Below are 72089 nucleotides of genomic sequence, written 5' to 3' on the forward strand. Positions count from 1 at the left end.
CTATTAAAGGCTTACAAAATATTGTTAGGTCTCACCTTGCTAGAGGATTTGAAATCATAGTAAAGTAAACACTCGGTTAAGATATTTACAAAAGTCTGTTAAGACTACTCTGTTAAGTTATTTACTCTAAATCACTTGTTAGAATGATCCAACACCTGATCCTTCAGTTATCACCTTATTGCTTGATGCCAGATCTCCTCTGTATTGGTTGTCTCTTGATCCTCTTGATCAGATCTATCTTCTTTAACCTATCACTACTTGTCTTTGTTCCTCTCAATTTGATTCTTCATTGCAAAACTCTATCTCGGCCATCTTCTCCATGCTTCCTTCTTACTTGATACTCTCCTTAGTATCCTCCTTCACAACCTTAGGTTGCCCTTAGGGTTTCCTTCTTTTATAAACATCACAGAAACAAAATTAGGTTAGAATCAACGGTTGTGGTTTATCCATATTGTCACCTAAAGCTTCCCTTAATCTGATTGGTTGCATGCATGGCATAGGGATACGTAATATGACTCCCTCCTTATTCCTTATAATCAAACATTCATGTTTATGTCGACAAAAAATGGTTTACATAGAAGTTTGTGCCATTACAAGTATCTATGACAAAAAATATTCCCTTGGCATCAATAGGCTCTTATGCTCGACCTTCAATGTGCTCTATTTACTAATGCTCGACTTCTGAATAGCTTAACACACTTTGTTTTCTCAACACCTGAACCACTTGGCACACTCTAATTGTTCGACACCTAACTAACTTGGTATGCACTATCTACTCAGCACATACTAGTGCTCGACACTACTTGTCATATTACTCATCATATATTGTCTAGAGACTTATGCTCAACATGCTTTGTTCACTCGGCTCACACTAATTACTTGGCTTGCTTTTTTCACTTTTGAATAATGACTAATTATTTTGTTATTGCCTTTTCAAAACCAAAATGAGATTAACAAGTAGCTCATGATGAGACTCACCTTATAAGACTCTTTCCATGAAGTTTGGGAGGCCAAGCTATGGACTGGTTTTCTGAGTTACCACCTAGTATCAAGTCTTTTAATGAACTAGTTGATATTTTTGTAACACATTACTCCTACAACATTAGACATGAAGTGACAATGTTAGACCTTTTCATTACAAAATAAAAGAATGGGGAACCATTTCTTACCTTCTTGCAAAGATGGCATCACCCCTTATCAAAATATCCAAGAATCATTCCTCAACATGAAAAGATGGATATCCTTATACAAAATCTGACACCAAACATGAGCTATAGAGTACAATTATAATGCCCACCAAACTTCAAAAATCTCATTGAGATTAGTGTAAAAATTGAAGAAGTTATGGTCTAAAAAGTAGAACTCAAACTTTACACAAAAGACAATGCTAGCTCTTCAAATCTCAACAACAACAATTCCAATACCAACAATGACCAATCCAAATATTGGAACAAAAACAAGAACATGATTGTGATTGACAGAGTAGTAGATAATCAAAATGTCAAAGCATCACAACCAATACTGAATCTGGGAAACAAATATGCTACTCCGTAAACAAATCAAAATACTCAAGATGTCTTTATTGGAAATATAAGTAGAGTAATTGAGAGGGGAGGGGTGAATTAGTTACCACTAAAATAAATCCCAGATCCCTTAGATGTCAGTAAAAATAACCTCTAAAAAATGAACTTTGTTGAAGTTCGGCAAACACATAGAAAATGTTGTAACTTGGTAAACACTGAAAATGCTCGGCAAATATTTAACATGCAAATCTTAAGATATTATGTGCGATTCTATTACTTTAATCTAGGTGCAAACATATAAGAGAAATATCATAAACACATTTGACACCAAGATTTAATGTGGAAACCCAATTTGGGAAAAACCACCAATTGCAACTAGTTACTAATTTTCACTCTTTTGTAGTGAGCCCTATTAAGAGCCAACCCTCTTAAAGATTACAAAACACACTATTAGGTGTGACCCTATTAGAGGATTTAATCACCCTATTAGGAGTGGCCTTGTTAGAGGTCTTTGGACAATTCAATAGAAATGTCACCTTGTTAGAGGATTTACAAATAGTTGTTAAGCCAACTTTGTTAAGAGATTTAAATCACTACTACAATGGTTAGAGAGTAACAATGAGATGACCTAATTTCTTATGCAACTGAATTACTGATTACAAATCTCAATTTTGGCTTGTCTACTTAATCCTTCTTGATCGAATATATCTTTTCAGCTTTTCAAGGATATTTTTCTTATCCTTCTTGATTCACTTCCTATTTGCATCATTAAATCTTCAATTATCATCCATGCATACACACTTTCTAAATCTCAACCTGACCTTATCTTAATATCTTTCATATTTTCAAGTTGGCTAGAATATAACTTAAATTCATTAATATTCATCTTCCTAGTCGTCTCGAACCAGCAAACAAATCAATTGAACTTAATATGCCAAAACAAGAAAATCTTTCGTTAGTTGACCTTGCTCGGTAGACACTAACTCAAAAATTATTTTCCTATGTTAACCAGGTGAACTCGGTCAACACTGCATATTCACAAAGTTCCTTTGGTAATCGAGTGAGCTCAGTTAATATTGGTTTCATCCAACATTTCCTTCATTAACCAAATGAGCTTGGTTAACACTCAACTTCCGCAAACTTTCCTTTGATGCCCGAGTGAATTCGGTAGATACTAACTTTTAAACTAGGCAAACTCTAGAATGCTCACTAGACACAGAAAATTGTCTTCAATGCTTGAGTGAGCTTGGCATACACTGACTGGTGATGAGATGACATTTTGTGTAATATCAAAGACAATACACAATTAATCAATTGTTTCAACAATCTCCCTCTTTGGTATTGATGGAAACACAACATGTCATAGCATAATGAATTTTTATTTTTTTTGGAGTAAGGAACATATCCTTAGTTTCATTCTAATTCTCATCCATGAGAATTCCCTCTATTAGTGTGAACTCTTTTTGCCTTCAGTTTCTCCCTCTATTTGAAAACTTTTATCTACTACAACTTCTTTTGACAGAAAACTCTACCTTAGACCAGGTTCATTCTCCCTCTTTGACATCTCTTTCTCTTTACAAAATTTCTATAAGATATGACAAAAAATTCTCACTCTTTGACATCTCATGCCAAATAAAATAAGTACTGAATATCAACGTACCTCAAGTACAAATTCATTTGCAATATTCCCTTGTCAATATTGTACCAACTAATTGATCTTCAACATGCTCTGGTTGATGCATCACATAAGAGGAGTAACTGAGAGGGGAGGGGTGAATCAGTTACCACTAAAATAAATCTCAGATCCCTTAGATGTTAATACAAAATAACCTCTAAAAATTGAACTTTGTTGAAGCTCGACAAACCCATAGAAAATGTTGTAACTTGGTAAATACTGAAAATGCTCAATAAATACTTAACATGCAAATCTTAAGATATTATGTGTGATTACTATTACTTTAATGTAGGTGCAAACATATAAGAGAAATAGCATAAACACATTTGACACCAAGATCTAATGTGGAAACCCAATTTGGGAAAAACCACCAATTGCAACTAGTTACTAATTTTCACTCTTCTGAAGTGAGCCCTATTAGGAGCCAACCCTCTTAAAGATTACAAAACACATTGTTAGGTGTGACCCTATTAGAGGATTTAATCACCCTGTTAGGAGTGGCTTTGTTAGAGGTCTTTAGACAATTCAATAGAAATGTCACCTTGTTGAGGATTTACAAATAATTGTTAAGCCAACTTTGTTAAGAGATTTAGATCATTGCTACAATGGTTAGAGATTAACAATGAGATAACCTAATTTTTGATGCAACCAAATTGCTGATTACAGATCTTAACTTTGGCTTGTATACTTGATCCTTCTTGATCGAATATATCTTTTCATCTTCTCAAGGATATTATGCTTATCCTTCTTGATTCACTTCCTCTTTGCATCATTAAATCTTCAAATATCATCCATGCATACACACTTTCTAAATGTCAACTTGACCTTATCTTTATATCTTTCATATTAACAAGTGGGCTAGAATATAACTTAAAATCATTAATATTTATCTCCCCAATCAGCTAGAACCAACAGATAGATCAATTGAACTTAATATGCCAAAACAAGAAAATCCTTTGTTAGTTGACCCTGCTCGGTAGACACTAACTCAGAAACTATTTTCTTGTGTTAACTAAGTGAACTCAATCAACACTGCATATTCACAAAGTTCCTTTGGTAATCGAGTGAGCTCAGTTAATATTGGTTCCATCCAACATTTCCTTCATTAACTAAGTGAGCTTTGTTAACACTCAACTTCCAAAAACTTTCCTATGACACCCGAGTGAACTCGATAGATATTGACTTCTAAACTAGGGAAACTCTAGAATGCTTGGTAAACACAAAACATTATCTTCAATGCCTGAGTGAGCTCGGTATACACTTACTGGTGTTGATATGACATTTTGTGTAACATCAAAGACAATACACAATTAATCAATTGTTTCAACAATCTCCCTCTTTGGCATTGATGGAAATACAACATGTCATAGCATAATGATTTTTTTTTTTTTTGGAGTAAGGAACAAATCCTTAGTTTTATTTTGATTCTCATCCATGAGAACTCCCTCTATCCATGTGAACTCTTTTTGCCTTTAATTTCTCCCTCTATTAGAAAAACTTGTCTGCTATAACTTCTTTTGATAGAAAACTCTGCCTTAGACCAAGTTCATTCTTTCCCTTTGACTTAATATCATTTAAAATCATTAATATTTATCTCCCCATTCGGCTAGAACCAACAGATAAATAAATTGAACTTAATATGCCAAAACAAGAAAATCCTTCATTAGCTGACCCTGCTCGGTAGACACTAACTCAGAAACTATTTTCCTGTGTTAACCAAGTGAACTCAATCAACACTACATATTCACAAAGTTCCTTTGGTAACTAAGTGATTTCAGTTAATGTTGGTTCCATCCAACATTTCCTTCATTAACCAAGTGAGCTTGGTTAACACTCAACTTCTGCAAACTTTCCTTTGACACCGAGTGAACTCGGTAGATATTGACTTCTGAACTAGGAAAACTCTGGAATACTCAGTAGACATAGAAAACTGTCTTCAATGCCTAAGTGAGCTCAGCATACACTGACTGGTGATGATATGACATTTTGTGTAACATCAAAGACAATAGACAATTAATTAATTGTTTCAACAGTATCAAATAATCAACAAAATAATCATTCTTTCCTAAGAACATCTCTTATACCCAAGAAAAGAACATTTACTTGTATAGGTGAATCTCTTGAATTATGTTTAAGGAATTTAATCATTGAAAAACTTATAACACTTCTTGAAATAAAAGATTATGAACCAAAAGGGAAACCACCATGGTGGAACAATCACGACTATTGTGAATTCCATAGAGGAAAAGGGCATAAAATGAATGATGGTCAAAGACTAAATATGTGATATAAGATTTGGTCGTGAGCAATGAAGTAAATTTTGATGAACATACCTCAAATGAGACACATACTGCATTCAAAGATCCACTTCTAGATCATGAAAAGGAAATGCCTTCAACAGTAAATAAGATTAGCCAAGCTAGTTACAATACTACATCCTACACATACATTAATAACCTATCCAAATGTGATCTTTCTTAGTATTATGCCAATGTAATTACCTTTCATGAGAAAGGTGATCCCAAGCAAGTTAATGCTACCACTAGGAATCAAGCTAAGGTAACACTATAAGGTGCTTCATCCAAACCATCTCTGTCTCAAACAAAAGTTGTCTATGTACCAAACTCTATGACTATAACATCAAAATAGTATAACCTCTTAGACCAATTGAAGAAAAAACTAGCCCAAATATCCACATTAGAGCTTTTGCAATTGTCAACATCACATAGAGAAATTCTTAAGAAATCTCTAGTAGAGACCACAATACCTAGCTACAAGTCTAGATCAAAATCAAATCCAAGCTATGGTGGGACATTTGATTACACCACATTTCATATCCTTTATTGAAAATGATTATCTTTTCATTCACCAACCTCATAATGCTTTACTCCACATTGAAGTCCTTGTACAAAATCATAAGATCAAAAGAGTCCTAATGGAGGAGTTGGATTGAATATATTTACTCTAAAACTAGTCCTTACACTAGGATTTTCCAAAAATGCAGTATATCCTAAAAATAAAATCACAATCAAAGATTATGATGAACAAAAAAGGGCATCAGTCGTGTTACCTATCAGAGTTGGTCCTATGTTCAAAGACGCACCTTGTCAAATTGTGTATATGGAAGTAGCCTACAACATTCTTCTAGGAAGTCCTTGGATTCACTCTATGCAAGAAGTGCCTTCAAAATTTAATTAGTTTTTACATTTCCCTCATGATGGACAAGACATAACAATCAAAGGAGATCCCAATTCTTTTCAGTATTACAATACCTTAAATTCATCAATATATTATCTAATAAAATACATTCGAGTTATATCCACATCTCTCAATCAGGATCCTAGCAATATAGCATCTACTTCCAAGTCATTAGTCATAAAAATTTTTGTCAAAGAACATAGAATGGGAGAATACACCTTGGGGGGAAAAAATTGCATCATAGAATTACCCCTATCTCCTAGATCATATGTAATATCCTTGGTAATAAAACAACAATTGGAATCACCTGCCACTACTATCTTTGTCACTTTTGTGAGTGGGGGCACCTTAATGGATGAAGAAAATGACAAAAATCTTGAACAATTCCTTTACAAAGAAAAGAAACAAGAGATCATCAAGAATGAACATATATCTCCTAAACATTATGGGAAAGGATATGCTATCTTAGTAAAAATGGGATACAAAAGAAGTGGACCTCTTGGCTCACAAATAGAAGGTGTCTTGCAACCCATTTTGAGAAATCCAAATCATTAGAGAGATATTAAAAGATTGGGATATATGCTAGATTAAATATATGAAACAAAAGGGAAACAAAAGGTCACCCTAGAATTTCTAAATCAAATCAGAGATAAACAAGCAGATACTAATTTTGATGAAGATGATTCCAATGTTTATGAATGGGATGAGCTATCTATCCTCACTGGAGATGAGAAAATTGACATTATTAATACTTATAGTAACTCATATAATGAGGGAGAAACATTACAGTAAGACTCATTAGAGTCAATCCCCTATTATGCTAATCATGACAGTCATGAAGAAAGAGAGGTTTATTAGCTTCAAGACATTTCAGATGAGAGTATGGAAATAGACCTTGTCGACACATTCCTAAACCTTGAGAACTTATCCATTAATACCATTACCACCTTTGAAAATGACCCAAATGATCCTTCACCACTATTACATCCTAAACTAATCAACTTGGCTTCACCTCCTATTCCTAAACTTGATGTTTTCCATCACAATGATGCAAGCATCAATTATCTTGAGATTAGAGATCACATAACATGGGGAGATCATAAGAAAGGATTCCCTATTGAACTCAATGACATGGATTATTTTGGTGAGAATGTCAATCCTTCTAGTCATAAAATTATGAAAATAATCAATAGATCTAATAGTGAAAACCATTATGTGGCAGTATTAAATCTGACAATAGTAAAAAGAAAAGATGTATCTAAGGGTGAAAATCTCTCTGATGCACCTAAAGGTGAAAGGAGGGACACTCTTCCTGATTATTTATATTGAGAGCAATCAATAATACTCATTGAACCAACAATACCTATCAACATTGGAACAAAAGAATCTCAACGCATCTTGAAAGCAGTTGCATCCTTTTTAGAGTAAAAAAGAGATGAGTTCCTATAGTTTTTCAGATCTAAAAAAATTAATTTTTCATGGTCATACATTGATATACCAAGTTTAGATCCAAATCTCATAATGCACCATTTATCTATATCTCCGAGAGTCAAACTAGTGAAACAAAAACTCAAAAAGATGCATCTACACATGACACTCCTAGTCAAGGTTGAATTAAAGAAACTATTGGATGTTGGCTTTATCAAAGAGATTGATTATGCAAAGTGGATATCAAACATTGTACCTATTTCAAAACCAAACAAGTCTATCAGGGCATGCACTAACTTCAAAGATCTAAACAAATATTGTCCTAAAGATGATTTTTCTCTATCAAACATTGATACTATTGTGGATCTTACAACTGGACATGAAATGTTATCTTTAACAGATGGATTTTTTGGTTATAACCAAATCAAAATTGTACTATAAGATCAAGGGAAAATTACCTTCACATGTCCTTGGGGTACATATTGTTGGAATACCATGCCTTTTGGTCTCAAAAACGTAGGTGCTACATACTAGAGGGCTATGACTATAATCTTTCATGATATGATGCATACCATAATGAAAAACTATGTTGATGATATCCTAAGAAAATAAAAAAACTAGGAAAGGTCATTTACAAGTGTTGGACAAGATATTCACAAACTAGAAAAATACAATGTCAGATTAAATCCCAAGAAATGTGCTTTTGGCATTACATTTGGAAAACTATTGGGATACATAGTTTCTACAAAAGGAATAGAAGCAAACCCTAATAAATTTAAGGCAATCATGAAAATGCCACCATCAAAAAACATAAGTTAGTTGAGATCATTACAAGGAAGATTGCAATCCATCAGAAGGTTCATCTCACAATTGGATGATAGAAGTCATCCTTTCATGCACTTGTTTGATAAGAATGTGATATTTCACTGGGATGTCACATCTGAAGAATATTTTGACAAGATCAAATAGTACTTGAAAAATCCACCAACTTTGATGTCACCTATTTATGGAAAACCACTCTTGTTACTCTTGTTATATATATATAAGTGACTGAAAACTCTTTGGAGCATTATTGGCACAACAAGACCATGAAAGAAAAGAAAAGGTTATTTATTATATCAACTGCACTCTAGTGGGATATGAGCTTAACTATAAATCTATTAAAAGAGCATACTTGGTAGTAGTCTATGCTTCACAAAAATTGTGACACTACATGTTATATGGAAAAGTCATGTTAATTGCAAAGATAGATCCTCTGAAGAATTTTATTAGCAAATCAACATTAACAAACAAACTAGCAAAGTGGATTATGGTACTAAGTGAATTTGACATTGAGTATATGGACCACAAATCCATAAAGGGAAAATTTATAGTAGATTAATTAGAAAACGCTTCACTATCAGATGAACATCCAATACATATTGAGCTTCCAAATATCCAAATCATGCAATTATCAACATAATCATGGAAATTATGTTTTGATGGGTCATTTAACCAAAATGGTTTGGTAGCAGGATTATTCTTTGTTACACCACAAGGATGTACAATTCCTAAGTCTTATAAACTATTATTGCCTTCTACGAATAACATGGTTGAATATGAAGCATTGCTCATAGGAATCAAAATGACACTACAATAGAAAATAATAGAGTTGAATATTTATGGAGACTACCAATCGATCATTAATCAAGTTACTGATGAGTACACAAAAAAAATGATAAGTTATTACCATATAAATGTATGATAGATAACTTCAAACAATATTTTACAGTGATCACATTTGAGTAGATTCCCTGATAGGACAACAAAGTTGTAGATGCCATGGCAATGATAGCTTCTTTGTTTTATAAGGAAAACACACAAGATCATTTTGAGTTCTTAGTGGAACCTTTATCTTATCCTTCTTACGATGATCCAAACTCTTCAATCATATGTCATCTAGTGAGTCAATATTCCTCAATTTATGAAAAAATATATGTTTATCTAAAAGACAATATCCTACCACCTAATTTATCCTCAAACTAAAAGAGAAACTTCCTTCGCCAAACATTTTGTTACACATTGAATAGGGTGAAAATGTGTTCATCTAAATGAAAAGATTAAAATATGGATGATAGAAAGAAATGTGTGTGAAGGGGGAATATAGGATCTATCCTTAACCCAAATTCCCAAAAGGAATGATCCAAATTGATTAACCAAAAGGAAGTGATCAATGCACAAACAAATCAAATAATGGTGATTATGAAGAAAGGAGGAAATCCTATAATCGACTATAGAAATTAAGTACTTGAAACCTTAAATGAATAAAAGACAAATACTAACCTCAAAGTAGAGAAAATCTGGAAAATGTTGATTTCTGATGTCTGTATTCAATGTCGGGGAATTCTACAATATGCTTTGGACTAAAAATGTCGAGATAGAGAAAACCCAAAAAACTTTTATTCTTTCGAGGGTAGGTCAACCTTGACCTAGATAGCGAGGCATAATCTTACCTTGGGGTACAATTGTACACCAAAAATTTGACCTTGATCTGCACTGCTCTGACTAAATTTCTAATCACGGATCCCACAAGTTCTACAAAAAGGGTATCCAAATCTGCACTTTAATTCATTGTCTTGTACTTGTATTTGCAAGAAAAAGGGTTTTGTTGTTTGGATGAGGTTTGCCTTGGTCAAATCCCAATTTGGAATCAACCTTGAAATGTAATTGAAATTGCAATATGAATAAACAAAGTAAATGGAACTATTCGCCTTGCTTATATTGAAATTCTTGTGGAGGATTCGAGTCCTTGAATCCACAAGTATGGATGCTCCAAATGAATGTAGAAATGTATGTAGGATGTCTCAAATCAATGGTAATAGATCTTCAACACCAATCTTGAATGTATATTTGCATAGGAAGAGGCTTGGATAAATATGGATGGAGAAATCTTCAACAAGAGGGCTACATAGAGATTGAATCCTTCAATAGCTAATAATGGATCTCCTTGATGAATTGGGTGCTTGAATGCTTGATAAATAGTGGATCTTCACTTTATAGAATAATGGATGTGCAATGTTAGGATTAAACCACGGATAGAAATAACAATTACATGCAAATATAACCAATAACAAAAAATAATAGATCACATAGAAAAGAACACAAGGCACCAAGATTTAATGTGCTTCACCCAATCCCTGGGCTACGTCCACCAAACAGCAAGTCCAATATTTTCATGATCCAGTGATTACAACCTGATTACAATTCATAATCCCTTACAGCTGAATACCGCCGCAAGAACCAATTTCACATCACACCTTATGAAACAATCCCTAACCCTAAGCCCTTTTATACAAGTATTTTAATTGCTTTAGGGTTATAATTAATAATTACATGTTGGCCCAAAATTCTGATAAAATAGGACCTAAATTTTTTTTACCCCAAATAATTTATGAAGTATGTATAGTGCTTTCCTGATCAATCACCACAATCTAACATGCAAGATATCTCTCTTGTGTGGTAAAATTCATAATAGGTGGATCCTCTCATGAAAAGTAGATGTCAAAATGAGGGAAGAAGGCTTCCTTATATAGGAATCTAGGGCACAAACTTCTATAGAAGGCCAACATGGAAGCATTAAATCCTAATTAACCATAAACCCTAGAAATGGACCTAGATTAAATGCAATTTAAGAGTATACCATTTTGAAACCCAAAGCAACTAATCCGGAAGTGGGAAAATGAAACTTTTTGAAGCCCAATATCCCAAAACTCTTAGAACTTGAAAATTGGACCTAGGATCAGGGACGATGTCAGCCCTTCCCTAGGTCAGGGATGAGGTCAACCCTACCCTAGGTTAGGGTTGAGGTTTTCCTTGACCTAGATTAGGATCAAGGTCGACCTTGACCCAGAAAGTAAAAGTCCTCAATTTCACAGAGAAAATTGTCAAAAATAGGTTGGAAATAGAAAGAGAAGCATAACAAGGGGAAAACAACCAAATCCATGCAAAAGCCTATTCAAGGCACTTGACATGACCCCAAACCACTTACTTGAAGGGCTAAATGATCTTAACATGGAAGTGCTTCCATTTTAAGATGATACACACATTAATTGTTGATACCTTATATCAACGAGGTCTTGATGATAATCTCTTACATTGTCTTAAACATGATAAGTCTCAAACTTCTTTACAAGAAGTATGTGAGGGTATATGTGGGTCACACTTGAGTGGTCTTTCTTTGGCTAAGAAACTTATGTGTATGAGTTATTATTGGCCTACAATGGAGTCAGATTCCTTTTAATATGCCAAGAAATTTTTTTAAAAAGTGCCAGATACATCAGAATCTAATTCATGCACTAGCTTATGAGCTTCATCCTTCTACAACAATATGTCCATTCAACTAGTGGGGACTCAATCTTATTGGAAAAATCCATCCATCTTCTTCCAATGGCCATAGATTCATCATTACAGCAACACGATATTTTACTAAATGGGTTGAAGTATTTCCACTCATAACTTCCATCGACAAGTAAGTCTCCATGTTCATCCTTAATTATATCATCTATCGATATGGTATTCCAACATCCATGATCACATATCATGGTAAACAATTCCAAAATAAGGATATTAAATAACTATGCGATAAATTTCACACTACCCATCATTCTTCCTCCATATTTTTTCCACAAGGAAATAGTTAAGCTAGGGCATTTAATAAAACCATTGTCAAGATCCTTAAAAAGATTGTTAATGACACTAGCCATGGCTGTCATGTTCAACTCACTCTAGCATTGTGGGCTTATCACACATCCATTCATACACCTGCTAGTGCCACTCCATATTCCCTTGTCTTTGACACCAAAGCTATACTTCCCCTTGTGGTCAAGTTACCATCTCTCAAAGTGACATTAAGAGATCTTATTACATATGAAGATTATAGAGTATTACACTTGCAAGAAATTGAATTGCTAGATGAAAAGAGATAGAAAGCTTTTTATTGTATGAAAGCTTACCAATAGAGGATGTCCCGTTAGTACAACAACAAAGCGAAACCTAGAGAATTTAAAGTGGGTGACCTAGTCCTAAGGGAAAATCCAAAGAATCATGTAAGGAAAATTTGAAGCGAATTGGCTAGGTCCTTTTGTAATCTGTCGTATTTGGATCTAGGGCATATTAGTTATCAACTTTTGAGGGTGAATTGCTAGACAAACCTATCAACAACATACACCTTAAGAGATTCTATATCTAAAATCCTAGTGTAAGGGATGCAAAATTTTTTTAAAAAAATTCAAAAAAATAAATTAAAAAAAAAAACAAAGCAAATGATGAAAACCTAGGAATAGGTGTCATTTGTAGAAAACTAGTTCTTCTATCTATTAGGATTATTATAAGTTCTCCATCACATAGTTTGTATCCGTCATTCCATTTATCCAAACCCATCATCTGTCCATGTACATATCCATAATAAATTGGTTGTCCACGAAGTCTACCATGTATATATCCAGAATAAAGTTCCATCATATCTTGGTTTGGGTTTGATCTTCATTCATATCTCCCTTCATGTCTTTCTCCATTAATAATTTAGTCCAATACCTAACTAGGGGCATGTCCTCGACCTAATTCTGGAAGTGGGTCTTTGATAAACCATGCCTCATAAGAGGACAAAAAAGGATTATATTTTAGCAATCTTCAGACACAAAATAAGAACCAAGAGGTTCTTATCAGTGGATTCAAAAATGTTAACTCATAACTCATAAAATTCAATCAAATTGTTACCTACATTGAAAACTTCAACTTATCCAAAAATATAAACAAATCACATCAAACCATAACATAATCTATGGTAAGATATTCGTGCATCTGGTGACAATTTTGATTGACTATTAGAGTACATGCATTCATCAATTTGATTTCGTTGTTATCATGCTCTTATGCTATTCCAGGATGTCTCACTAGTAAGAGTTAATTGCTCACATTTACCATTGTGACTAGAATAGCTGGGATGGAACATGAAATTTTTATTTTTGTGGGGTGTTTCCTATTGTACTCATTGAACTTTTATTTTGGGGTATTTGTGCCTAATAACCTTCATGCATCTAATGAGCATTCCATGCTGAAAAATACAATTCTCACACTATTGCTTTGATCATGAAGAGTCACACATATCTTTACCTCAAATATTTGTTCATGTGATGAATGGGCAAGCATTCATTGTTTGTTGATCTTGCAAACAAAACTTAGGTCATCTTGTTTCAATTATACCTAGATTCTTGTCAAGTTTGCAATATTATAATCCATGTAAGGAGTGTTCTAGTCATCCTAGTTTAATTATACCATGATGCTTGTGTTCTCTTACAACAATAAAGAGTCCAATGATGATAAAAATCATGTTGCCTTTGGAATCAATATGCTACAACGCAACAGAGAATGTGAACTTTAGTGTTGCATTTAACTATCCATATTCATTTTCATTCCATCCATATTCATTTCATTTTAAGTATGTGAGGTTCCTTTTATAGATTATGGGTCAATTCTTATAGATCTTTTATTTTCTTTCATTGGGTATTTTAGGGTAAGACTTTGTTATTATCTAGATTGAAGTTATTGGAACATTGATCAAAACATTTGTATTTCATATATATTTTCATCATTAGCAATTTCTTTCACTTTTTACATTTGTGTGTTTATCCATTTTATCAATTTGGGTTAACTTGTTATCATTCATTATTACTCATTTGACATTTTAGGCATCCATACTTGATAAAATAAAATGCATTCATAAACCAAAAATCATCTATCATTAATCATTCATAAACCTTGCATAAATAAATAGCATTTACCACACTTTCATCCAGTCAAAATACAACATCTAGAACATAAGAAGATCAAATTTCATCACATCACAAGGACATCATGAACTATGTATATAGCTACACATAACATCATATCAAGTCATGTCATATCATATCCTGCATAATAATGTGTCAATATCCATCATAAATAAGCATCATAAAAAACCCAAAAAGTCACAAAAATAATAAGTGACCAATGTCCATAGTCATACGGCTAGACATGACCAAAAATAATATACAATGTCCAATCATTGATGATATACCATGATAATAACAAACATGTCTCGAGATACAGTCCATCAAAATACAAAATATCTATCCAAAGTGTATAAAAATAATCTAACTGACACTACCGACAGACTCTATATGCTGATCTCGATGTCCAAAAATACAAGGTCATGCACCCTCTGCTCCACCGCCCTATCTCCCTGTCTTTGCATGTCCACCAGTCTCTATTTTGGGAGGTCTCAAGGTCACATCACCACTCTACCCACATGCTCTACTAGTTGTTCAACCATAATAGGAGCTCTCTTTGAAGCCACCCATTTGTTGATCCTCAGGGACATCTTGTAAGCCTCCCTCTAGTAAGTAATCTCTTTGCCTACTCATAACATCAATTTCATGCTCTTGATGTTCAAACCTAGTGTCTGAGATCTCTCCAGGTACTCAACAAATCCTCAGCTGCACCCAATCTCTCTAAGTCTTTATGCCTCGATCTAAGTGTGACTGCCAGCTAAGCCTCCAAATGCTCTTTCTGCTGCTCTAGCTAAGGCACCCTAGTTGTTTGCCTCTCTACATCGATAAACTCATCTGTCACTTGCTCTAACTCCTCCTTGCCACCACCCTCGACATAAACATCATCCTCCCCCATCTGCACCTTTTGAGGTTGATCCTATGTGGGATCATTCTGTCTCGGTCTCTTTGCCTCCTCTCCCTATCTTGCTACCCTCAACACCTATATAGGAACCAATATCAACATTGTAGCTTCAGGAACTAGTCTCAACCCTCTAACCATACCACCCCAGGTCCGCACTCTCTTCTGGCCTCTATCATCACCATTATCACCACTAGCATCATCACCCCTTAACCTCTCCTATCCCGTCTCCTCCTATGTCCTCTCCTGCCAAGTCCAACCACTGGTGGTGGCTCATTAGGTGTAGATATCAATGGATATGGGTGACTTTGTGAATATCTCTTATACTTTGTGGTGCATCTAGGATCCACTATATCTTATCGTAACCTTCATGCTTTGAAGGACATATGTTGAAACCCTTGTAATGCAACCTCATACGAAGCCATTAAACCTGAATCTCTCTACTCCTAATGGGTGCGAGAAAAGTCTATAACACCCCAAGGCATCCCATGTAATTTCCTAAACTATCTCATCACCTGACCTACTAACTGGTCTCTCTAGTATGTGTGATGTCCTGTTGATCAAGCATATGGTCTCAAAACAATAGCCTAGCTCCCTCTCATCATCTCAGTCCTCATAGTCCAAGTATGGTCTCCATATAACGAATCTAGTGTATCTAATGTGTACATCCAATAATCCAATTACTCTAGCTTAGGTTGGGATTGACTAGTTGAGTATAGATGGGCATAGGCTTGTACAATACTCCTAAATCCCATGTGCAATGGTCGAGATATAGCTATGTACTCCCATGCCCACACATGCAACAAAGTCACACTTGTTGATAATGATGCACCGCTCTGGTACACCACCTAACGTAGGTCATGATATAAGTGTGCTAACAAACACACTTCCCAAGTAAAATGGGTTCCATCCTCCATCATCCTCTGTAGAGTCCATCACCATCCCATGAGGAATCCACTCAATCTCTTGTCCAAACATATGTGCCCTGATATCGTCGCTACTAATACTGTTGGCAATGGATCATATGCCTCAATCATGAAATCCAAGTTGATCTCATAATCATCTAAATCCTCATCCCTAAACACATCTTGACACTCCTCTAACCTATTGTGTTGATCATATTGAACTAGCTCGTCACTGATAAGAAGTCTAAGTATCTTGTAGACATCCTCTGCTTAGCTCCCTAAACACATCTCGACACTCATCTCCCTTGTCAGAAGATGGAAGGAACTCATCTTTGAGTTCCATCTCTCTACTAAGGTTGTCAATAAACCAAGATTGGCCTTGATCACTAGGCAATACATAGTGTGATGCAGTCCACAAGCGACAATCAGAATGCGATCACTCTTAGTTAATAACGGTCTCAAAGAATGTGTATCCAAAAATCTCTCCCTCAACATCAGTATATCTAACAAGTCCTCCTATACACATCAAACAAAACATGCAATCAGTTATCCTGAACCATTACTGTCTAGAATTGTGATCTATTTGTTTTATCTTACAACTAATTTTATCACATGTTTATTGACATATATATCATTTGTCTAAGCCTAATTGGGTTTTTAGCTAACATTGCTACAATGACACCTACAGTAGTCTTATCAGTTATCCTCACTAACAAACTAATTATCACTCTACCTTGTTGAACATCTAATTGCATCACTTCCTATCACTATTTCTTCACACAAACAAAAGCACAATTCCATAGGACAATGCACATAATCCTAACATGTTTGTGCAACTTCAACAATTGTATAGATATACACAACAAAAGTTCCTTACAACCCCACAAATGTGCATTTCTCGCAAATGCACACAACCCCTAAACATTCATGCATCTACCCTAAATTAATACACAACTTGCACAAATGCACACTATCCTTATCTAGATGTGACTAAGCTTTCTATCAATGTGCAGCTTTAACAAATGTGAGCTTCTATCCTATCTATGAACATATTTAACCTACAAATGTGTGCAATTATGAACAACTACGTAAATGCGCAATATACCTATGCATTTGTGCACCGCAACTGCACATCTATCTACGCGATTGGAAATTTTCAAATTTTCCTAGGCTACCCTATCAAAATCTATCGATCGACTAAGAGGGATCGATCACTCACCAGCTCTCCATAGTCGGTTGGTTGTTGTAACCTCCGGACTCACTCGAAACAGTGTTATGAAATCGGGAACAACATTATCGCTATCCTAAGCTCTCCTTGAATCTCCTAATGCTAAGTGTACAAATGATGACTCATCCACCTTGTCTTTTTTCTATTTATACCTATGGGATGCTTTTCTTGGGGAACATCACTATGCACATCAGTGTTAACCATTTTCTATCACCAACATCATTTCTTGTCATCGCTTATCAAAAGATTGCTCAACTTAGCGACCGATTGCATCATAAACAACCTAATCAACTTTCGAGGGGGCACCCCATACAATCTATGTTGTTCAAAATCTTGGGGCAGGGGAAAAAATGCTAGTTGTCTTTGAAATAATATGTTGTCCACACATTATTCCAAAGAGGGGCAAAATGTATACACTTAAAAATTGTCAAATCAATTAATTAAATATTTTAATATTTTAATAATAATTTTTCCTTTATTAACTTTAATATACTATTTAATTTATTAAGTTAATTCACTTTCTATAAATTAAATAAATATTTTAATATTTAATTAATATTATTCCTCTATTAGTATTAATAAATTATTTAATTTATTAAACTAATTCACCTAATTTAGTTACACTATCCTAAGTCTTCTAAATAATCCTATTAAGTGATTTTTTTTAATTGCTTAATTATCCACTCACTTAATAGACTAAGTCTTCTAGTCCACCTAGTCAACCATGTCATGTGCCACCTCATAGTTGCACCAATAATTATTAATTAATTATTAAAAATCTTATTTATCCTCACCCACATGTCCTATTTTATGGGGCTAAGAGAGAATATGAGGCCTTGATTAACTCAACCTCTAAGACACGTGTCTCTAGGTGACTAAGTCTTCTTCCACTTCCTTTACTAACTTGAGTCAATCAATCCACCTTATGCAGTCAACAAGGGCTCATGAGACACTTGTCCATGGAATCCTCCCTGAAGCTAGAGTCCTCTCAAGAAGTCTTGATGAGATCTCTGCCAAGTGTCTTTCCTCTCCCTAACTTTGCTCTCACATCTCATTAAACCCTTGATTTCCTCCATCTCTCCAACCAAGTCAATCTCATCGATCCATGTGTCCTAAATTGTCTCTCCACCATTGGATGTTGCCACCTAGGCTAGGGTCTTCTATGAGTCTATAAAAGGGACATCTATCTCCTAATACCAACATCTATACTTAGACTTTGCATTTCAAATTAGCTTTTGAGTATTTACAAGAAATTAGTCATCAACTCCATAGTTGTTCATCTGATATCATTAGAATCTTAGTCTTTCATCATTCATCATCATCTTCATTTAGCATTCTAGGATCATTTAATAGATCTTGCATTGAAGTTCACAATCTCCAAAACCTTGAAACATCTTGAAGAAGGGGACTTATCACAATCAGAGGACTCACAAAATCAGGAAACTCAAGACTAGGAGGACAATGAATGCATGTTACAAGTGGTAAGAAAAGGTAAAAAATCTATTTTGATTTGTAATCCTTCATTCTGTATGCGTTTATTAGCTTAGATTGATTGTTTTCTAGACTGGTGATTTCTTCAAGTAGGAATTTCATTATTATAAGCATTTTTCATAACTTTGGTTCGCGGAAAGATGTGGTAAGCTCGACACAAAAAGAAAAGATTGTAACCAGATGAACATAAACTGAGTATGGAAAGCTATGGAAAATGGATAAAATATGAATAAACAACAGTAAGTTTAAAATATTAACAAAAAATTTGATCAAGATTAAATTAGTAGTTTCATAATGAACATTATGAATTGGGATAATCTCTCGCATCTCTACTATAAAAGACCAAAACTTTAAGTTATTTATTAATTCTGATGAACGGTAACCTTTATTTAAACTGATAAGTAGAATTCAAAGAACAATACTAATTCTAGAAAATAAGGCTAAATTAAATACAATCCTCAATATAAGCAATGTAGATTGAGGATCAACCCCAACCAAGAATCAACTAAACAAAGGGCTACAAGAAGATAACTAAGTCTATTATAAAAAATAGAAATAGAGAAAGAACATAAATCTGCAATGGTATTTTAGACCGGCATAAATGAACAATCTAATATCTTATAAAGACGTTCTTAGGGATGACTAATTCTAGACATTAGACAGTATCAGAATAACCCAAAAATAAATTAGAGAACAAGAAATAGATTCCTAAAAGGAAACAAATGGAAGACTAAAATACACTAAATAAAGAGGTGAATTGAACCATAGAGATTAAATTCACCACTACAAAAGAGGAAGGCCATCCATTTCAATTTTATAACATCAAAACAGAGTCTAAGGAAATAGCGAATCCAAAAACAAAACTTAGAAACAAGTTAATGATGCAAGCTATTAAAACAAGCTACTAATCCTTATAATGATGCAAATTAGGAATAATTTTGCTTTTCTAGTTGATATAAGATATTAAATATGCCTGCTAACAATTATCTTGGCTAGAAGAATTCTTTTGCAATATCTCTCAATTATCGGAAGGATGGATAAATCATAGTCAACAAAGAAAATCTAAAACAACCAGGAAAAGACAATCTTTGTAAACATTGTTTCAAACAAATTAAATATAGAAGTTATAACTCCTACAAATTTAAAGGAGAAACAAGTCAGCTTCGAATAAATACAAGGCATTTATTTGCTAAACATTTATTATGCATACAATAAGAATCAAGGAGGATAAATTGCTCAATAGAATAAGAAAACTAGGGTATGCCGCTTTCAATTATGTATTTGTATAGGACTTGGTCTCGGGCAAGACTGGCGGTCTCCTTTTTCTGTTCTTTTCTACCAGTGCCCATTTGAATAGACTCTATATTTTAAACTCTATTATATTTTTATTAATATAATATACAAGACTTTGGCCTTTTACCGATAAAAAAACAACTTTGCAATATAATCAAATAAATAATTATGTGATGATTTGATAAAGGATTATTGATTTTTAAATTATGCAAAAATGATTTATTGCATAATAAGGCCTAGTATTTGAATTTAAATTTATAGAGGGGCTTATAGTTTACTAGAGCAAAAATGAGTGATTACACTTTTTATTTTACTTGTACATTTAATTTAGCTATTAATTTAATATTTAGTTAAATCATTTTTTCTTATTCAACTTTTATTTAAGTCTTTTAAATAATTAATGATATTTAGTTAATTCACATTACTTAAATACCTACACAATCAATAGTCCAATAACTTGTAAGATATAATTATTTATGTTACATAATCTTATTTAATTTCTCAACTATTATAATGCCACATCCATCACAAATCACACACAACACAACCACCAAAAAAACTAACAAAATATTTAAAAAAATAAAACATACACATGGAGTAAGTTCATGAATTTACATCATCTTAATTCAAATGGGTAGTCACTCAAATACTTGTCCTCCTTAAGATAGTAATATGCTTAAGTTGGGATTCAAACTTGAAACATTATCTCCCCTCTTACCATTGAGATGTTGCAATTGGACATGCTCATTTTGACAATTCAAGGAAATTGATACCCAGTACCTACAAACTTGAATAAAAGACAAGCATACACTAATATATATCTAACTAAAAAGACAATGGTGGGAAGTGGTACATCACATAGATCCTAACTTGCAGGTGACTACACTCCCCCCCTCAATCATATCAAGCATGTCAAACAAAAACATAAAACAAACACGTGCACCATTTAAATGTAAATATGAGATAAATACTATAGTAGCTATGAATATAAATAATACCATGTCCTAACATATAAATTTCATTATCATGAATACAACTATAATCATCAATTGAAATAATATAGTATGACATCACCATAAAAATATCAACAAATTTCAACTAAAAGCACACAATATATTATCATAAACTAGTAAGTATCACTATCCACTCTATGATAAAATTCAATACTACATATATCGAAGTATTGCATTGTCAATTATAATTGAAGAACAAACATGTTTACAAAAAGGATTTGGTAATAGTTTATCAATAGGATCTTTAATGATGGAAAAGGGACGAGTATTACAAGATGTATATGTCAATCAAAGCATAACCCTAGGGTTTTGAAACTGTAGTGTGGTGGTTTTGTCTTTGTGGCACTCTCCATAAACTTGTTTGTCAAACTAAAAATGAGTAACAAGGTTTTGATCTATAAGTCATAGTTAAGAAGTTTCAATTGGACAAAGACTTAAGAAAAGAGTTTAAGATGCTAAACCAAATTTCATTTGTTTTGAGTTGCATAGGAGAGATAACACAAACAATAAGGATTACAAAATGATTATATTGCAAATTTAAACATGGATAATTATAGATTTCAATTATATAATTTCTCTAACAAAGATTTTAAGTGATTAGTGGGAGATAAAATAAGCTTGCATTGTCGTGATGATTATCATGTGATATATAAAAAACATCTATACATTCATAATTGTTTCTTTATAAAAAGTTAAAAATAGAAACGTAGTTGCATTGGTAAATAATTCTTTATTAGCATTTTATTAACATGACTCGGTTCTTGACATCAAATTTGTATGGGCAGTGAATCAATTTCAAAATGATTTTTATATACATGATAGCGGGAGGGTATTTGGATCTTCATGAAACGACATAACTTATTTTCGAGCACGATCAGCTTAGTAATAAAACTAGATTGAGGTAGTGATTCATTATCTTAAATGATGTACTGTTCAATACAAAGCGATATTAGTTCTTACTGATAAGTGGTATTGGATAAAAATTACTATGTTGAATCAATGTTTCTAACTTCGTATGTAAAAGGAAAGTCCGAGGCACAAAAAAATCTATTAGGGTCCATTTGGTTCATGGAATTAAAAAAATCAGGAATTCGACAAACCTTCGTTTAGCCAAATCAAGGTTTTTCAAATCTTCATTCCGATTTTTGGGATTTTACTTGAACCATTTGTTTCACTCAGAAGATGCATGTGAAGACACATTTTTATGTGTAAACTTAGAGTTGAAGGCAAATTTCAAAAAGTAGTCCAATCTATTGTTTTTACGCTCAAAAAAACATAACCAAGTTTTGATTTTCAATTCCTACTTGCTAGTAGGAAGTTAGAAAACCTGGTTTTGAGGCAAAATTGGAAGTCCAGTATGCTAATTCTATTTTGCCAATTTTAAAACAAATGCAAAAAATTTCAAATCCAGATTTTGAAAAAGCCAATCCCTGTCATCTACTAGGAACCAAATGGACACTTAATGAAATAGTATTGTTAGTGAAACAATTGTGCTTTGAGTGGAGCACTATAAAATATTTTTAGCTAAATCAGAGAGACATTTCAAGAAGTTTTAGTCCTATGGGGGTTTCCACTAAGAATACATCTTGTATTAAATTTTTTTACATGTTTTGTCTTTGTTTTGTTATATCTATTCATTTCATTTGAGATGTAAGTTTGGTTCAAAATTGATCCATTGTTTTTATATGACTGATCTGTTATATTCTCTTCGAGGTAAAGGCAGATTCGGTATCAAAATTCAAACTAATTTAATGGATGTTTAGATCTAACCTTACGGAATTTGCAGGCACAATCTTGCTGAGCCATGCTATGTAAAATATCGAATGCTTTCAGAGCTCCATGTGTTGGAGGTGGCCCCACAAACTAATTCGGCTAAGCTTGAGAATTTCTCAGATAAAAGATTCAATATCCAGCATTTTGGAGTTAATGTGATATTATAAAGTTTGCAAGTGGACGAAGATGCCAGTATGTCGCATCCCTTAGATTTATTGGACCATATAGACAGCTTAATTTATTTATAGTCCTGTAAAGTTCAAACCTTGCATTGCACCAAATCCTTAAAGAAACGGATGTTAAAGCCTAAATCAATCCAGACAAAGAATAATGAATCTTTATAGTTAAGCTTCTTAGTAGGAAATATATACTCAATTTGAAATTATTCTCAAACAATACCTTTAATAATATTCTTCTCATAAATTATGACGCCTTGGCAAAAATTTCTACTCACCGCTAGGATTCTTTTACATTCAGAACTTATTGGGACCAACTTTTTATTTTTGCTCACTATATGAAGTAAGCTTTGTTTATGTCAAAAGTGTTGGATACAATGTTCATTCCCTCGCTGCATTTGTAAATTTGTCATTAACCAATAAAACCGGCTCAACTCTCATAAATAACACAGAAAATAGACAAAGCCGGCTTAATTCTTCACAAAAGAGGGATGCTTATTCTTGCCCTCTTTTTCATCGTGCCTGTCTTTATGCACTACGGCGGCGTAACTAAACAAATCATCTCATTTCAAAATATTATCCACTGGCCCTTTTAACTATACATTACTATACACTATATTAGCAAAGGTGATAGATTACCTGCAAAAATTAATAAATAAAAAATATGATTACATGGTTCCTCAGTGTGCATGGATTTTACTTGTCAGGCGCGAACTATTGTCGAACTGTTGGCTCTCTTGTCACAACAGTATTTATCTCGCCTGAAACTCCAGTTGAATTCAAAGAGGTTTGATTAAGTGTGTTTTCTGTATTCGAATCCTGTAACCTCTGGACAGAAGCTACATTTGTAACTGCAAAAACTGATTCTGTGATATCTTGAGTAGACTCTTTTTGACAGAGACATTCAGGCAAAGGATTTGTATAGAATGCCTCTTCTGTGCGGAACCTTTCCTTGCCTCTAGTTCCAGAAATAGGCCCTTTTCTCTTTCTTGGCGATCCTTGTCTGTTAAACATCAAAGAATCATATAAAATCTAGTTTACATATAGCAAACTTGACAAAACAATATATCCGATAATATATCCAGAGCAGTACACTTGATCCAATTACCGTTTTCTGTGGATATCTGTAATTATTGCGGAGAGCTTTCCTTCTGACAGTTTCCCGCGATCCATCTTGTTAAATAAATATACAAGTGCTTTCCTGATGCATAAAGTTACAAATGTAAAAACCCTTCGTGAACATCAGCTAGGCCCCCAATCCTGTAGAGTAAGCATTCGAAAAATCATCGCATGAAACAATAAAATTTTACCTGTCAGGAAGAATTGTTTTGCGATGTCCCAAATATCTGCGGTGACCCTCAACAGCACGTGCCATGTTGCCAGAGTATGTAGGAACAAAGACATCACTTTCTACTGAGACAATATAATCCAAAGCAGCCATTTGAGTTGCATGTGATACAAAAGGTGCCAACTCTTCTTTGGATGCTAAAGTCTCCTGTGAAGAAAATAAAATTATGAGAAATTAACATCTGGAGAACAGAGCAACTACTAAATGCTCACTTTGTCCAGTAAGAACTGCTCGAACAGGCATATTTCATTCCAAAATCATGTTACAAATATAATTTCTATCAAGAGTGATCAATACCACACGTGCTTTAAAGATAACATATCTTGAAAATCATATTCAAAATATAGTTTCTATAGTTCACAATACAAAATATAGTTGGCCAGTGATTGTTCAAAAGTGTATAGAAGTCATCCAGTGATCCCAACAAATACCCAGTCAAGGTGGACATATAAATATTGCATCTCATAAATATATCCTCTCTATTGTTTATTTTCAATACCAAACCTTCCACCTACTCACAACCTCTCTTTTTTTCATTTCTATCGAATTCAATTTTTAAAATATCTGAGACGTAATCTACAGAGGGGAATTTGTTTCTATTTCTATGATGTAAGACATAAGCTGTGACCAAGCTCACTTGACTTTTAAATCGATCAAAACTGGTATAATACCATAAACTAATTGAAGTGTTAACCATCTTCTGGTAATAAACACACTAGGATAAAGGTGTTGCCCATCTTCATCCAAGAGAAATACTACGCATAGATAGCAGTGTTCAGTCTGAAAGTGCTTTCAAATTATGTGTGTGTGCGTGTGCATGCATGTATGCAGAAATATTAGAAGTATTTTAACTGGTCTGGATCATTCTAGCATTAAATTCACATAGAATTAACAGGCAAGCTGAGTGTAAATCTAGATCAATTATACAGTTTTAAAACAGGAAGAGTAAATAAAAAAGATGGGTTTGACTAGATAAAAGCATTTCTGATTAACCTTTGACATGTCATGGATGAGCACAATTCAAACATGTAATCACTTTTTTTTCCCCATTTTTGCTTGTTCTGGATGATTATTCTAATTTATTCATGACTGCAATATAATATCTAAAACAAATTGACGAAGTACTGAGAAGTGTCTTCCCTTATCATTAAAAGAATCGTAAAAGAACATGGAAATGAGCAAAAACCAGACGTGCAAAGCATTTGAAAACAAGAGACCAAATTTGGTCAGAAGTTGGAATATCCAAGCATGATAGGAAAGGGGAAAAATCAAGGAAACACGATATTAAACTTAGTAACTAACTATTTAACAGAAGCAAAAAACTATAAACAAGACAAGTTTCCCAAACGGTGTCTGGTAAGGTTCCAATGCCTTGATATGGAACCATAGAAGACAGCATTAAGGGAAAAGATGTCATCCCTGTTCATCACTAGCCATTTCTAGTGTGCATAGCAAGAAATGAAGAGTCCAGCTACATGCATATTTGAAAATGTAAGACAAAATGTGGAGATATAGAAACAACAATGTACACACATTTCATATGCCTCCCTAAGAGTTTATGGTACCAAATTTATGAACTGAAATAGCTTAAAATTGTGGTGAAATCAATTTAAAGGCAAACAAAAAACTGTGTTATTAAGGCAAAGGTTCAAGTCAGACCAAGCCAGTTGCCTCACAGTTAAGTCACTTGTGTGCCTATGTCTTGATAGAAATCTATAGGTTGATCCTAGTAGGGTTCCTATAACTTGGTACACAAATCTAAAGCAAACTGTCATCCCCACGCTAACCCCATCCATTTTTAGGGTGTGTAGCAAGCAACAGACTCGTGTGTGCCTATGCCTTGATACAAATCAACAGGTTGATCCTAGTAGGGTTGCTGTGTCTTGATAAACAAATCTAAAGAAAACCTGTAATCCCCACTCTAACCCCAGCCATTTTAGGGTGCATAGCAAGCAAAAGAGAGTCCAAGTACATGCACAACCCAAAATAAAAGCTACAGTAGAATACAAATAACAGAAATTGCTTAGAACACAACTACTTTTATTGTTTTTTACCCTCATTTTAGCTGCTCCCTTTTGCGTGTATTTTTAATGGAAACATATCACAAGCCAAGCCTAAAAGGTCTGCTAATGCCAGAAATAGAGGTAAGCATTTACAAGGCTTCAAAAGCAAAGGCACAAAGGAGTGCACAACACAATTTTGGTACAGGGGAGAGAAGTAAATGCAGGACAAGCATGATGGAGGTGAAATGTGAATGAGGGCGTTTGCACAAATGTGTGGAAAACGCACAATGGGCACAAGGACAAGCAAAAAGGACACGAACTTGCCCACAAGAGCATCCATTGGATTATACACTCACAAGAAGATGGTGGGGCAAGGAAAACAAAGCACTAGACATATAAACTATCAGGCCTCAAGCTACTGGCTAATTAAATGAGCTAGAAGATTATGTCGCATTTGAGATCATGATAACAGAAGATTGATAGTTGATATAGCAGGATGGCATCTATAACAAGCAACAGAAAACTACAAAGTAACTATAGTAGGCTGCCGAAGGACAGAATGATCACAGTAGTGTGCACCAAATGGAAAAAGGGCGAGCTTCTAAAATCCCGAGTGTATATTTAAGCCTAAGGAGGTACAAAAAACAAGATATTTAAGCAATTGACTTTTTGTGTGCAAATCAGTATGAAATTTCTTAAAAATCTTGTTTGCACAAATTGGTGGAGAACACACGATGAGCAGAATAGAAGAGATAGTACATGGAAGGAGTTTGGCACGAGGAAAAGGACAAAAAAGTGCAAGAACTTGGCCAGAAGAACAACCATTGGATCACTAGGACCCTAGTGATCACTGCATCCATTTTAGTTTTTTATCCCTTGTCAAACCTTGTGTTCTGTGGTTTATCCTTATGTGCTTGTTCTTCCCCTTTTCTCATGTTCGCTTAACCCTTGTCTAAACCTTGTTTACAATTTCCACGTGCTTCTATTTTTCCAGCCTACCATTCAATATCCCCTTCCATGTATAGTGAACCCTTCCCCTTGTTTCCAGTATGCCTCCCACCTTATGCATCACTTTTCCTTGATCCTCGTAAGCTCCCTTCGAGATTTAGAATTTTCCAAACTTCATTCTATATCCCCTTACATGTATAGTGAACTCTTCCACTTTCTGTCATTATACCTCACACCTTGTGGATCACTTTTCCTTGATCCTCATAACCTCCCTTAGAAATTTAATCTTCCTTCGATTAAAACCAATTGCACCATTGCCCATGATTCCCATTCAGCTGACAGGTTTGTTGTTTTGCTTATTTTGTCACTAAATAATGTGAATCCAATCAGTGAACACCTACTACATTTGTATTCTTCCCTTCTCAGAAAACTTTTTTATAACCAATAAATGAACTCTCCAATTTCTCATTTTCATCCATCACACACTGTCAATCATCTTGTTGCTCCCTATCAACTTGTAATCATCTTGTAATCATCTTGCTGCTTTCTATCAACTTGTAATCATCCAGGAGCTTTGCTTTGGAGCTGTAGAGCAATTTGGAGTCCTTAGAGCTTTCATAAAGCCCTAATAAGGCTTCATTTATCTCTCCCCACTTGTCATCATGTTATTCTTATTCCTTCTCCAATATCCACCAAGTTTTCTTCATTTCCTTGTCCATTTTCTGCATACATTCTGTCTTCATATCCCTCTCCTTACCAAATCTTTGTCATTTCCTCTTTTGTGTCTTTAAGTCCCCCTTCTCATTGATTCTTCTTTGTTGTCTCTTTTGCATCTGTTAGGCATTTTTGTTTTAGCCTTCAGTGTTGCCATATTTTTTTGGGCAAAATCTAATTATAAATTTGCCATATCCTGTATTCATGTGGATTTTCCAAATGTCCACAAAGGGGCTGAACAAGGTAATCTCCTAAACTGATATATTTCTGGATTTGATTGTGTAAAGATTTTTACCATCAACGTTTCGAATCACACCAAGTGATCCATTCTGTTTGACATCTCTTGCTCTCTTCATCCTGATGATGGATCACTTGGTGTGATTCGAAACGTTGATGGTAAAAATCTTTACACAATCAAATCCAGAAATATATCAGTTTAATTGCTATGGATTGTGGAAATTTAATCTCTTTAAGGTAATCTCCTCTTTAGTGATTCCATTTAATAGGGTTTTCTTCATTAAAGTTTGTTTGGGTGTTAATTACAGAGGACCATTCTGACAACTGAAGAAGCAGGAAAAAATGCTTCTAAGCTCAGAATAGAATTGCCTTATAAATTCTAAGTCATTGTAGGCAATAGATGAACCTACAATTGCCACAAAGAAGCAAGTTTGAGCTCGTCTACATTTGCTCTCAAATTCTCACACAAGCTCTTTCAGTCTTATGTCACCCATAGTATTGATTAGGTGCAAGCATTCTTTTTTTCTCTCTCCCTTTCACATAGGAAATCAAGTTTTGCGTCAACTTCTCTATTTGTGTCAAAAGTGACTCATTTTGATTGTACAGCTTATACACTTGACTAGAAATATTTCCTACAAATTTCCAGTTATTATGAGACAAAACACCACCACTTTTCAATCCACAGCAATGGCTTCCCTTCTGTAGCTAACTTTTACATTCAAAGTCACAGCCAATAATATTATTCCTTGAGCATTGACACAATCTAGGTGCAGCATCAGATACTTGTATACAAAATTTTCTTGAACTTGGCCGACAACAGTTTATTCTTTTTTTTTCAAATCTAGGGAGGATACATGATAGCCAAACATCTGTAACTATGTAACTTTTACAGACTACTACTAACCCTGAGAGATTCTCTTTTGGTATTTGTATACACACAAGAATTTGCATGTTAGTTCAATATATTAAATACCCTCTTATTTAGTTAGGAATAATTCCTCTACTTTATAGTTCAATTTAATTATATACTTGTATAGTTCATTTCTTCTTTAATATTCTACCAGCTCCCATTAAATCATTTGATTCATCCCACTTCAATTGAATTCCATCTCATTCCACCCCTTCCACCTCATCATGGCCACCTCACCTTGTAACAGTAATTCATATTTTCTAATTAATAATTGGGTATTTATCTCCAAACATATTGAGATTCCTTCTCCCAACCACCAAGTATACATGCCTTCTATTCCAACCTCATGTAGCCTCTTGGGACACATGCCATCAAATGGCTCACACATGCCACACTTGTCATTCCAAAGAATACATCTTCCATTTTGCTCAACAAGCCTACACTTGTCTCAAGCAATCCCACACTTGTCACTGCATGGCTTAAGGAGAATATCACAAGGACACCGCACCCCTCCTTGGAAAATCTATAAATAGAAACCGTTTTTGAAGGAAAAGGATCCATAATCATGGAATTGCATCCATTACCTTAGCACATTTCAATCTGTGCATTCTTGCATGGTGAAATCTTGTTAGTATCATTTTGCATTCATATCATCATTTAGGAGTTTATTTCTCATTTTGCATCATAGTTAGTTTAATTCTCATCATGATAGCACTTAGTTGTTATCATTTTCATTCCATATCACATCCATTTGCATCTTAGCTTAAACCCTCACATCATTTTAGCTTAATCTCATCCTCATCATTTCATCCCCATCTTGCATGTTTCACTCTCATAGTGGCTTATATTGTGCATTCTAGCATCATTATCACTCGTACTTTAGGTTGCCATTGATCTTATGTGCTACTAAGAGCAATAAAGGGATCAAATGAATCCTTGGAGAAAGAAGGCCATGGGACGCTTTTTGGAAAGCTATTCTACGTGCATTTGATCAATTTAGATAGTTTACAAAGTTAACATTTCATGAGTATGTTATTCTTATGCTTGTTTTGAACTAACCCTGATCTCTAACAGACAGTACTACATTAGGATGACCCTACAATGTTTGAGTAGCTCTAGCAGTGGTTCAAATCCAGCTGCACTGAACCAACATTTAAGTTGACTTCCCCAGAGATTAAAATTGAAAAAGCTTTCCTAAACACAACTGATCTGTACTCACTAATCAGTAATAATCAGTAACCAGAGAGGATATTCCACTCCATGATAAACTAACACAAATCGTTTTCTTACCTGACTAACTTGATTGCATAAGTTGCCGTTCCTAATGTAGAGCACTAAAATAGAGCAAGGTATTTAAGCACATCCACTGCAAATACAGGCAAAGACTATTAAACAGAAACAAGAACAAAAAAACTAGCAACAGCATCTGAAAAAGCCTAAATTGGTGAAAAACTTTGTAAGAGGGGTATATTGCTTCTCAATCCAATATCTCAACCACTGTTAAGATAGTTTATTCCCTTAAAACAAGGCTTACAAAAATTTCTTTCCTACAACAGCAATCTCCTATACCATAAACTCTTCAATACTCACATACTCCCTGAGCCTGTGCCACACTTTAGAAGACTGGTCAGATGCCAGCAAGAGTTACACGAGTAATAATCTTAAACAACACTAAGGAATTGAATTCAGACCACAATCCCTCTTGAGACTTTTAAACTAAGAAGAGTTACAGATGAGTGAAAGGAAAAAGTTCAAGCATCATAGCAACCAAAAAGAACCTCTTGGACACATCTTGGAGCTTTTTAAAACCGGCAGGCCATATCTCTTTCATATCTGACATGTTCAAATATTGTTGAAACATGCATCTACTCTCTGCTCATCCAGTCTTTGAAAGAGGCATTTTCAACTGATATCAAACTAGTTATAAATGTGTTTAACTGGAATTAAACTATTCGATCTACATTTCCCTCTATCATATCCCATTATTCTGTGAGTTCAATTCTTTTGACTACTTCCTCCTCTACCTTTTCCAATGATTATCATATATATCATTTCCTCACGAACAAGCCTAATGGTTGCAGCCTTGGATCCTTTCCTCTCATAGTCCTTCATAAGCAGCTTCAGCCTGACCTGCCCATCTCCAGCCGACTCAACACCCCTCGGAGATGCATATTTAAACAGTCTACGTAGAACAAACTTAGCCTCCAAACTTGGAAGTCTAAAGCTGATGCCCAGTCCCAATTCACCACTTGGAAGCTTTTGCATGCGAAACTCCGAATTGGCTCCCACCTTAAATTCCTTAGCCCTGTCCCTTCATGTCTCTTCTGTGGTGAGACAGAAACTTTCACACATTGCTTCTGGGTATGCTATCATGTTAAAATGTTATGGGCTAAACACTCTTCACTTCTCTACCTGCCCTTTTTCACTTCCCATGGTCATGGAAAGCAGCTCTTTTAGGATATTCTTCAGCTCACAACAAGATAACTAGCTCTTGATGTCTCACCATTATCAAATGCATCCAGAAGTTTATATGTCTTGCGTCCTCACACTCCTTTTCTCCCTGTGAGATTGAGATTCAGTCCATCTGCTTTTGTCTTCTAACCCAAATGACTTACATAGCTACCTCTCTAAAGATCAGTATTATAAAAATGATGCTATCAAGATGCAAGCTGAAGGTCTTCTGCCCTGGAACACAACACAATGCAACAATTCAGACTCTACTGGAGTCTTTGAAGACTGCAGAGAAGAAGAATTTGATTCCACCACAGAGAAGGTCAGAACAATTAATGATAGCCAGGAAAATAAACAAAGACGGCAGGGTTTATGTTGTATTTCAGTTTAATTGCTGTTATGCGGGCAGTACATCATTTGTATCAAGAGTACAATCTGTCTACTCCAGACTCCTCTTGCTGTTTATTGGCTATGTGCTCTTTGTAGTCTGCTATATTTCCTCGTCTTTGAGCAGTGTCAAAAGCCTTTCTTTGCTGCTGTTCATCTTTTGTTAGATGACTAAACTATTTACAGAAGCAGCAATTGTTTTTATTCACTGCTGTTCTGCTTTTATTTTTCTTCTTCCAATTAAAAAAAAAAGAACGAGCGCAATCATTGTGGGCTAGGCATAATGGTTAGTTGTTACCCTCAACAAAAGCACCAGTGAAAAGCTAGCCTTCTTGACTAACTTGACTTACCCAAATTTGGATCAACCAAACAATTTTACTGCTTACAGATAGTGAACCATCTCAATAACGTCCAATGTATCACTTGGCATGAAATCATACAGACCAGAACATCAGAGAAAACTCCATCAAGCTGCCTCAAACCCTAATAGAGTTGTAGCTCCTGAGCTGAATTTCTATATTCTTTGATGGATCTCCACCTCCCCAAACTCCCAAATCACTGATCTCCCAAACTATTGGACAACAATCCACACTGAGCTACACACTCAGAGCTCCATTAAGTTGTCTCACAACCCTCATAAGGGTATGACTCCCAAGATCCAGACTCCCAAGCTATCCATACTAAGCCTTATCTATACTAGATTCCTCCGTGTCTTCAACAACTACCAGAAGTCAATCTTGCAGTTGATGATGAGGATGCTAAAGCCGTTTTATTCAGTCGTTTAACTTCAAAATTCAGCAATGTCATCTTTTCTTTTAGTCAATTTTCCTCAAAGTCTGGAAAGTATGATTTTAGCTCTTCTAGCTGAAGAAAAGAGAAATATTGCAGACGATGATCCTCAAACTGAGTCAGAAGTATACTCAAATTACAGAAGATCTGATAAGTCCAAAAGGGGGACAATCATTGGAAGAAATGGATTGCACATCTTGAAATTGTAGAAACCGGTCAACTGATGTTCTCAAGGTTCAGGAAGCTATTTATTGAACAAGAGATATCGGATTGTTCACATGGCTTGACATAGTGACTTCATCAGAGATCTTGAACTTGAAAAGCTAAAGCTTTAAAAAAAATTTACATTAATTGCTGTTGCATTCATCTTTACCTGCTGTTGCACGCACTTTATGTGCAACAGCTTGTTATTTATGGCCTATGAAGCACAAAACTTTGAATTAACTTTGAATTACAATGCTTTGCAATTCAAATATTAAGTCAAGGAGAAAAATCGTCAAACTGTGAGAAGAACTAGAGTTGCATCAATCACATTCATTCCAAAAAGAGGAACAAGTAGAAACTTGGGAAAGCTTCTTTACATTATGATTAAATCAGCATAGAATTTGCCTCTTCACAAATCCAACAAATTCCAGAAGACTGGCAAATTGCAGATGAGCATACCTATTTTATGATAAATTTAGAACATCTACTGACAATGATTTTGCTCAGCTCAACTAAGTGCTCTTGATGACTTATTTTGGGAGTTTTAAATTGACTCTTGATTATTTTTAACAAAAAACACATCTTTGCAATTGTTATTATGTTTTTTACAGTTCAACTTTGATAAGTTTATCATGGTTTATAAGTGTGGCACTGCTGTATAGAAATCTCTTACCTATTCAAAAAGGATCGAATTTATATTTGAAGAATTTGATCATAAAGTTGTTTTGAACTTAATCCAATATTATTCCGTGTCGATCTTGGACACAAACAAGAAACTTCTGACTTTGTAACTCTTTTAATTGTAGTAAGGAAAATTTCTGCTATCAAAAAAAAGTTGAAATATGTAGAAGTCTACTAGTGTTTTTGGTTAATTAATTTGGCATTTCTGGGACATTTCCTAGAAATTCATTGTTAGGGGACGGCAATATAGAAAAAACTTAATGTATGTGTATTAGAGAGAGATGGAAAAAGTGAGAAATTTCTGCTATCAAAAAAACTTGAAATTTGTGGAAATTAGAAGTCTATTACTGTTTTTGCTTAATTAATTTGGCATTTCTGGGAGGTTTCCTAGAGGTTGATTATTAGGGGAGGGCAATATACAAAAAGACTTAATGTGTGTGTGTAAGGGATGGCAATATACAAAAAAAACTTAATATGTGTGTGTGTATTAGAGAGATGGGAAAAGTGAGAAAATTCTGCTATTAAAAAAACTTGAAATTTGTTGAAATTACACATTTATTGCTGTTTTTGCTAAATTATTTTGGCATTTCTGGGACGTTTCCTAGAGCTTGATTGTTAGGGGACGGCAAAATACAAAAAAACTTGGTGTTTGTGTACTAGAAAGAGATGGAAAAAGTGAGAAATATGGCAATCACTGATAACAACAGTATCAATATGTAAATAAATCATGAGAGCAGTAGTATAACAGCCTAATAAATTTCAATAAAGCATTATAACAGCAGACTCAAACATCAATATACAATTCTACATAGTTCGCATACTGCAAGTTGCTGAGTCCTCTCTAATTTTTTTGGTTGGGTGAGCTTTGACAAGCTTAACTCTTGCATTTTAATAGACACAAAAGAATGTGGATAAATATGTCGACACAAGCAAAAAACTAGATAAAGTGCATTTTTCTCATGAAGTTTTGGGTATAAAACCATGTATTTTCTCTTTCAAGATGTCAATATTTAATTTATTAAATTTTGTTGTTGAATTTTACAAAAAATGAAAACAAAAAAAAGTTTCTTTAAGAGATTTTAATTTTAGTCCTTTCTATTTTGACAAGTGTTTTGCTGAAATGAAATGAAAATGTTATGTACTCTTCAAGTCTGGGTCAGCAAACTATGCAATAGTCTACAGAACTAAGCCTCATTCAAGTTATCAATATCCAAAGACAGAAAAAAATTTGGTCAGTGCCAAATAGTAAACATTTTCAGAGAAAATAGAGTACAACCATACAAAGAAATAAAAAACTACACTGTTTTAATTTCAAAACTCAAGAATGGAACTTTTCAAGCATAGTATTGAGACTTGGGCTTGGTCAGACTTAAACAACTTTTAATGGGTATTTCATTTAACATATTTGATTCTTATACATTTGAAATTGGAATATTTTAATTCAACTCTCCTACAAGCATATAGTGTTAAGATTATAGCTACAGTCGGACTGATTTAATCTTAAGATGCAATGTTGATATATATATATATATATATATAGCTACTCTCCTACAAGCATATAGTGTTAAGATTATAGCTACAGTCGGATTGATTTAATCTTAAGATGCAATGTTCACACACACACACACACACACATATCATATGTTATACTGTGGTTTATATTGTTAATATGTATTAACTAATAATGATTAATCATAAAGACGTCTCTTCATGAGACATGTCTCCTACTCTTATATTTATAAGAGTTTGGGATTTGCATTTGGAAAATATCAATTATAACAGCAATATTATTACATTTGCAGAGATCCTAGAAATTAACATGGTATCAGAGCAGGCTGCAAATGCAATCATACCGAATGAAACATCCCCCCACATAATTGAATGCTATTGTCAAATCATTACAAGTTCATTCCAATCACAAAGAGTTCTCAGTGCCTTGTTTTCACCGGAGACATTGTTGTGAGTGTTGACTTTCACCATAATGGGAACGCAGATCTCCTGCGTTGACAGTGACCAACTTGAAGTGTAACCCGCACAGTCCACTTATTGATTATTAGTAGGTTTCTGAGATTATATAAGCCACTTAATTTATTGAGTGCCTTGGCTAATTATTGGGGACGAGACTTGCTAATAACGATAATATTTGTGGAAGAACTATTCAAGTCTGTTGTGGCTAGTGTTTGAAATCAATATTGTTAATATTCAGATTCGGAGTGGCAATATTCTTATGGTTTGGATTGGAAGCCTTCCTTCTCCTTAACGCTGTTGAATATTATCCATACATAGTTGCATAACCTTCTCACTCCTGAACATTAGTTCTTGGGTGTAAATCTGAACACGTTAGCTGTAGCAGAATACATTGAATTGAATTAATTACAAAGAGGAGTATCCATGGAGAAGCTGCCTATAAACATGCCAATTGATATATCATCATCAATATTTTCAAATGTTTTGCCAACCACGTGAAAATGATCTGTGCACTAATCTGTAATGTCCCCTTTTTGACAGGCACCAGCTACTTATTTTATTTTAGCCTTTATTTTCCCCAGAGTCTAAAAAGGAAGAAATAATGGGGAAAAGATATATTAAATTAATTACTTATAAGGTTACTAAACAATGAAATATTAAAAAATAACTTTATATTTAATTGATTTAATATTAAAGTGACTAACATAATAAAATATCAAAAGTCACTTGAAAGAATAAAGTGTTGGATTCCTCTAGAAGCTTCTTGGAGTTGCTTGTGAAATCTTTATAAGAAGCCTTTGGGGGGTCATTTTACACATCTTGAGTTGCATATTCATCTATTGTGCTGAGAGCCTTAGTGCTTGCATACTTGCCTGAGGGTTTGAAGACTCTAAGGTGCCAATTTCGGTTGTGAGATATCAACCTTAGTTGGGAGTGGAGAAATTGGTATTCAGCCAATTCATTTGTGATTAATTGGGAGATAATATTCAATGATTTTTGTTCAGCCCGTGCATCTAATTTTTGACATCAGTTGGCAAAGAGAAAGGTTTCAGTTTTCGCAACGGATCTAAAAAAGCAAAGTGAAAAGCAGTCCGAAAAAACAAAGCGAAAAAGCAAAGCCGAAAAAGAAGATCCGAAAAAGCAAATCCGAAAAAAGCAAAGCCAAAGAGCATGTCATCTCAGCTACTTATTCCAAGTTCTTTTGGTATTTACATTTGGCAATTGTAGATGGATACATTTGACAAGTAATATATGTCTTTTTGTTACCAAAGTATTCAGTCATTGTAAACATTGAAGTATTAAAGGGAAATCAACTTAATTCAGCTGTTCAGTTTGTATGCCAAATGTTTGTAAAAACGTCTCATTGCATAGTCATTCATAGGATGCATGCCAAGTGTTTGTGAAAATACCTCTTGGCTGTACGTGTGCATTTTACATCAGAATTTCATGTACTTGCATTCGGAAAATAATAATAAAAAGTTGCATATCACTTTGATTTCCAATTAGTTATTTTGCAATCATTTGTATTCATCAATATCATTGGCATTCAAAAATCATAGCAAAACAACAAACATCAGCAAACTGAGGCTGCAAGGGAAGTGTTTGACAAAATTCCTAAGGCAAAAAAACAGGGATAAAACTTCAAAAATTGTCAAGGCACTTTACATAATCTAATTAACAACAAACCGACAGGATAACATCAATCATTGGATGGGCCATTTCAAATTACCAAAGTACAAAGTCAAGTAGCATTTTGATAAGAAGGGGCGAGAGAAATCAAAGCTCGCACAAAGCAGTGCACAAGGATAGTTGGTGAAGAGGTCACACGTCAACACATATATATATAGCGCACTCTACCCAAGATTAAGGAACATAGCGTTAAAATATAAGGCTATTATTGTAAGTTAAGTTCTAAGATGGTCGACGTCTTGTGTATATATTAAAAGTTGTGAGTACGAAGTGACACACATTAGAACACCGAGTTAGGCGGGACATCCCTGTTTATACTTGGCATAAGAGAAAAGAAATATATTTTAACCAGACAATTACAGATATGTTGGACAAGGGCAGAATCATCCAATGTAGACAATACCACCAACGAGGGGAATACACAAGGAAACCTGAATACCAATATAACCGTGGTCGGTGGAAGGAAAGACGACCCATATTCAAAGATAACTATTGCTACTGCCAGGGTGGAAGGACTTTAACTACCTCATAGTGCATGATTATTCCTTATGGACCCTGCAGTAGAAGATAGGCCAAATAAATGTTTGAATTCAATCTCCTTAAAAAAGGGCATCGCTCTATTGAAAACGATTTAGCATGAAACCTCTTAACATCAAACAAGGTTGGCACTTATACCATTGATAAAATAATTAGAAGCATCTACCCTTGGATCCATATAGCGGAAGTCACTACTGATTGGATTGATCACAAATCATCAAATAAATCTGACAAGATATCACATACTAATCAGACATTCTTAGCAAGATAAATTAAGATGCGATCTGGAGCAGTTTGACAAATATCACCCCACGAAAAGTGATAACATAAATGACTTCACCTTGATCCTTGGAAAATCTGACAAATTTGGTGGTCAAGTTGAGCTGAATGTGAAGGACCCACCGCTAACTCAAAAGTGATTAAGTGTAGCAAGCCTATTATGAGGTGATTCATCATGGAATTTTAAATGGTAAAGTGAAGGTCTAACTATATTTTAATTAGTATTTTCTATTATATCTTATTTAAAGAATTATTATTGATAATATAAAACAAAGAGCTATGTTATAATCATTTATGATTGGTAGTAATAGGCATGAGTCAATTTACTAACATTTTAAATCAATGTTAACATATTCTTATTTATATATGCACTATAAGAGCCACATGCCTTGATCTTTTCCTCCGAGAATGTTATTGCAGGAAGAGGGAGATTAAGATTCAAAGAGAGCCTGACATGTTATTAGAGGCAACTTTGAAAGGGAGGGAGAAGACTGAGGATGTTATTTAGTAAACCTTCAATGAACTTGGTCTTATTGATTAAGAAGTAAACAATGTTGAGATGGGTTCTATAGTGTTGATAGGATCATTCAGTTGAACATTTTGTCAATAGGGGGGATAATAATATTCAATGTTTCCACTATCTAACTATCTTCAACTCATTTTGGATAGCAAGGGCAACATAAATCAGATTGGATAAGTGGATCAAGCATTGTCTAAAATCATCTCGAATAGACAACCAAACAATTGAAGAGCGTCTCGGTTGGGAAGAAATCATTGGGCCACACATAACATGAGAGCACGGATATGGGTTGATTTAGATTTGATATTTGGATCAGCTCTTACTTGCAGAAGGGGTAGATCTTAAATTTGGGGCAATCAACACGAGAGATGATGTCAAAGGAATCGATATTTGATTTGATGCAAAATTGTTCAACAATACAGAATGAGTGGAAATTTTACATTGTAGGGAGGAATAATAGTCAATGTTCCATTCCCGCTTGAAACTTTTTTTAGAGGGGAGATGTTCCATTCTCAAATAATCTAAGAAGACAATTCTGAATCTTCATGTGCAGATAAGTATTCTTATTTTTTACATTTATCTCTCTCTTATTTGTATTCTATACATACTATAAGGGTTATCTGCCTTGATCTTTTGCTTTATGTTTGAGGATGTTCTAGGAAAAGAAGGTTGGTACTTTACACATGATACCAAATATTGTGCAGACTCAATCTAATGATAGTAGTGTTAGAGTGAGGTTGCCTTTGCACCAAAAGACCGATCTATCAATGCTCAATACAACCACTCAACTTATAGTACACAAGAGGCAGTTAATCCCCTGTCACAAATCTCGAGGGGAGTGCTAGACAAATTTCTAACAATCTACCCCTCAACGTTACCCGAGGGTTTGAGGATTCAAACCTGTGACTAAGCTTTGATATCACTTGTTAGAGTGGGGATGTCGTTGCACCAAAAAATCGATCTATCAATGCCCGATACAACCACTCAACTTATAGTACACAGGAGGCGGTTAATCCCTTGTCATGAATCCCAACGGGGGTGCTGCACAAATTTCTAACAAGTAGCTCCAAAGACCCTGATCATCAAGATGGATGAAGGGAGGCTCTTGAAGCAAACATCTTTGATGATTGAAACTATGAGATCCTTCTACATTAAGAGGAAGTATGACACTTCTTCTAAGGCAATGTAGAAGCTTAGAAGATTGATACTCAAAGGGAGTCTACAAATAAATATGGGTGACTACATGATGTCGATGGGCCTACTCCTATGTATATTATGAGGAAGTGGTGACTTATCACCGAAAAATCAGAAAATTGATATTAAATTCAGAGTGAGTTTGATAGGCATCCTTGGGTGAAGAGAGTTTCTAAGGAAGTAACTAGAGGACCTAACTTCCCAAGATCGATGTTTAGAGGGAAATTTTTGAGATGCAATCCTTTGTGGATGATATCTTCTCTATGAGGAGAAGTTCTAAGAGAAATTCTTTGTAATGCACTCTCCCCTATGAGAGAGAAGTCTGAAGTGAAAACCCTTGTTCCACCCTCTAGTAGTAGCTATGGTGGGTCCACCCTCTGACAAAGTTCATGGTGGATATCATGTGAGTTACAACATGATGATGTTGTGATTATGTTATGAAAGGTGACGATTTTTCATTGATGTATATATTTAGAGGGAAGCTAATGAAAGGTGATGATCTTATAAATAGTTGGACCTATTATCATAACAAACTTCATTAAGTTGTTGTCTCAGAGTGTCGGAAGTTATGATAACGAATAGAAGATAACTATTGAAAGGTGTGACGATCTTATCAATAGTAGACCTATCTCCTAACACCAACATGTGTTGGAGCAAGTGTTATCATGGTTCTTCGGGTCGGATCTTGCTGAACACCATAGCTTAAATTTATCATAAACCACACTTCAGGTGGTGTTCAAATCTTGTAATTAAAGTACTTTAATTCTCTCTTTGTTAAAAAGGGAGTGTTGAGAAATTTAGCCTCATAGTAAATTGAAGCAAATTCCATATGTAGCATATGTTAATATATGTGTGAGTTGATGGATCTTTGTTGATATCTGTAAATATCACATTGAGATGATATATCTCCACATGCTTGAGATCATATTATGTTCCATAACAAATCCTCCCTAGCTACGAGGGAGTGTTAAGATCATAGCTATAATCGGATTGATTTAATCTTAAGATGCAATGTTGATACATATGTATATATATATATAATATTATAATTATACTACATATATATATGTATTATTATAAATATATATATATATATATATATATATATATAATATTATATTATATTATATATATATACACATATATATTATATTATATAATATATAATATATTATATATATCTATATAAATTATATGTTATATTATGATTTATATTGTTAATATATATTAACTAATAATGATTAATCACAAAGACATGTGAGACATGTCTCCTACTCTTATATTTATAAGAGTTTGGGATCTGCATTTGGAAAATATCAATAATAACGGCAATATTATTACATTTGCAGAGATCCTAGAAATTAGTATATAGAAGCAAACAAAAACTTTTAAAATAGATTATTTTTTAAGGCCTGGAGGGGCATTCTTAGCTGTATGGGATAGGGCTAGCCATCCTTAAAACATCCCCAATTGTTGGTACAAATAGTTGTTAACATGTGATTAGTATGCCCGAAGGGGTAGGCAGTTCAAGTAGTTGGATTGTCACAACGGTTTATAGTTGCAACCCTTTGGCAATTTATATTCTATGTACTTGTATCCGATCAGCATCATTGTGAATGAAGAAATAATGTTGTCGTTGTGAATCTGAATACATTAATATAAATATTTCTTGAGATTAATAAAGCAGTCGACAAGTTCTTCGATACCATGTCATGTTGCATTATATTACTCATAGTTTAGAAAAGTTGTGATATATCGCGAGTCATAATGCCCATCAATATTATCGCACAAAAAATCACCTTCGAGAAAATGAAAAAATCACGTCAGTTTCTTCAACAACAAAAAAATTTGCCTTCGAGATAATGAAAAAATCGCATTGGTTTCTACAAAAAAAATTCGCTAAAAAATTGTGCACTAATGGCCAAAAAAATTGTGCACTAAAGTGAACTGCTAAATTTTTATTAAAACATTCATTTTCCACCCATTAAACTAACAAAAAGCAGTTTTTATTAAAACCAACAAAAATGCAGGGTGTAGGGTTCCTAAGAAATGAGAAAAAGAAAATGAGATTGCGGGCTGTTGAGAACAACGTGGATGCATTGTAGGGCTCCTGAGAAATGAGAAAAAGAAAATGAGATTGCGAACTGTTGAGAACAACGTGGACGCAACATTGTAGTCCTCTGCCAATGAGAACAAATTGTGATTTTTCTTAGAGTTTCTGAGAACAACATTGCAGACCAAGGTGTTCAATTCCGCCATCATATACTTTTCAGTTTTTACATATAGTTTTAGTTTTAAACATAGTTTAAAAATAGAATTTTTTAACATAGTTTTTAAAAAGTTTTTTTTTTAATATAAATTGTATTATTTCAAATATATATTTTTAATATACTTGATAATATAGTTTATTAACATAGTTTTTTAAATATAATTTTTAGATTAGTTTTCAAACATAGTCTTTAAATATAGGTTCTATTATTTTACTGTTTACATATAGTTTTTACTATAATAAATGATAATAGTTTTTTTAATGAAACTCAAAGCTTTTTCAAATTTGATTTCCAAAATGCAATTCGAACTACTAAGCTCTAATAGCTCAAATCAGTATATGTTCTACAAATTTGGTGTATATATGTGTGTTTTAAAATTTTATATATTTTAAAATGTTTGATAAATGTGCTGATTTATTGCCCAATTTTTTTGCCGAATTTTTTGCGATTCCAAGTTTTTCAAAAAGTTTGGGTCTGCTGTGTTATTGCTGAATCCGAGTTTTTCAACTATGACATTACTTTACTAGTTATTTATTCCATATGTGCTAAACTTGTTACCCAAAGCAATAAACATCCCCCAGCCATCCAAGTAATAGCTAGCCATCCCCAAATGGTTGGGGGTGTTTCGTAGCATTTTTTAGGCTTGAGAAGGACTTCCCCTTGGAGTTACCATGTTTTTCATTCAAGAACAAAAAATTAATTTTTCTCCACTTCCCACATGCAAAAACAAGAAGTTTTCTACTATAAAAGCCCACTCCCCTAATAACTGTTTTCCATCTATCCATAATACTCACATCCCGAGGGCTTATCGTTTCTTTTTTATTTTATATATTCACACATCATCCTCACTTCTCAGCCTCAAGGTTCTCCAACGGGTCTCCTCAAGCTTTAGCATCCTCCTCTACCATCACCCCAATCCAAGTCTTCATCATTGAAGACAAGATCATCAACCTAAGTGTTCCAATCTACCTACGGATCAACCTCCTCTATAGCGATAGGAAATGTGTCATGTCACCTCTTTAGCTCAATCTGGCAATGATATGTGAGTTAGCCTATCAAGGAGTCTCGTAGGCTAGCAAGAGTGTTTAAAGGCTCAATCAGGGTTACATTGTTCGGATTTGAAGTTTCTGACTGTGAGGGCACGATTCAGAGGAGTTCCTTAATTATAGGAGGAGACCCCTACTTTCTAGGAGGTGGAGGTATCATCCAGCATTGAGGTTATAGGAGACCGTCCCTTGGTTTCAATTTCGGGAGATTCGAAGGTCTTCCTACTTTTTAGGGTTATCCCTAGATTTTAGGGATGAGACTGTCGATTATTTCTTGATATCCGGCATCAGTCACAAGTGGTGGCAAGTTCAATTTCACCTTTTGATGGTGATCTGGCTATTAGTTGGCTCTTGGAGAAATATTTAAATATATTTAAATATTTCCCGAAGTTACTAATTAAATATTTAAATAAGGCTAATTTATTAGCCACTAGGTTGAAATAAGGAGATTTTTGGCTCCAGTTGGTCAGTTGTGTTGGGGTGTGATAGTCCGTTGGAAAGTGCCAGACCTCTACTATTTGATTTTCAGCTACAGGAGCTTCGGTGACGCTTGATACTTTAACCATGACTGAAATAATGTTTTTTCCTCTATGTTGGACGCCAATAATGAAAATAAACATTATAACCCAAAGTTTCCACTTAAGTCATATTAGGTCATTTTTAGGGTTTGAATGCCTAGTAGGGAGTTATAAGGAGAAGCAAAGGGAGGAAAGATTATCTTTTACATTCCTCCAACTAGGATGCCAACCCTAGGTTGAGAGAGTAAACTGTTTGGGACGTAAGCCTCAAGCAGCTGTGATTCAGAAAGTCTTCAGTACTATTTTCAGGTAGAAAGCAAGCAGTTTCAGCAATGGCAACCCTTCTTATCTGATCTTCAGCAGCAGCCGCCATCTCAAATCTGATCTTCAGCATTGGGCCGCCTTTTCTGCACACCTGGGCGTTGGAATAAGAACAGATCTGCTGCAGACCTGTAGCTGGCCACCTATCCATATCTGGCATTGACTGTAGCTAAGGTACCCGGTTGCTTTTATTTTTGTAACAGTTATTATTGGGTTCGTTTGGGTATTCCCAGCTTTCCAATGCTGTGGTTTTGGATCATTACTATGCTGTTTAAATATTGCTGTTACTAGTAGATAGAAGAGAAAATATCAAAAATCAAACACCAAACTTCTGCACTTCTGTCTACTCTATAAGAACACTTAAAAATTGCAGGATAATTCTATTTATTTAAATAAAATTACAGCAGATCAGTGAATCGGTCTGCTAAGGATATTTCAAGATGTGTTAGCACCCAACATCTATCTGCCCAAGATGTGTAACATGAATGCAAGCAACTAACTTGCACAAACAGTCAATCTACTGATTTTTTTCTAAAACCCCAATATTTTTCTCTAACCCCTTTTCCCTCCTTTTTTTTTTTGCAAATGAAAGAATGTTCTTTTTTGTGTTTGAGAGAGACGTATAAACCCAAAAGGTCAAGTTGATTTTTTTTCTCACTTTATTATTCCTGCCATCGCGGCTGAGTCCCAGGCTCGGGACTTGGCGAGTCAGCCAAGTCTGTCAGCCCAGACTCGGACAGACTCAGCCAAGTCCGAGCCCAGACCCAATTTGGCCCATTTTTGCTGACTCGACTCTTGATATGAATATACCAACATGGATGTGCCTATGGACAAGTATCTTCTATACTCATTGAAAAACCTCAATCGAAGTAGAGCACATCTAATTCTCTGACCTGGACTAAATATGGAATTACCTTAGATCAATAGAAGCCTTAAAATGCCTATGATATTGAACCAGATATCTGAATAGATTAGATTACGATTTTTAACATCCACACGGCCAAAGCTTATGTATGGGACATCCCTGTCATTTTAGCTTCTGAATTTCTGATCTTTGCTATTTAATTTGATTAACTATCCCATTTCTCAACACAGAAATTATACCTAGAATGACAGTAAATAAAGATGCCCACATAGAAAGGCATATAGAACCAAATGTCTATGTGCAAGCACAGACATTTTCACATCAGCATGGCCAAAGGTTATGCATGGGACATACCCTGTCATTTTAGCTTCTGAAATTCTGATCTTTGCTATTTAATTTGATTAACTATCCCATTTCTCAACACAGAAATTATACCTGGATTGACAGTAAACAAAGATGCTCACATAGAAAGAAAGGCATACGGAACCAAATGTCTACATAAAAGCACTTAAGACATTTTTGCATAAGCACAACCATCCAGTATGTAAAATCAAGTAATTTGCTCAAAAAAAAGCCAATCAACAATTAGTGAAGCATTCATTCACTTCATCCAACATCACAACAATGTGAAATATTCACAGTTCAATATTCAAAGAAGGAATTCTAAACATGCATAAAATGACTAAGAAATTTACCAACCTTTTTAATCAAATTTAGAAACTGAGATTCAAGCTCAGCCATGCGAGCATCACCACCATAGATCTCTCCTGCAGCTATGTATATTGGTGTGCTTTGTGGATAGCCAAGGGCCTGGAGGAAAATACCAACCTCCTTTGGGGTTAATGGACATAGGCCCTTAGCTCTTTGTTCCGTGGAATTTATCTCCTTGACCTTCCAATATGGGGTGCTCTCCCTGCAGGAATTAGTATTTACATGAATTAGACTTCATCACCTTAAAAGTTAAATAGTCTCACTGGTTTCAATTATAAACATTGGAGTTGTTTTTGGTTCTTCCCATTTGCAAGGCCTCTCTAGGATTCTTGTCAAACTTTATTCATTAACTGGCGTATTTTAGAGTCCCGCTGACATACTTTTTGGTCATCCATTGACACTAATATAATTTCCTTCTTTCTTTCTATCACCTAAATAATACTATCTAATCCTAACAAACTATTAAAAAGTGAAAAGAATACCTGATAGCTGTTAGCTCATCAGCATCAGCAGCTGTGAGACCATGAGTACAGCCACTGAAAGCCAGCATATCTTTCTCGTAGCGTAAATGCAAGGCAATGTATGGCCCATAAGTTCTCATCCTTTTTACTAACAACTGCACATCATGGTGATATTTGCAAACTAAAAGAAAATTACAAGCCTGCAATCATAAAAACTTGAAAACAGGAAAATGAGGTAATGTAACTAAGTTTTAATGTACTTTTCCCATTGCTTCTATGGGTGGGGCAAATCGGAGAGCATCATAATGGACTCGGCAACGCAGCTTCTGGATGTCTGGGGGTAAGTTATTATTTGCAAGACGTGAATCTGATTTGGCTGCCCGAATCACCTACAAAACACAATATTTCAGTTGCATAAGGGGCATTCCAGAACATAGACTCACTACAGAAAACTAGAGTAACACCAGCAGTAAATGTTTTAGTCTGAGATGATAATAACTTACTCTGAATTCTTGCCACAAAGGAGCTATTTCCTCCTGATAATATTCAACACCAGACCAGCTTCGAAAGTGTTTTACTGCTTTGGTAGCTGATGTGAGCTCCTTTGGAAGTTTTCTTACAATTCTGACGTCATTCACCAGAGTATTTATAAAGTACTCCTCGTCAAAAACATCAGAAAAATTGCTGCAAGTTGCCCAATATTGCAATTTATCAGATCAATTTGTAAACGCAAAACACAATTGTGGTTCTTAAGAAATGATAATAAAAGCTTTCTTGTGAAGACAAAAATACCTAGCCCACATACCTTGAATCTTGCCAGAATGATTGTTTGTCTAGCTCTGGAATCACTAGAGTGGCATTAATAATTCGTGCCACAGCCACCATATCACAAATCTGTAAATCAAGCCAACCAATGAAAATTTTGATTTAGTAAAGATCTTAAGAAAAATATGCTAAAATCATGTTTGGAAGTTACATACAAAAAGTGCTTTAAGGACAACTATAAAAAATATGCACTGTTTAACACACTGCAACTTGATGAAAAAAGAAAAGAAACTCTCATCCACTTGTACAAAATATGCACAAGGTTAAGCCAAAACTGTCCATACAAGAGGCCATTCAGATCTCTCTCTAGTACTGAATTAATCTCATCATTCACAAAGGATATGAATTATGACAACAGATCTAAAATTCCTATGAGAACAGAAGAGACAAAAAATCAAGTGCAAGCACTTACACCAGCACGCATCTGGTTCAATCCTCCATTAGTATGGACCAGTAAGTACCCTTGAGATTCCTCAGGAGCTATAAACAAGAAGCACCTACATTCAGATTAGAAAATCCAGGATTGAAATTAACATTTTTTTCATTTCATAGCCTCACCTTTATATGATTCACTTGGCTCGACGCATGGTTCAAAATTTCGCCTTGGTGGATGCTTCCATAATTTCCCATATCCCGCCAATGCATCCACACCATCCAACTGTCAAGTCTAGGGGAGTGAAAACATGGAAAGATGCAAAACTTTGAGGCACTATCCATGAAAATTCATTTAACCTGGCAATGGACAACTAGGTGGCCTGGCGACAATTATGGATTCCAGTAAACTGGGAAATGGCCATGCTTTGACCACTATAAGTCTAAGCATTTATAGAAATAAATCAGATGCAACGAAGGGTGAAGCACCTTTTCAGAAGATTGTGACCATCTAGACAAATGTGGAGGGGTCAATTCCCTTGTCCAACTTAATTTGGTACTACTCTGCACTCCAAATTCACCCTGCAGAACAATGAAAGTAAAGTATCATCAATCTAGTTTGTGCTGCTGAGCCAAAGTCAGTGCAGAAAACATCTATTAACCCTCTAACATGTACCAACTATCACAATTTTAGCCATCAGCTCTGTTACGTAGAAAGATAAGAAACTAATGATAGAAAAGAAATTCATACTAATGGAAACTTGAGAGAAAGTATTAACAATTGATTTACAATTTTTGAGGAAAGGCACATGAATATTATCATACAAATATTGCTTCTCGTGTTTTCAATATTCACCGACATGAAAACTTGGATAGAAACAAATTCATTTGCATATATCTACTCCAAAAATTCCAATTTGCTGCACGACTGAGAAACACCTCCAGAAAATAGAATGAGATAGAAAAACATGATGGAATGTCTTCTATGTGAACTTTGTGAGAAAGAAGCTCCTTTTATTGCTGATTTACCAATTTTTCAGCATTGCAGGTGTCCTGCAGCTAAGAATATTACCAGCATGCATCCTGTCAGCATGACCAGCATTATTATAGTGAATCATGTCTCATAACCATTATCAGAATGCAATTTTCTAATCTTACAATCGAAATTCAAACATAATTTTCAACATGTCCCCGGAGATTTCTCTCGGACCTTTTTAACTCATTCACAGAAAATGGTCACCACAGTAATGACTCAACGTTAAAATACTCGCAGTGCATGAAAAAACCCTAAAAAATTAGCAAATATCTAAAGATTAAACATTTCACATCATCATCCTATTCACAGGAACCCAGCTGAAGGAAAGGGAAATTGAATTGCAAGGAAGCCTCCAGTGAAGTTAAGAAACAGCAAATACTGCCTCTGTTGAACTTGAATCTTAAATTTTATTGAGGAAAATCACTCACATTGTGCTAAATTTTAAACCTCCTTCCCCAAGTACACAACTATTGAAGTATGTCCTTACTTAAATTCAGTCAAATCAAGTTTCCACTTACCCCACAATAAATAATGCAGCTTAATTACATGCAAGAGATAATCAGTATATCCCAAATTCTTGGTTTTGTCGTGGGTAATGAGAGTGCTGTCTTCGAGACTCGGAGCTGTGACTTAAACCTGTACCAGGGATGGACAACTCCCCCTGGTCCTCAGGCTCGCGATATTGCATATCTTGTTTGTTTAACTCACTCAAAAGTGCCATCAGACCAACATTGAAAGACCCTGCATACCTAAAAATAGAGAATATTCTTCCAGAAGCACAACAAAATGCTATGAGTGTTTCCCATCAGGTAATGTTTTGCATTTCAACACCACAACAAAATTGGATTGCAAAACATTCTCTGCCAAAAAATCAAAAATCAAAAACTCCACCTCCATTCAAATCCAACTTCAGACCTTAACAAGGATATAAAATCAAGAGCATACCTCGGGCTGCAGTTTGTATGGCAAATGCTTTACATCTCTAAGTATTCAAGTGCTTGAGGAATCCGCGCCAAATTTTAAAATGAGATATGGTTGTACTCAACCAACAAAAAGTAATAAAAAGTACAGAAAAACATTTACATCGGAAAAAAAACAAAATGATGCAAAGCTAAAGAAACAGAAACCTGATACTCTGGCATTCCACAAAAACATCACAATTTGGAAATCAAGTATAATTTACATTTCACAGACTGTAAGAACTTAGCAAAATGTGTGACTGAACAAGAAATGCTAAAAATATTAACAGTGTGCACCTAAACATCCATTAGTACTGATAGCACAAGCTTCAAAGACATCTAATGCCTTGTGTTGTAAATTCAATTTAGGTAACAAAATAAATTTTCCACAAACATTTTGTTTTTCCATGGCATGTTATGTTCTTCCCATATTGGGCAATTTACAATATTCAAGCAGGCAATGAGATTAAATTGCAAAACACTGACTTGAAAAAATACTTAACAACAGAAACCCCTATGGGCATCTAACCTCAAAACTGCAGAGATCATAAAGACTACCACAAGCAGAGTTAAAATTTTCATATCAACATATCATTAACAAAGAAGAAGAAAATCAAAATTTCACAAATCTTGCAAGAATTTCTTATTAAGAGCATATGATTCAGGTTTTAATGAAATTATAATGTATAGGCAGTAGAAACAAATTCCACTTAAAAAACCCCATCAGCCTACCTGAAAAGGATTCAACAGCAAAGAAACTATACTGCAAAACTCTGCATCCACTGGAAACAAATCTATATTTCGGACTCTAGCTTGAATGTAAGATATCCTACTTCCCTAAGTAGGCAAATATTAAGGCTGTTTCCTAGCTAAATGATGAAACAAAATCTCCAATTACCTTGTCAATGATAAAACACGTTGAGGAATTCCTCGCACTATAACATGAAAACTGGAAGCAACAACTAATCAAAATTAAGACAGAAAAAAAAGTTAAACAGAATAAGGGCATAATTGGTTGTTGAAAATTACACAATGCCGAAGGATCAAGCTTCAAACACATAGCATGCCACACTTGATGTGTGTAAATTAGGTTAAGTTGAAAGTGCACCTCCCACAAACAAAAAATGAAGTAATTTGTCACAAAGTTTTAAACTTCTCATAAGACATTATTTTTTTCAATAACAGCCTACCTACAGGATTCAAGGAGGAATTAATTGCGAAAGGTTGTCTAAGTAAAAATAACTAGATAGAAGTAATCCTTGCCTCTAAGGGAATCAAACATCAGCCCTGAAAGAGTTAAAAATCTAATTTGGGCAGCAGTTCCCTAATGTTTTTCGCCAACAAATTAAGTTCCTCAAATCGAGAAATATTTGAACAGTAATACATTGTCCAAATATCACATTTTTTTCTTAACAAACATTTAAAAGTGCTGATAGAGTCAGCTACAGAGGCAGCATATACACCTAGTAGGGTAGATTTACTTTGTAATAAGTTTTGTGTCTAGAATAAGGCAAAAAAATCAAGTTAAAGAAAAACATTTACATGGATATAAAATTTCAAAATAAGGTAAGCCTTGCTAGAGAAAAATTGGATCGAGTTTAAGATATTACATATACAATAATGTAGAAGTGCACTAACGAAACATCGTCCAAAGTCTTACATAAACGTACATATACAATAAGATGCAAGTGCACTTACGAGAACATTGTCCACAACCTTACATAAACCAGTCGAAACGTTTCACAGGGCATTAAAACAGAAAAACAAATAATTAACCTAAGTTCTCTACTAAATAAAACAAAACATCAAGCACGCAAACCCAACCTAACCGCAACCCGACTTCCACCTAAATGAACACATGGCGTCTACATAAACAGCTCACAAATGGTAATTTTAAAAATATCACCTGTTGAACGCTAGTGGTGCCGACAGACCAACGTTCAAAGACATAATAAACCTAATTATTTTACTCCCAATGAAAATACGGCAACTACCTAGCTGCATACCAAAACAAGCAAACCTTACATCGACCTGTTGCAAGAAGCATTCGAAGTAGGGAAAACATTTCCACAACAATATATAGTCCAAATAAGGACAACTATTGCTTGACAATTACTCCAAAGAGCTGAGGAATCAAGCTTCAAAGACACTGCATAAAGCGATGCTTCTGAAAGTTTAAAGGGCCTGGAAGAAAAGAACAATGGCAGCAACAACTACTACAGTAGCGACGTCTCATCCATTTGTGGCCAGGTTAAACACAAAGTTAAACGTCTATTGGAACGATAATTGTGACAAGCATTGCAAATTGCATACCTAGACGACGTTTTAAAATTGGTCGCTCGTCATGATCCGACACCTAAAGAGTTGCAAATTCACTTCGAGCAGCAAATCAACTCAACGGAAAAAAATTCCATAAACGACTTAAATTCCCAGCAAGGCGATTGAATTACCAAGAGTTACAGAGAAAAAAGAAACAGCTCTCGTCAGCGACCCGCGTCTACGTTAATATCGAGCCCGGAAGCTCAAACGAGATGAAGACATACCTTGCGATGCAGTTTCTGCAGGTCGGTGAACGAGGGACGCGAGCAAAAGACCGAGTTCAGGCTCGGAAAGATGTGAGTGGAAAGCAGGGCCCCGAGGGATACCGTGAAGATGCCGCTGAGCCAAATTAAGCGAACCAAGATCTGCGCGGCCCCGGTTCGAACCTTGCCCCGTCGACACTGCTGCGCCCTCTGCTGCTGCATACTATCCTCCTCTTCTCAAAACCCTTGCCCGCTCTCGCAAGGGTTTCACCACAGCCACAACAACAGCAGCCGCCAAAGAGCAGAGACAGAACAGAAATCACAGGATCAATGACAGGAGGTGAGGTCCGAGGTTCGAATCACAAGGATAAATCAATCAGTCAATAAATCAGGATATCTCTTTCGCCCCTTATACGCGGCGTGGAACGAATTAACCGAGTCTTTGAAGAAGAAATAAATAATAAAAATAATCATCTGCGCCTTTCCTCAACTGTGCTCACTTCGAGTGCTTCCCGACCACGTGGCGTACCCCGATTGGGTCCTTGATTTATTACCACTTGTCAGCGGAGATAAATATATTTAGTAAAAAGTGGATGCTTAAGAATCGAAGAACAAAAATTTAGCAAAAGTAACGGCTTCCTTCTGGGGCCCACCAATGCTTTCTTCGATGGGTGACGTGTAAGTCTAAGACGAGTCTCTCTACTATTTTTTTATTTGTTTTTCTTTTTAAATAATTGTATTGGAGTTGCTCAAAGATTCTATAATTTCACCTGGACTTCTGGACTTCTGCGTTAAGGTAAAGTAGTCTTTGTTATTATTATTTTAGAAGTTATGTATTCTCATGGCACTAAAAGTGTAATGGCCATGTGTCTTAATAAGAATTACACTAGTTCTCAAAGAATCATAACAAAGTTTAAAGGTATATTTTATTATTATTTTCATTATTTATATATTATTTTTTTTATAATTGTTAACATTAAGTTGAGATTGAGATTATTTAGGGGAAGAGAAGAACATTCCTTATTGCTCAAGTTCGTCATAGGGGAAGAGCAAGGAGCACCTTTTATAGCTCACATTCAAATAGGGGAAGAGGAAGAATACCAATTATTGCTCAAGTTCTAATAGTCATATTTGAATATTTTTGTATAAATATTAACGAATTGTCAATAAATTCTATAGACTCTCTCAATTCTTGTTAAAGTTGAGTTTGGGTTTAGATTATTAGTGTGTTTAAAGGAAGTTTTGCATTCCCATATGTAATGGTCATTGTCTCTTAATAAATAGACTTTCATATTGTTAGTTTGGAAGGTTTATCAAAAAAAATTAAAATTATATTTTTATTTATTGTTTTTAAATTGTTAACACTAAGTAGAGATTGAGATTATTTAGGGGGAAAGAAGAGCATCAATATTGCTCAAGTTATAATAGACATAACATTTTTGTATAAATATTGACAATTTGTGAGTCAACTCCATCAACTCTATCAATTCTAGTTGTTTGTTAACATTGAGTTAGGACTTAGATTACTAATGCTTTAAAAAGAACCTTTGCATTCCCATGTCACTTAAAATAGAGGTAGTTATAGTGCATAAAAGATTTAATAATGCAAAAGTACTATATTTATAAACAATTAAGTTGTTGAAATTTTATTAATTTTAATTATTTTTTAATAAATATTTTTTTTTAAATAATTACAATATGTTTATATGTATTTAATTTATTATAAATTTAGAAACTATATATAACTATAATTTGACGTACAAGGTCATTCTAAAAAGTGTATTTATATATATTTAATTTATTTTTAAATGAAATAAATCTAATATATAACTTTCATTATAAATATCTTTGAATCACAATAGAATATATTTCATATGTGAAAAACATATTAATATATCTTTAATTATTTTTTAATATTAAAATAGATGGATGTCATAACTAAAATTATAGGCATCCAAGATCACTTTTTAGAATATGTAATAATGCATCTAAACTAATTTTAAATACATGTTACAAAAATTATTTTACTTTTTTATATTTTGGGATCTATTTTTAAATAGATGTTGCTTATGGTTTCATTTTTGTTTATTAATATAAATTTTTATTTTTATTTTAATTAAGTTAAAAAATTATTTTATGAATATAACTTGTTTTTAGAAAATTGTAAAATATTATTAAATTTTGAATGTTAAATTTGAGTTTTGTGAATTTTTTTATTTTGTATTTTTTCAAACTTATTAATTTATAGCAAAACAAATCTAACTAGTAGTTGCATGTTTTTGTACATGCATAGTAGAAAGAATGAAATCTAAAATTTATAGATAAATATTTATTTTCAACATAAATTGAAAAGGCTATTATTGCCCTTTGTCCTTTTTGTTGTGTTTCAATTATTTTTCTGACTAGAACTAACAATAAACAATAATTTAGAAAATAAACAAAGAAACAAATATAAACTCTATGGTTCATATTTTAAACATAATTTTAAATAAAGCACAAAAAAATAAAATTTCAAACAAAGCATATTTTAAACATAACTTTAACTAAAGCACAAAAAAATAAAAGTTCAAACAAAGCATTTATATAATTATATAATAATTATATAGTTTTGTTGAATACTTTGTAGTTTCATGGTAAAAACATATTACTATTAACAATTCTTAGCAAAAAAAATTGATGGAAAAGAATGCAATATGGAGAGAGATAAATAAATTCTATAATATAGAAAATTAATAAGTAAGTATCAAAACAGTGAATATAATATTATGTTGCCTACAAATACAATAATGTATAATGTGTTGTAATCACAAATGTATTTAATTGTTTCTTTATTTTTTGAAAATGATAGAAGAAAACTAATCATAGTGTAAAAAAAAACGTATTCAATCATGTGAAGTGGAAAATAAGATATTTAAATAAAAAATTATTTAATTATGTAGAGAAGAGAAAAAAATGACATATTAAAGAGTGGGATTTAATTATGTAGTGAGTTTTTTTGTTAGTTTTGAAGAAGATTGTACTGGTATGTATAGTAACTAATCACATGTTAGCAGAATTCATTAAATTATATTATAGTATATATTTACTTATTTGTGACACAATTATCCTAGTAATCTTCTTCTCACGATTTTTCTTCTTCTTTCTATGATGAGGTTAATGACTTTTTATTACATACTCTTATGGGAAGTGATTTTACGTACCTAATTCTTATGGAACGCTTTATCTTTTAAATTACTTGGTTAATGACACTTCCATTGTAGAGGATATTTATAATATTTATTTGTTCTATATGACTATTAATGATAAATTGTGTGATGTTTGGGTACTTTTCATTTTACTTATGCATGTATTTTTGCATCTTACTATGGTATTTTGTCTTTCTATAATGAGGTTAATGATTTTTCATTACATAATTATATGGAAAGTGATTTTATGTACCTAATTCTTATTGTAATTTATCTTTTAAATTATTTGGTTAATTACACTTTCATTTTAGAGGATATTTATGATATTTCTTTGTTCTATATGACTATTAATGATACATTATGTGATGTTTGGGTACTTTTCATTTTTACTTATGCATGTATTTTTGCATCTTACTATGATATTTTTTCTACATGTCATTATAATTACATATTTATAGATGAATATATTTTAAATGAATTAGCTTATTTTATAAATAATTATGTGTTGTATGATGATAATTCTCTTACATCTTAAGTGACCTTTATGAATATTCATGATAACCTTTTACATAGTAATACTTCCTATTATTATGTCATGTGCCTATCCATAAAATTCATATAGACATTTATCATACTTCACTGTCTTTTTCTACATTACATAATGATAGATGACATCATTATGTGATTTTATTCTTACATGTGCAATATCATGACTTTTCAATGATATTTTTAATTCATTATTATTGGTATAGAAAAGACAACAAAAAAATATTGGATATATTTTTAATTTATCTTCACACATATTAGAAATACTAATTTTAAGGATTTATGCAAATGATTGATAATACATGTGACATCATGTTAGATGTAAAATTCAAAATAGAGTAAAATGTCCATGTTCCATTTATCATAGAATACAAATATTTATAACCATAACATTTATTGTAATCAAGATTCGTGTATATATAAACAAATAATACTATTTTAAAGTGTTATACAATTTCTTTAAGAAAAAATTAAAAATTATTTTATGATGATTTATTTTTAATTGTAAGAATGCAAGTTGTAATCATAGCAAACCCTTCCCTACAAAGTTGTTGTAGGAGGCTTAGGCAAGAGCCTACAACACAATGGTAAATTGTGAGCCTCCTATCAAAGAGGTCTTGGGTTCAAATGTACACGTGTTTGATAAATAATAGTAATAATTAAGCTTGACTTCCACATCTTACCAATCAAAAAATATTATCGTAGGAGGCTTAAATCTAGATCATATTTTCTAGAACAAAATTACTATTAAAAATATATATATATATATAATTTCAATAGACCACTACAAAACAATTGTCCATAAGATAAAACAATAAAAGCCAAAAATATGGCTAGCCTGAATTAACGTATTGAGAGGTGCATCCACTTCGTGCAATTTTAGCCAAAAATATGGCCAGCCCGAATTAACGTATTGAGAAGTGCACCGACTCCGTGCAATTTTAGTCTAAATAAATTACATTCCTCGTGGCTTTTACTGACCTTTGACACGTAGCATGTCTTCTGACGACCGTTCTCGTATCATTTCAACTATATTCTTATCAATGTTGCAGGGAATTTGTAGACCCGTGAATTCCGTACAATAATACTACTTGCCGTCTCACTTCGTCGTTAGTATGTTGGATTTGATATATTGGCTCTTTATTTGGGGCATCTACTCACATGAAAACATAATTGAGTGTTATAGTAATTTATAAAGTAAATAATCAAATTTGTGATTTTATTATATTTATTTTTAAGCTCTTCCTCATCAAAATAATGCATTAATGAATAGTTTTTAATTCTTTCGGAATGTATGAATCATGGATCCATTCTTTTTAAGATTTGTTTCGTGATCTTTCAATCAAATTAAATATTTAAAAGAAACTATGTATGACTCGCCCAAAAAATAAAATTATTTGGTTTCTATCAAATTGTCATTATTGAAATGTACAAAACGTAGTAATCATCAATAATGTATTTTCTTAGTTATGGACATTTCATGTCTTCAACCAAAATGTACAAAATATAAGTATCGTCAATTTTTACAATGTATGTCCTTTATTATTATTATTATTATTATTATGGAAATATTGTCTTTCATCATTGCTCTTTGTCAAAGAAAGATTTGTTACACACATACATCATGAAGTACTTATAGAAAGAATGTTCTCTTTGGAAATGCGCATGAAGACTATTATTGTACTTGTTGTAGGCTAGTACTATTGCAATTCAGTTTGCAAGATTACTCAATTAGTTTAACATCAATCCACCAATCACAAACAATGATTTTTTAATTATTAAAATATTTCTAAAGTTTTACATTTTATTTCTATATTTTATATTTTATAAAAAAATTATGATTAGTTGAATAGATTTTGTGTTATAGGAGCCCTTTTTTCGGAGGTTCTCCATACTGCAATATTTTCGCCTAAAATTTATGACAGAGAACATGGTTAATATAAATTGTGAAGTTATTTGTGAAGTTGTTTTGCACAAAATTAAATAGTATATTAAATTAATATGATTATTAGTTTTTCTCCACATTTAACCTCTATTCAATATTTTTTACCAAATACTAACACTACACTACACTTTATTTAACAAAGTCATCCTAAATTCTAAAATACTTTTTACTCTAATTATATTGTACTATTATAAATTGTAAATAGAAACCTTAATTATATTTAAAAATTCAAAATATTCAAATAAGCAAATCAAATGCAAAACCTCATTTTGTCTATGACTCATTTATCTATATTATTCTATTATTATTCTAATTAAAGTAGTATTATAAAACTAAACTAAAATTAGATTATAACTTATTATTATAATTTATTTTTTACTATAATTATAATTAACGGCAAGTACATGCCACTAGTGGCACTTGTTACCACCTAGTGGAGCACTCACCTTCATAGTATTTCAATAAAAATATTCATTGGAATTATTAATTATTGGTATTTTAAATTATATTTTTTAATTATATTTATGTAGTATTAATATTGCTATTACTTTAATTAAATAGTATTAATAATCGTAACAAAATAAACATTATAGTGAAAATATATATTGATTAATTAATTGAATTCTAGCAATATTACTTATGGCAAGTAATTGTTAGCCCCAACTGATATTGGAATTGATGATGCTATGAATGTATGTAAAAGGGTCGTATCAGTTGTTATATTGTGTGATAGCCCCAGTTGCAATAAGTATTGATAAATGATTGTAATAAAATAGTTGTAATAAAATAACTACTTATTTTACTAAATGATTTGATAAAATATATTGAATAATTAATAAATCAATATCTCAAACCATATTAAGTCTACTAATGCTTATAACTAAACTAAATATAAGAATCCTAAATGATGCGACAAATCATAAGATGGAGTCGTGTAATATAACTACAATTAATATTGAGACAAATAAGCAAGGGAAAGAAATAGAAATAAAAGCAAAATTCATTGGGAAAAGGGTGACAGTTGATCCTTATTATAGGCATTAAACAAAAAAATATTCAAAGGCGAAATATGCAATTGATTCAACCCATCAAACCAAGCCTTGTATATCATAGACAAGGGTGACAACTCATAAATGAGTGTGTACGAGTGTGTTGACATCACCAACTTGCAGTTAACGGAAGACAGTGCATATCATATTTCCAGCCTTATAAACTCTCTCATTAAAATAACCAACCCAAGTTAACAATAATATAAGGACAGCTAATAAAAGGGAAGCCACATGAAGGCTTAAGGTTTCGCCAACACTAGTAGCAGGGACATTACAATGGTATCAGAGCATGATCTTGCCATCCTATAGGGTTAATAAAGTTATAAACATTTTAAACTATTGAACGCAAGTGATAAATAATTATTTTTAAAAAAAATTGATTCGAAGAATGATGAATATAAGTCCATGAATACAAGTGATTTATGGTCAACATAGGAGAGGTAGAGTAAATCCACTCGAGATAGGTAGATCCCAAGTGTTGGAAACAATTCTTCAATTGTATATTATCATTGATGCCTACACAAATGTGAGTATTAACCAAGCAATATAGATTTTGTAGTATTAACCTTGTATACCCTAGTATTAACTTAGCAGTCGGGTTATCAAGACTTTCTAGTATTAACCAAGTAGTTGGTTAATGTAAGGGAACCTACTTGTAGTATTGACCAAGTGGTAGGGCATCAAAGGAGATCAGTATTAACTGAGTGGTCAGGCATCAAAGGAGATTGATATTAACCAAGTGGTCAGGCAATGAAGAAGTCATAGTGTCAACTGAGTGTTCAGTTCCAGTGTTGACTAAGTGACAACAGATTGAAATTGTAAATTTTTTTGAGGCTGACTATTTTGATGTTTATTGATGTTTTGAAAGGGTATTCAAGCTGACTTTTCCTAGCTTATGATATATAAGAAAGGTCAAGTTGTGAGGATAAAGGGTAACAAATAGAATATGAAAAAGATGGATATGTGAGCGAAGGAAATGGCAGATCAAGAAAGTGTGGAAGATAAACTACAAAGAAACATCTGGTTAGGAAGGATCAAGAGGTCAAGCCAGAACAAAGATCTGAATTTGCAAAGATAGTTACTTCATAAATTAGGTCAAATTGTTGTTGCTCTCTAACTATTGTAAGTAAAGAAATCTCTTAATAGAGTTAACTTAACAATCATTTTGGAAATCCTCTAACAAGGTGACATTTCATGATTGGAGTGTTGGAAGACCTCTAACCAAGCCACTCCTAATAGGATGATCTAAATCCTCTTACAGGGTCATACTTAACAGTATGCTTTGTAACCTTTAGCAAGGTTGGCTCCTAATGGGGCTCACTTCAAAAGAGTGAAAATTATTGTGACTAGTTGCAAGGTAGTTTTTCCCAAATCGGGTTTCCAAATTAAATCTTGGTATCATCTGTGTTCATGTTATTTTATTATGCTTTATGTTTTTGCAACTAAGTTACTAAAGGATAAAAAAGTTTAAGAAATCTTAAGATTGCTTTGTTAATAGAGCATCAGTTATATTATATTGTTAACCGAGCTATCTAGTTTTGCATGATCAGTGAAAGTTTGTATTGGTGTCTAAGGGACAAGGCTTTGTTTTTGTGGTAGCTAATTCACCCCTCCCCTCTTAGTTACTCCTCTTACATTTCCAACAATTGGTATCAGAGAAGTTGGTGCTTGCAGGAAAAGGTTTTAAAGACCTAAGCTAAAGATCAGGATGTCTTACAAAAGGATGTCTAGGGTGGTTCAATCTAGTGGGAGCCCCATGTGGTAGCGGTATTGCTACAGGATCGGTCTCCAAGTGGGAGATTATTGTCTAGTGTAGAGTTTGATCAGTCTCCAAAGGGGAGATTATTAGTTTGTGGTGACTAATTAGGAAAGTACTCTACATACTTCATAAATTCTTTGGGGCTCGGGGCATTGCCCCAAAAAAAAAAAATTTGGGGCCCTATTTTATCAAGATTTTAGGCTGACATGTAATTATTAATTATAACCCTAAAGTGGTAAAAATACTTGTATAAAAGGGCTTAGGGTAAGGGATTGTTTTAGTGTTTTGATGCAAAAATTGGTTCTTGCGGTAGTATTGAGATGTAAGGGATTACAAATTCTAATTAGGTTGTAATCACTGGATCGTAATAATATCAGACTTGTTGTTTGGTGGACGTAGCCCAGGGAGTGGGTGAACCACGTTAAATCTTGGTGTCTTGTGTTCTTTTCTGTGTGATCTATTATTTTATGATATTTTTTATATTTGTATGTAATTGTTATTTTTGTCTATGGTTTAATTCTAACACCAAGCCTATGACTATGGAGAAAGTTTTAGAAGCAAAGGATCACAATATTATGATGATTGATATTGCATCCTCTTTGAACTATTTTGAATTTGATGAAATCTAGGATTGTCCTATTGCATTTGACATGTCAGAAAAGCTGAAGAAAGCATTTAGAGGTGAAAAAAATGTGCAAAGAGATAAGGCAAAAATTTTAAGAGGTAAGTTTGATCGATTCAAAATGAAAAAGGTGAGAACATTACCCAATTAAGTGAAAGGGTCAAAGAAAGTGTAAGTGCAATCAAAGTTGCAAGAGGTAAAATTGATGGTGAAACAATAATTAGCAAAGTACTAAGAACACTTCTTCCTATTTGTGCAATTAGAGTTCCAGCTATTCAAGAGATGAGATGTAATCCAAGACATGACTTAACTCTAAATACTCTTGTGGGAAGGTTTACTACTTTTGAGTTAGGCAACTTTGATCATTATGCTCTTTCTTCTAACAATCTTGAATCTACATTGAAAGCTAAACTAACCCTTGGTAGAAAAGGAGGGAACTCAAAAGGCAAACAAGTTGACAGTGAAGAAGAAGATGATTCAGATGAAGGTCTTGAAGTCATTGAAGCTCTCCTAGGAAAAAGGACATCAAGAGGAAAAGGAAAGATTCCGAGGAAAGATTCTGTTGATTTGTTCCTCATGTGAAGAATTTGGTCACATGGTTGCAAGGTGTCCAAACAAAGGAGATAAAGATGAAAAAAATTTCAACAAGTTCAAAGGGAAGAAAGACTTCAAAAGCTATAGAGACTTCAAAGGAAAAGGTAAGAAATCATGTTACATTGCAAAAGATTCTGATAGTGATGATGATGAAGATGAAGTAGTTTATATTATTGTTAAAGATGAATTTGATGATAAGGAAAATGAAAAGATGACACTTACCTCTCATGTTAAAAAATAATACATGGATCATAGATGGTGGTTGTTCTCATCATATGGCCAATGATAAAACTAAATTTGAACATTTGGAACACTATGATGGTGGAAGTGTTAGATTTGGAAACAATGAACCATGTTATGTAAAAGGAAAAGGAATCATAGCATTAATTGATGAAGTCAAATGTGAGAATGCATAGTGAGTTGAAGGATTTAGACATAATCTACTCAGTGTAGCATAGTTGAACAATATAGGATACAAAGTTAAATTCATGAATGGAAAAGCTAAACTATTGAATGGTAAAGGAAAACTAGTTGAAACTGGCAATTAGACAAAAGAATTTTTTTTTTACCTATATCTCAATGAAAGTTATTGTTTGCTAGCTCAAGTTGAAGAAAGTTAGCTATGGCAGAAAAGAATGTGTCATGTTAACTTTGTAATCAGATCACTATAAGCAATGACAACAATGCAAGAGGCATACCTTATCTAAAGAAACCTGATGTGGGCACGTGCAAACAAAGTCAAATTGGTAAAATGAGTAAAAGAAGTTTCAAAAGTAAGTCCCACAATTTTGAAGAAGTTTTGGAACTAGTTCACATAGATCTTTGTGGGCCAATTGGTGTAGAAAGTTACTATGGAGATATATATTTCATTTTATTTGTTGATGGTTATTCTAGGATGATGACTATGTTGTTTTTGAAGGATAAATAAGATTCTTTTCAAAAGTTCAAATGGTACTTGGCTAGAGTTGAGAAAGAAACATGGAAGAATTTGAAATGCTTGAGATCAGATAGAGGAGGAGAATTTATCTCAAATGAATTCAACGAATTCTATAATGAAAGAGGAATCAAAAAATAGGTATCAACACCCAAAACTCCATATCAAAATGGAATAGCTGAAAGAAGGAACAAATCCATCATGGAATGTGCAAGAACACTATTGATAGAGAAGAGTGTTGCACCAAAATATTGGAGAGAAGCAATCAACACAATAGTTCATACACTAAACCGAGTTCAATTGAAGAAAGGTACAAACAAAACTCCTTATGAATTATAGTATGGGTATAAGCCTAATGTTTGTTATCATATAGTATTTGGAAGAAAATGTTATATCTTAAAAGATGTAAGGAAAGGTAAGCTTGATGCAAAAAGTGATGAAGGAATATTCCTAGGATACTCCAATAAAAGAAAGGCATACACATGTCTAAATCTTACTTCTCACAAAGTCATAGAAAGTGCACATGTGAAAATTGATGAGTTTGCATAAACAAGTGAAGAACAGAGCAGCAAAGAACCTAAAGATTACAGAAAAATTATCTATTATTATGAGGAACCTGAAATCTTACCTCAGAAGGTTGAAGCCAATCATCAACCAAGTGCACCTAGCAATTCACTAGCAGTTCAGCCTGAGTCACAGACAAAGGCAGTCGAGTTGCAGCCCCAAGTAGTGCAACCTGAGTCACAAATAGTAATACCCGAGTTACAACTAGATCAGTCAAAGGAGCCTGAGAAAAAGGATGAAGATCTTGGAGAACCAAGTGAACCAAATTCAAAATCAAGAAAGAAGTATCCAAGGCTTGTTAAATATGTTAGAAGGTATCATGCTCCTGATCAAATAATTGGAGGAGAGACAGAAGGTATATTGACAAGGAATCAACTAAAAGGTACATGTTTACTTAGTGAAGTTGAGCCCATATCTATAAAAGATGCTTTAGAAAACAATAATTGGATAGAAGCTACAAATGAAGAGATTGGGCAAATAGAAAAAAATAAAATCGGGTCTCTTGTTCCTAAACCTAAGGATAAAAATGTGATTGGTACAAAATGGATAATCAAAAATAAGATGAATGAGAAAGGAAAAGTAACAAGAAACAAGGCAAGACTTGTATGCAAAGGTTATGCTCAAGAAGAAGGTATTGATTATGAGGAAACATTTTCCCTTGTTGCAAGACTTGAAAGAGTTAGATCACTTCTAGCATATGCAGCACAAAATGAATTCAAAATATATCAGATGGATGTCAAATTAGCTTTCTTGAATGGAATCTTAGAAGAAGAAGTCTATATTGAACTGCCTAAAGGTTTCATGGATCCAAGCCAAAGAAACATGGTATGAGAACTTCATAAAGCCTTATATGGATTAAAGCAAGCTCTTAGAGCATGGTATGAAAAACTTCATGGATATCTAGTCAAAATTGGTTTTGAGAAGATAATAATAATAGCAATTTTTATATCAAGGAAAGACCACAACACAAGATATTGATTGCAAAAATATTTGTAGATGATATCTTATTTACAAGACATGATAACTTATGTAAATCATTCTTTGAAGAAATGAGGAAAGAATTTGAAATGTCTATGTTTGGAGAAATCAATTTTTTTGTGGGTTTACAAGTTAATCAGATGAAGGATGGGATATTCATCACTCAATCAAAATACATCAGGGAAACATTGTAAGTATCTGGAATGGAAGATTCCAAACCAATTGGTACACCTTGTTAATTTCAAGGATCACTGCAAATATACTAATAATTCCATTTTTACTGATTACGTTCCAAATGCAAATGATGGCTTATAGATATGAGAGGAGAAGACATGTCTCTATAGTTAAACATCACTAGTTAACATATTAATATAATAGCAATATAAATAACCATATATGTAACTCATCTTAAGCATATATGTAATATTAATATGTTAACCATATATGTAATATTGTTATATTATTATATAATGATATATAATGTATAATATATTATATCTATATATGATATTTATTAGAGATGATTTACCATCAACAAGGTATCTCATATTAAAAATAATCTGGCAGAAGCTACGACCTTAACCCTCCCTCTTAGCTAGGGAGGATTTATAAAACACATTATGCTCTCAAGAATACGAAGAGATATCATTCTAGTATGATATTAATTTCACTATGAGGCTAAATTTCTCACCTTTCATAACACACAATTGAAGCAATTTCCATAACTTTAGAACACCACCTTAAGTGTGGTCTATGGTAGTAGTTATGGCATGGTGTCCGACAAGATTCGGTCCAAAGAACCATAACAAGTTGATTATCATGGTGTCCGAAAAAATCTAGCCCAAAGAACCATAATAATAGGTTTACCATTTATAAAATCATCACCTTATAATGGTTACCTTTTGTATGTTCGTTATCACGATTTCCAACACTTTAGGACAACATTTAATGAAGTATGTTGATAAGAGGTCTACCATTTATAAGATCGTCACTTTACATTGGTTACCTTCTATTTATATATGCCAATGGAAGATCGTCACCTTTCATTACATATCATAATAACATCATGTAGTCACTTACATGATATCCACCATGTACCACCATAGCTACTACTAGAGGGTGGAACAAGGATTTTCACCTCAGACTTCTCTCTCATAGAGGAGAGCACATTTACAAGGAATTTCACTTAGAACTTCTCCTCATAGAAAAGATATAATCCACAAAGGATTGCATCTCAAAATTTCTCCTCCTAGACAATGATCCTGGGAAGTCAGGTCCCATAGAAACTCTCTTCGAGACTCTCTTCACCCAAGAATGCCTCTCAGACTCTCTTTGAATCGGATTTCAATCTTTTGACTTTTTGGTGATAAGTTAATACTTTCTCATGATGCACTCAAAAGTAGGCCCATCAAAGTCATGCAGTCATACACATGTATTTCTAGAATCCCTTTGAGTATTAATCTTCTAAGCTCCTCTATTGTCTTTGAAGAAGTGCAATACTCCCTCTTAATGTAAAAGGATACTCATAATCTCAATCATCAAATATATTTGCTTCAAGAGACTCGCATTATGCAGTTTGATTACAACTTCTTTGAAACTATTGTCATAAACCTCCTAATGTACCATTCTTCTTTCATTAACATCTAGTTCAACAACTTTAAAAATAACACTTCCATTTATGGATTAATTATATTCCTATTCAGTCCTTTTGTGATGATCCTTGTGTTTCTGCTTTGGTTCTATACCCATGTTCCAACACATTAATCTTCCCCAATGAATGCAAATTTAAGCGTCCTCACTTTCTGAATCAATATGACCGAGATCACCGAGAGTTGACTGAATCACATCCTCTAATTGCTCCCTCTCTTTCAAGGTTGCCTCTAATGAATTGCTAGGCTCCCTCTAGATCTTAATCTCCCTCTTTCTTAATAGGTTCAGATGGGTTGAATCGGTGGGCACAGACTCCATACAACTGTGCACCCATAATTCTATCAATTTGATTGGATGTGAATGGCCTGACCTTCATTCCTTGGGATTACCTCTAATTAGTGGTGAAAGGGCCTAATTTCTGATTGAATGCTCAGACTATTTACTTGAGCATGGGTTGGTTTTTTTATGTTATACACTTGATCACTAGTTGGTTTCTCATAATGTACCTTGGTCTTTCATTGTATGCTTTAAATATTCCTTAATAAATTTTATGATACATCAAACCTTGGAAGTTTGATAGATCAATACGATGTTGTCATTCTAACCAACAAAAGCTATTAGGTCAAGGGAAGAGCCATTAAAAGAGTTGTTTCAAAATCCTTCTAAATGACAGTACGACATCAAGGTCAGGATTCAATTTCTTACTTGAATATTAGTAGGATTTTTATGATATCATTGTTTCACCTTATATTGCTATTTCAACACTAAATTTTGACTGAGTGCAAAATGGTGAGTTAGGTCATTTATCTTCTTGAATTAGGAGTAGTGGCTCACATGTGATACTTGGTTCAGATCAAACCTTACATCTACTTTAAATTGGGCTTGCGTCTAATCATGAATGGCTCTGCAAGCATTTCTCCAAATATGGATAATATGGATAGTGAACGAGGAGATTGAGTTTTATAAGAAATTGAGCATGTTATTTCTTCCCTACTCTCATCAACTTCTACCTGTTGTGCCATGAAGGTTCAAATCCTTCAACAAGAACATTCATAATGGACAAATCACCATTGATAAGAATTTATTATGCTCCATGGAATATTTATATTTGTTCGGGGCTATGTAAGTTTCAATGATTTAAAGAGTGTATGTTGATGCTAATATGCACTTGTCTCTAACAAGAATAACCATACACTATCCTCACACTACCTAAATTGCTAAATTGTGAGTGATATCTTCCAAGCCAGAGGAATAGAGATTTTCATATACATTTATGATTGTAAGTGAGGTAGATATTCATAAAAATATATTTTATATATCATATGTGTCATAGCTAGCAGAGGAGTGGCTTCGCTGACCCTTTAATTACAAAGATTTGAAATTCGCTCTCATTGTAATATCAAATGTTGCCAACATTTTGCACTCTCCCAATGAATAGTTAGATAGGTATTTTTGACCAGATACTTCTAAGTGCTCATTATGTATTTTATCTATCATGAAAGATTTCATAAAGAATAATTTTTAGTCAAATTCTTACCATGTTTTATGGCGGTGTTAATTTTCTATTCAATTTTTATTTTTTATTTTTAAAATTTTCCTGTCTCTCCCTCACTAAGCATGTCAATGTTTTTCTTCTTGTAAAATAAATTGCTTCTTTACATTTGCAGTTTGGCTCTGATACCATGTTAATTTCAAGGATCGTGTCAAATGTACTAATAATGCCATTTTTACTTATTACATTCCAAATACAAATGAAGGTTTATAAATATGAGAGGAGACATGTCTCTACAGTTAAACATCACTAGTTAACATATTAATATAATAGTAATATAAATAACCATATATGTAACTCATCTTAAGCATATATGAAATATTAATATGTTAACTATATACGTAATATTATATTATATTATTATATAATATTATATATTGTATAATATATATAATATATATTATATCTATATAAGATATTTATTAAAGATGATTTTCCATCAATAAGGTATCTCATATTAAAAGCAATCTAACAGAAGCTACAACCTTAACACAACTATGTCTACTAGACATAAACTCTCAAGAAATGATGATTCAAAAGAGGTAAATCAAACTACTTATAAATCAATGATTGGAAGACTTTAGTATGTGGTTCACAAAATACCTAATATTGCATTGGAAGTTGGCATAGTTGCAAGATTTTCTTCTAATCATAAAGAAAATCACATGATGGCAGTCAAAAGAATTTTGAGATATCTAAAAGGAACTAAAGACTATGGGTTATGGTACAAGAAAGGAGGAAATCTTGAGTTAAGAGCCTATAATGATGCAGATTGGATAGGAAGTATTGATGGTAGAAAAGTACCAGTGGAGGAGCATTCTTTCTTGGAAAGAGGCTAGTATCATGAACAAGCAAGAAACAAAATTATATTTCTTAATATACAACATAAGAAGAGTATGTTACTACAACAATTAATTGTTCTAACATAATCTCTATCAAGCAATTGATGTTAGGAATAAAGGGAGAAATAAAGGAACCGGTGGGTATATATTGTGTTAGCACAAGTGCAATCAATATATCAAAAAATCTAGTGATGCACTCAAAGATAAAACACACTACAATCAAATATCATTTCCTAAGGGAATTGGTTCAAGACAAAGAGGTGACATTGGAATATGTGAACACCAAGGAGTAGGTAGCAAATATATTTACCAAAGCTTTACCTAAGGATGCATTTATGTATCTAAGAGGTAAACTAGGGGTCATTCCCCTATTTGATGCTCACTAAAGGAAAAGATAGTGGGACATTGACCAAGCTCCATTTAAGATCAATCAAGTTGATGCAATGAAATGTAGAGCATATTTCATATGAATCTTATAAAAGGTACATTGTGTTGATATGAGATTGTTTAGAAGTGAAGAATCTATAATGGAACAATCATTGTTTTGTTACCGATGTCAAACCTACTACTTGCTAGTAAGACAATCACTTAGTTTATTTGAGTATTATCATTTTGTTTGATTGATGAAGAGGATTTGATCAAATGAGATAACAAGAGCACCTAGAGGAAAGGTTGAGTTATGGTATGAAAAGGAGTACAAAGATCAATTAAGACAGTGATGATATAGTGTATTGATTATCTACTTAAGGCTGCAAAGGTTGGATACATTGATTAAGTCTAGAAGAACAAGTAAGAAGAATTGAGTCTGCCAAGCTTGAACGAGTGCATAGTAGGTGTTGAACAAAGTTAGTGCAAGTCAAGCAGAAATCTGTTGGAGCCAAGCAAAGTAAAGATCCAGTGTAAGCCAAGTAAAGTTTAGTTGGTGTCGAGCATCAGTAAACTTTAGGATTTGTTGAGTTAACTAGTGGAAGATGAGTGGAAGAACAACATGGAAGCCGAGTAACAACATATTGATGCCAAGTGCCAGTATTTATGTTAAATCATAGATTTGATGAATCTAAATCAACTATTTTGTTTTCTTGGATTGTGTGAAGCATTTGGAAGATAACTATGATGAGTTGGTGGTACACAATTCAAAGTAAACCATTTTGTGGCAAATTCAAGGAAGGGTTGAAGAAGAAGTTTCTAGAGGAACCAAATAGAAAACTGGGTAGATTCATTGTATCCCACTTAATCCTACCTAACTTTAAAATGGATGATTTGTAGTGAAATGACAAAAGAGCTTAAATCTCTATTTATAGAGAGAGCTGGTTGGAAGTAAAGGTTGTCATGTGCGAGAACCTAAGGAAGACAAGGAGTGTAGGGTATTGCTTCATTCAGTGGCCAAACATAAGAGACTGCAAATGACATGCAAAGCAAGAAGGCTTAAGAGTATGAATAATTGAAGGGTGAACAACTATCAGAGTTGAAGTGTGTGAAAGTCAAGAAGAATGGAGGACTGAAATAGAGATCTATAATCTCCAAGTGAGTTGTAATTTGTTATCAAATCAAGCCTTATTGTTACTTTTCAATCATTGTATTAGTCTAGGGTAAATCCATTGGATTAAGGTTGAACTAACAGTCATTTTTAAATCCTTTAACTAGGTGACATTCAAAGTGAATGATTTAAAGTCCTCTAACAAGGCTCACTCCTAGTACGGTGATTGAAATCCTCTAACCAGGTCACATTTAACAGTGTGTATTGTAACCTTTAACAGGGTTAACCTTTCATAGGGCATCACTTCAGAAGAGTGAGAATTAGTAGCATGTTACTATTATTTTTCCAAATTGGGTTTTTGTTAATCTCATATTGGTTTTGACAAGTGAGTGTCAACACACTTAAGCTATTTACTTAGTTCATGCGGAACTAGTAATACATGATGAGCACAACATGTAAATATTAGACCATGTCGAGTTGCAATGATTGTTGAGTCACTCATATGCCAAGTCACTCAAGTGCCAAGCAAATAGACCATGCAAAGTGATTCAGGAGCTCAGTAAATAGTGGATGTTGAGCAATGCAGGTGCCAAGTCACAGTATACAGAATAGTGCATGCCGAGCATCATAGACTTCGTATGTCGAGTAAGATAGTTTTGACATATTTGTTTGTAATGGCACAAACAACTATGCAAATCATTTTTTAGCTGACTTAAGATTAAATTATGATATTTTGGAGATAAGGATGAATCTCTATTTGGATTCCCTATGCAATTACATGTAACCAATCAGAAAATGGGAAGGATTAAGCGACAAAATGGATGAATCTTAGCTGTAGATTTATACCTAGCCTTAAGCCACCAAAGTCTTCTTAAGGAGTACAAAGCCCTAAAATCTTTATGGTAGAGAAGTGAATGGTATGGAATGTTTAATGAATTGAAGGAGTGAACAAGACAGTTTGCAAGCAAAGCATTCAAGGTGACTTAGAAGTTACGAAGAAAGAGTGAATTACAGAATCAGTTAGAGAAGAACAACAGATAGGGAAAAGGATACAAAATCGAGACATTTGATCGTGAAGGATCAAGAAGACATTATTTAGAGGTGATCTATTATCAAGCAAGCAATTGCCAACCGCAAGATCTATGTTGAGACATTTTAACAGTTGATTTCAATCAAATATCTTAAGTAGAGTAGTCCTAACAAGCTGTATGAAATCATTTAATAGGGTGCTTACTTAGTTGTAAGTTGAAGTCCTCTAATAGGGTGAGACCTAATAATCTTTGTAAGCCTTTAACAAGATAGACCTTTCACAAGGTAGATCATGTTTCATGGTCAAAACATTGTAACCTTCTTTGGATACACTTTATTACTATAGTAGTGAAGTTTGTGGGTGTCATCCCCACCCCAATTTTACCTTCTTGCTTGGAGGGTTTCTAGGTAATCATATATGGTGGTATGTGTGTGAATGCTTACATGGTTATATGATTTAGATGTATATGCTTTACATGTTATTTTAGTTTATTCATTGAATGCATGTGGTGGATGTGTGGTGAAATTTTTAATGGGTCCAAGTTTAAACTACTGATTCACTCCCCCCCTCACTCAGAAGTTTACCTATCCTATTGTAATTCCAACAATTGGTATCAAATCCTTGTCCTCTGAAAGAGAAGCTTTGCAACTTTGAGGAAAGATCTTGAAATGGAAGTCTACAAGTTGGGAAAGACAATTGAGAACCGCAACTGAATGAAGCAAGAGAAGAACTAAAGTAATCCTTGAAGAGAAGGAAAGAAATTGCTATTACAGAGAATGACACACTATACAGAGAGATAGACACTACTAAGCTATTTGCAGTTGCAGATCTAATGGAAAAGAATAGAGTTCAAGTTGAGGAAATCAGAAATCTCAAGTTAGAGTAAGAATCACAAGCTATACTACTATGTGAGGTAACTGAACAAAAGAAGAAAGCTATAAAAGACAAAGCCATGATTGAAGAAGACAAAATAATTCTAGCCAATAAATTGGAAGAGAAGTCAACAGAGCTAACCAAGATTTCCAACATGTAATTCGATATTCTAAGTCAAATGATCAATGCCAACTATGAATTGAATGTTAAGCACATTGATATAACTACATTGAAGTTGTAGAATAAAAAATTGTAGGACCTAAAGAGAGAAAAAGAATTTTTTGAAAGTTTCAACAAGCCAAATGAAGCCATCAAAT

General features: G+C 33.7%; 1 protein-coding gene across 1 annotated transcript; it reads right to left on the reverse strand.

Annotated features, from left to right (window-relative positions):
* Positions 1 to 23631: 23631 nt before the first annotated feature.
* Positions 23632 to 52599, reverse strand: LOC149532359 (O-fucosyltransferase 7-like). The gene is made up of 12 exons (XM_089805177.1): positions 52194 to 52599; positions 48145 to 48237; positions 47842 to 47941; positions 47696 to 47763; positions 47264 to 47352; positions 46962 to 47142; positions 46719 to 46847; positions 46480 to 46613; positions 45986 to 46199; positions 24718 to 24902; positions 24516 to 24608; positions 23632 to 24410 (listed from the first exon to the last, which is right to left on the reverse strand). Exons 1-12 carry the CDS (start codon positions 52392 to 52394, stop codon positions 24122 to 24124), a joined length of 1776 nt encoding a protein of 591 aa, XP_089661303.1. The 5' UTR covers positions 52395 to 52599; the 3' UTR covers positions 23632 to 24121.
* Between the last annotated feature and the right edge of the window lie 19490 nt (positions 52600 to 72089).

The sequence above is a fragment of the Cupressus sempervirens genome, chromosome 10, assembly GCF_028749045.1.
Source record: "Cupressus sempervirens isolate cs-2001-9-10 chromosome 10, ASM2874904v1, whole genome shotgun sequence".
In the NCBI taxonomy this organism is placed as follows: domain Eukaryota; kingdom Viridiplantae; phylum Streptophyta; class Pinopsida; order Cupressales; family Cupressaceae; genus Cupressus; species Cupressus sempervirens.

What these genes read in the sequence shown, in the direction of transcription:
- LOC149532359 (XM_089805177.1), bottom strand. Translation starts at nt 52,394, where the DNA reads ATGCAGCAGCAGAGGGCGCAGCAGTGTCGACGGGGCAAGGTTCGAACC. An exon ending in GCCAAGTGAATCATATAAAG is followed by an intron (nt 47,764 to 47,841) that starts GTGAGGCTATGA and finishes TCTTGTTTATAG; the next exon opens with CTCCTGAGGAATCTCAAGGG. An exon ending in TCATTCTGGCAAGATTCAAG is followed by an intron (nt 47,143 to 47,263) that starts GTATGTGGGCTA and finishes GGCAACTTGCAG; the next exon opens with CAATTTTTCTGATGTTTTTG.